General features: G+C 39.4%; 2 pseudogenes; both read left to right on the top strand.

Annotated features, from left to right (window-relative positions):
* Positions 1 to 13,737: 13,737 nt before the first annotated feature.
* Positions 13,738 to 14,728, top strand: LOC138438099 (PDZ and LIM domain protein 1 pseudogene; annotated as a pseudogene).
* Positions 14,729 to 49,956: 35,228 nt separating this feature from the next.
* On the top strand, positions 49,957 to 51,584 carry LOC138438098 (E3 ubiquitin-protein ligase RNFT1 pseudogene; annotated as a pseudogene).
* The last annotated feature ends 20,505 nt before the right edge of the window (positions 51,585 to 72,089 follow it).

Raw genomic sequence — 72,089 nt, 5'->3', positions numbered from 1 at the left:
TTCCATTTCTTTCTCCAGGGCATCTTCTCAACCCAGGAACTGAACACGTGTCTCTTGTATCTCCTGCACTGACAAATGGATTCTTTGCCACTATGCCAAATGAATCTTCTCCTTGATTTTGCTCAAAGGTCTATGTCTCTGCCTTGGCAATCAGAACAGCCAGATTGTGCGTATGGAATGCTGGCTTTACCATTCTGATTGCTGATTTGAAAACAAATCTCAGCATATTTCTGATCATCCATTCCCACAATGTTCCCACAAGTAAAACTGAGCCATTTAAAAAATCATATATATTTTGTCACTCATATATATTTAATCACTCAGTTGTGCCCAACTCTTTGTGATTTTATGCACTATAGTCTGCCAGGCTTGTCTGTCCATGGGATTTTCCAGGCAAGAATACTGAAGTGGGTAGCCACTGCCTTCTTCAGGGGATGTTGGTGACCCAGGGATCAAACCTGGTTTCCTGCATTAGAGGCAGAGTCTACCATCTGAGCCACACAGTTGATTTATTTTAGTTTCTTATGTACAACAAAGGAATTCTTTTTCAAGTTCTTTCCCATTATAGGTTATTAGACATTGAATATAGTTCCTTGTGGTATACAATAGGACCTTGCAGTTTTCTATTTTACTTATTTTATATATTGTATTTTATATCTGCTAATCCTCAAATCCTAATTTATCCACCCCCTTAGTAACCATAAATTTGTTTTCTATGTCTGTGAATCTATATTTGTTTTGTAAATAAGTTCATTTGATAATCATTTTAGATTGCACATATAAGTGATCTATTTATCTTTCTTTGTCTGATTGACTTCACTTGGTATGGTAATCTCTTTAGGCTACAAATGGCATTTTTTCATTTTTATGGCTGAGTAATATTCCATCCTATATATGTACACAGTAATCCAAGACTATGCCCCGATGAGTAATGCTGAAGAAGCTGAAGCCGAATGGTTCTATGAAGATCTACAAGATCTTCTAGAACTAACACACGAAAAAGATGCCCTTTTCATTATAGGGAACAGGAATGCAAAAGTAAGAAGTCAAGAAATACCTGAAATAACAGGCAAATTTGGCCTTGGACTACAGAATGGATCAGGGCAAAGGCTGATTGAGTTTTGCCAACAGAACACTCTAGTCATATGAGACACCCTCTTCCAACAACACAAGATAAGACTCTACATATGGACATCACCAGATGGTCAAGACAGAAATCAGATTGATTATATTCTTCACAGCCAAAGATGGAGAAGCTCGATACAATCAGCAAAAACAAGACTGGGAGCTGACTGCGGCTCAGATCATGAACTCCTTATTGCCAAATTCAAACTTAAATTAGAGAAAGTAGGAAAAACAACTAGACCATTCATGTATGATCTAAATCAAATCCCTTAAATTATACAGTGGAAGTGAGAAATAGATTCAAGGGACTAGATCTAAGAGACAGAGTGCCTGATTAACTATGGTCGGAGGTGCATGACATTGTACAGGAGACAGGGATCAATACCATCCCCAAGAAAAAAAAAGCAAAAAAGCAAAATGGCTGTCTGAGGAGGCCTTACAAGTAGCTGTGAAAACAAGAGAAGCCAAAAGCAAAGGAGAAAAGGAAAGATATACCCATTTGAATGCAGAGTTCCAAAGAATAGCAAGGAGAGATGAGAAAGCCTTCCTCAGTGATCAGTACAAAGAAATAGAGGAAAACAATGGAATAGGAAAGACTAGAGATTTCTTCAAGAAAATTAGAGATATCAAGGGAACATTTCATGCAAAGATGGGCTCAATAAAGGACGTAAATGGTATGGACTTAACAGAAGCAGAAGATATTAAGAAGAGGTGGCAAGAATACACAGAAATGAACAAAAAACATCTTCACAACCCAGATAATCATGATGGTGTGATCACTCACCTAGAGCCAGACATCCTGGAATGCAAAGTCAAATAGGCCTTAGGAAGCATCATTACGAACAAAGCTAGTGGAGGTGATGGAATTGCAGTTGAGTGATTTCAAATTATAAAAGATGATGCTGTGAAAGTGCTGCACTCAATATGCCAGCAAAATTGGAAAACTTAGCAGTGACTGCAGGACTGGAAAAGGTCAATTTTCATTCCAATCCCAAAGAAAGGCAGTACCAAAGAATGCTCAAACTACCGCAAATTGCACTCATTTCACACGCTGGTAAAGTAACGCTCAAAATTCTCCAAGCCAGGCTTCAACAGTACTTGAACCATGAACTTCCAGATGTTCAAGCTGATTTAGAAAAGGCAGAGGGAAACAGAGATCAAATAGCCAACATCTGCTGGATCATGGAAAAAGCAAGAGAGTTCCAGAAAAACATCTATTTCTGCTTTATCGACTATGCCAAAGCCTTTGACTGTGTGGATCACAAAAAACTGTGGAAAATTCTGAAAGAGATGGGACTACCAGAAAACCTGACCTGCCTCCTGAGAAATCTGTATGCAGGTCAGGGAGTAACAGTTAGAACTGGACATGGAACAACAGACTGGTTCCAAATAGGAAAAGGAGTACACCAGGCTGTATATTGTCACCCTGCTTATTTAACTTATATGCAGAGTACATCATGAGAAACTCTGGGCTGACTGAAACACAGGCTGGAATCAAGATTGCTGGGAGAAATATCAGTAACCTCAGATATGCAGATGACACCACCCTTATGGCAGAAAGTGAAGAACTAAAGAGCCTCTTGATGAAAGTGAAAGAGGAGAGTGAAAAAGTTGGCTTAAGGCTCAGCATTCAGAAAACTAAGATCATGGCATCTGGTCCCATCACTTCATGGGAAATAGATGGGGAAACAGTAGAAACATGGCTGACTCTATTTTTTTGGACTCCAAAATCACTGCTGATGGTGTCCACAGCCATTAAGTTAAAAGATGCTTGCTCCTTGAAAGAAAAGTTATGACCAACCTATATAGCATATTACAAAGCAGAGACATTAATTTGTCAACAAAGGTCCATCAGGTCAAGGGTATGGCTTTTCCAGTGGTCATGTATGGATGTGAGAGTTGGAGTATAAAGAAAGCTGAGCACCGAAGAATCGATGCTTTTGAACTATGGTGTTGGAGAAGACTCTTGAGAGTCCCTTGGACTGCAAGGAGATCCAACCAGTCCATCCTAAAAAACTCAGTCCTGAATATACATTGGAAGGACTGATGCTGAAGCGAAATGCCAGTACTTTGGCCACCTGATGCAAAGAGCTGACTCATTTGAAAAGATCCTGATGCTGGGAAAGATTGAATGCAGAAGGAGAATGGGACAACAGAGAATGAGATGGTTGGATGGCATCGCCAACTCAACGGACATGAGTTTGAGTAAACTCCAGGAGTTGGTGATGGACAGGGAGGTCTGATGTGCTGCGGTTCATGGGGTCACAAAGAATCAGACGTGACCGAGTGGCTGAGCTGAACTGATATGTACTACATCTTCATCTATTCATTGGCTGATGTACATTTAGGTTGCTTATATGCCTTGGCTATTGTAAACAGTGCTACAGTGAACTTTGGAGTGCATATATCTTTTCAAATTAGAGTTTTCTCTGGATGGATGCTCCAGAGTGAAATTTTTGGATCATTGGGTAACTCTATTTTTAGTTTTTCAGCCCCTATTCTTCTTGGTGGCTGAACCAATTTACATTCCCTCCAATAGTGTTGGATGGTTTCCTTTTCTCTACATCCTCTCCAGAATGCCTTTTTGTAGATGATGTTACTTTCTTTAAATAAAGAAAAACATTTTCAGTCATGATACTTAAGTAGTCTTCTATTTGCAACTATAGAAGATAATATTTGTCTGTATAATTGCTATGATTTTTAAAGGAAACTAGATTATTTTATATTCCTAGAACTATGAGTCAAAGTTCATCAGTTCAGTTCAGTTCAGCCGCTCAGTCATGTCTAACTCTTTGCGACCCCATGAACCGCAGCATGACAGGCCTCCCTGTCCGTCATCAGCTCCCGGAGCTTACTCAAACTCATGTCCATTGAGTCGGTGATGCCATCCAACCATCTCATCCTATGTCATCCCCTTCTCCTCCTGCCCTCAGTCTTTCCCATCATCAGGGTCTTTTCCAATGAGTCAACTCTTCCCATGAGGTGGCCAAAGTATTGGAATTTCAGCTTCAGTATCAGAACACCCAGGACTGATCTCCTTTAGAATGGACTGGTTGGATCTCTTTGCAGTCCAAGTGCCGGGGTCCAGCCCCGGTGGATCCAGGGAATTTGAAGGGGGGGACAGCGTCGGCGTCCTTGGAAAAATACATATTTAATCACAGATATATAGAGAGATTGGAAATGGATAGTGTAGTAGGGTAATTAGTGGAGAAAAAGAAGCTGAATAACTTGGCTATGTGGAATAGCATCCATGCTCCAGATGGGAATTCAGCCAGAAAAACAGGGAGCAAGAAAGAAACGACATGGGGGAATCAGTCTTTCCAGAAACTGATCCGATTTCTTTATTTTGGGGTTTGCTTATATACATTTTGTTACATATAGGGATGAATACAGAGTCATGCGGGGGTCAGCAGTCCTGACCTTTATCAAAATCAGGTGCTTTACATAAAAAGGTCTTAGGGATTTTATGATCCTTTCTTTCTGATAACCAAAAACTTATTTTTTCCAAGGGTGTTTTTTCTTAAACCAGGCATCACCCTCCAAATAAAGTTACATTCCTATAGGGTGAGGGTGTAGTGAGTTACAATCAAGAAAGGAATTTATTTAACCCAAGGTTAACATGATTAATCTTAAAGGTTAATACTTATTTCTCCTATATGCTAGTTATATTCAGTATAAGGGCAGGGAATATGGAGATTTAGCAGCAAACATCAGCCCAACAAATGAAAATCCTTTCACCAATGTTCCCCTTAAGATCTATTTAGTCTTAAGATAGTGATAAAGTTACATTTTTACATAGCAAGGACACAGTGATTTATAACAAAGTACAGTGATCTATTACAAAAGAGAAAATCCATTAACTCAAAAAGTCTAGTATTGCTAACATCAAAAACTACTATATTTCCTTTTCTATATTCCAAATACATTGATTAATATATTCCCAGGTGCCTAAGGATATGGAGGCCTGGCAGCAATCATTGACTCAACAATGAGAAAAGCCCTATGCTAATTAAGACTTTCAAAATACTCCCAAACTTTCTGTGCTGTTTATGGTTAACAGGTAGTAAACAATCATGTGCATAGTGGCAGGAGTATGGATAATCCTGTCACACAAGCTAGTCTGTCAGCAAAGAGGTTTGACCTGAGACATCCTTGTCCCACCAGAGCAGGGAATTAGCAGCAATTATTGACACAACAAATGAAAAACCCTTCACCAATATAATTCCTAACCAACCCACTATACTAATAATTTCTAACTCCTCAAAAGAGTTTGCCATTAGTAAGTCTAAAACATCTCGTGCCTCTCAGGTTGGGAGGCTGTAACAATCACATGTGGCCAGATGAACCTATACAGGCGGGCTAGATAACCTTCAGAGGAGTCCGTAAGCTGAAACACTCTTGTCATGCCCAGGAATTTTTATTGCCTTGGAGCTGCACGTTTACTCCTTCTCTGAGAGAAACGGTTATGGGGGAGAGCCCCCTGTAAAGTCAGAGGTGTAGGTGAGAGAATAAAACAGACTCTGGTTTTGGGGTAGATGCTTGGGAACAGGGGGTTTCCTGAGGCTTGATTACGCCTTTGCGTATGCCAAGCCTCCTTCCTCATGACCTTTGCCATGGGCGGAGTTCCTCACGCTGGCCCCCGACATCCAAGGGACTCTCAACAGTCTTTGAATCAAATTATTTTTATGTACAATGTATTTGTCTTATGTTGAATGTGATACCTTGAAAATTCTTTGAGATATTTGTACCACAAATTCATTATTCAGTTGCCTTTCTGTGTTGTTTAGAATAAAATCAGTGTGAGAAATTTTCATCTAAATGCACTTCAGATATAATTATAATTTAAATTCTGTCAGGTTTTACTAGTACTGTTAATGCATTTAAGTGTGCATTAAAACGAAATCCTTTCCATCCATTTCCTTTTCACAGGCAAGAATTATAGTGTCAAGACAGTTATTTTCTGAATTAGCTGTAAGCCAAGCAGAAGTTTTCCTGTGGAATGCATTTTTTTTTTTTTTTAGAAATGGCAGGGGAACAAATTTCACAGTGGGCAGCATCACTTTGAAACATGATTATTAATCTTTTTCTGAGCAAAAATGCAATAAAGAAATTTGTTCAGCAGAAGGAGAGCCTAAACTTTTTTTTTCCTGCATATTTGTTGCATGGTGTGAGATGAAAAATAAAATAAACACAGTTACAGACAAAACTCATTTTCCCTGGAAAGTTTTGACTATAATTCAATACAAAATATATAATAAACTTTATATTTTTCTTTTTGAACTTTGAGGGCTCCAGCTCTTCGCTTCATCCAGTACCGTTTGATGGGTTTGTGCCAGGTTAAAACAAAGATACCCACATCATTATTGACAATCCTATAGTGATGGAAAAACTAGTGAGTGGAAAAATTTTATTATATCAATTCAATATCTTTATAATAAAAGCCTCACTAATTTACACAGGTAATTGCTGTCTAGCAAGACTGTTTTCCAGGAAAGGTAATGGCCAGCCACACATGCTCACTCTATCCAATCTAGTTGTTAAGCTATATTAGGGAAATTTTTTCTTCAAAACTTATTCATTTCATTAAGGAGGTGGCATCATGACTATTACAGAAATAAAATTGTATTGTTTTAGTATTTTGTCAAGGGACATATATAGGAACATTAAAAATATATGAAGACATGAGAAATCACCACATCTAAAAGCACTGAGAATCTATGAGGAATTTTCTATAATGAGGGAAAGTAACACTGTATTTTCCACTGAGGCTTTGGTCCTAATCTTCCCCAAAACCAATTGCGCCAAAATGCTAAAACTTCATGGAGAGCTTACCTATGATGGCTAAGAGTAGGTTTCCCGAGCTTACATTTTGCTCTGGATATTTCCAGTACAAAGTCTGCAATTGAATGTTAGATTATCCCTCCTTGGTGTGAGGAAAGGGCATGATGCCCCAGACAGTCTGTTAGCCAGGAGGTAGCCTATGTCTAGTCTTCAGGAGCTTGCAGGTCAGGGTCACAGCTCCTCAGATCAGAAGTTAGTGGATAGTGAAAGGAGGATGGGATGAGAGAAAGGGAGAAATGAGCAAGTGGATCTGTAATCTTTTACTTTCATGTCATCAATTCTCTCTCCACTAAACTAATGGACCAAGTTCTTAAACCTGGTCAATCTTCAACTCTTTCTTTCTTTCCTTCTCTTCTTTTTCCATCCTTTCTTCTTTCCTTCCTTCCACTTTTTCTTTGTTTCTTTCTTTCGTCTTAAGGAAATAGAGAGTTTTAGTGAACAGATTATTTAGGAGAAAGGCTTTGTAGCTTCTCCAGAAGCTAATCTTCAACATACATTTTCCCCAGAAGAACATTGTAATTTTGTCTTTGGTTTCATTGAACATGTGATTCAAAAGTTGATGAAGTTCCACATCTGACATAATGAAATGCAGTAAACTTTTTTTCCATAAAGAATTTGAGTTATTTATATTTATAGTCATTTTTCATGTTTGAAAATCAAGATCATACTGTTTTTTTTTTCAATTAGTAAAAATATAACAAATCATTCTTTACTGTGAACTGTGGGCCTTCTATATATAAGAATTGAAAGAAGTATCTTACATATGCATGTTTGCTATAGGTTTGGGGAAGACAGAATTTCATGGTATCTCTTTCATCCTTCCTTGAAGGCAGTGGACCTAAAATATTTTTTTTAACTTCACACTTTGAAATATTATTATTTAACTGTTTGAAATTTTCCACCTGCTTGTACTCCATCTGTATGCCATATATTTAAACTTGTCTTTGCCATCATTCAACAGGGGGGATAGAAAAAAACCAAACAAACATGAAATTGCTCTATTGCAGATTAAACTCTGATGCTGAGGTCACAGGATTAGCAATTTCAGCATTCTAAGCAAGTATCCTTTTACTCTCTAGATTGCAATTGTTTCAAGAGTGGCAAAAAAATCTTTCCAAAACACATGCCAAAATTTGAGACAATAGTGAGACCCTGTAAGGTACAATAAAACCCACACACTGGTGCCAATTTGCCTTGGAGAGACTAGAGAAAGTTAAAGATTTCTCAGAAGAAACAGTACCTATTTACCCTCTGTTTTAGTATAACACCAAATGAGATGTAATTTTAGAAAACTCTTAAAACACCCCCACATAAAATAGCTCTTATTGGTTTGCAGTTGTATTTAATGTTTATTTATTTAGTTATTGCAAAAACCTAATGGCCTTCAGTTCAGTTCAGTCGCTCAGTCATGTCCGACTTTTTGCAACCCCATGAATCGCAGCATGACAGGCCTCCCTGTCCAACACCAACTCCCAGAGTTTGCTCAAACTCATGTCCATTGAGTCGGTGATGACATCCAGCCATCTCATCCTCTGTCATCACCTTCTCCTCCTGCCCCCAATCCCTCCCAGCATCAGGGTCTTTTCCAATGAGTCAACTCTTCACACGAGGTGGCCAAAGTATGGAGTTTCAGCTTTAGCATCAGTCTTTCCAAAGAATACCCAGGACTGATCTCCTTTAGAATGGACCGGTTGGGTGTCCAAGGGCCTCTCAAGAATCTTCTCCAACACTATAGTTCAAAAGCATCAATTCTTCAGGGCTCAGCTTTCTTCACAGTCCAACTCTCACATCCATACATGACTACCGGAAAAGCCATAGCCTTGACTAGACGGACCTTTGTTGGTAAAGTAATGCTTCTGCTTTTTAATATACTATCTAGGTTGGTCATAACTTTCCTTCCAAAGAGTAAGCAATAATGGCCTGAAGAAACACATTAACTTCTGACTATACAAAATTTAATCACTATCAATAGCAAAAAAATGAAAGAAAAATTTTTAGTGCCAGTTATAGCCAGCGGTCATGTATGGATGTGAGAGTTGGACTGTGAAGAAAGCTGAGTGCTGAAGAATTGATGGTTTTGAACTGTGGTGTTGGAGAAGACTCTTGAGAGTCCCTTGGACTGCAAGGAGATCCAACCAGTCCATCCTAAAGGAGATGAGTCCTTGGTGTTCATTGGAAGGATTGATGCTGAGGCTGAAACTCCAATACTTTGGCTACCTCATGCGAAGAGTTGACTCGTTGGAAAAGACCCTGATACTGGGAGGGATTGGGGGCAGGAGGAGAAGGGGATGACAGAGGATAAAATGGTTGGTTTGCATCACTGACTCGATGGACATGAGTTTGAGTAAGCTCTGGGAGTTGGTGATGGACAGGAAGGCCTGGTGCACTGCAAACCATGGGGTCGCAAAGAGCCGGACACGATTGAGCAACTGAACTGAACTGATAGCCAGCAAATGTGAAAAACTCAGCAGTGGCCACAGGACTGGAAAAGGTCAATTTTCTTTCCAATCCCAAAGAAGGGCAATACCAAAGAATGTTCAAACTACTGTACAAGTGTGCTAAAATACTAGCATATGACCTTATGTGTTAGTAAGGTAATGTTCAAAATGCTTGAAGCTAGGCTTTAGCAGTATATGAATCAAGAATTTCCAGATGTACAAACTGGATGTAGAAAAGGGAGAGGAATCAGAAAACAAATTGCCAACATCTGCTGGATTATAGAAAAAGTCAGGAAATTCCAAAGCAACATCTGCTTCTCTTCACTGACTATGCTAAAGCCTTTGCGTGTATGGATCACAACAAACTATGGAATATTCTTGAAGAATGGGAATAGCAGACCACCTCACCTGCCTCCTGAGAAACCTGCATGCAGGAAAAGAAGCAACAGTTAGAAGTGGACATGGAGCAATGAACTAGTTCCATATTGGGAAAGGAGTATGTCAAGGCTGTATATTGTCACCCTGCTTACTTAACTTATATGCAGAGTACATCATATGACATGCTGGGCTGGATGACTCATAGGCTGGAATCAAGACTGATGGGAGAAATATCAACAACCTCAGATATGCGATCCACTCCAGTACTATTGCCTGGAAAATCCCATGAACAGAGGAGCCTGGTAGGCTACAGTCCATGGAGTCGCAAAGAGTCAGACACGACTGAGTGACTTTATGTTCACATTCAGATATGCAGATGATAACACTTTAATGTCAGAAATAGAAGAGGAACAAAACAGCCTCTTGATGAAGGTGAAAGAGGAGTGAAAGAGTTTGGCTTAAAACTAAACATTCGGAAAACTAAGATCATGGCATCTGGTCCCATTGCTTCATGGCAAATAGATGGGAAATAAACAATGGAAATAGTGACAGAATTTATTTTCTTGGACTCCAAAATCACTGCGGGCAGTGACTGCAGCCATGAAATTAAGACACTTGCTCCTTGGAAGAAAAGTTATGACAAACATAGACAATGTATTAAAAAGCAGTTATCACTTTGTGCTTAATATTTCCCAGCATCAGGATTTTTCCAGTGAGTCAGTTCTTCACATCAGGTGGCCAAAGTATTGGAGCTTCAGGGTCAGCATCAGCCCTTCCAATGAATATTCAAGGTTGATTCCTTTAGGATTGACTGGTTTGATCTCCTTGTTGTCCAAGGGTCTCTCAAGAGTCTTTTCCAGCACCACAGTTTGAAAGCATCAGTTCTTTGGTGCTCAACCTTTTTTATGTCCAACTTTCACATCCGTACATAACTACTGGAAAAACCATCACTTTGACTCTTCAAACCTTTGTCAGCAAAGTGATGTTTCTTCTTTTAAATACACTGTCTTGGTTTTCATAGCTTTTCTTCCAAGGATTTCATGGCTGTAGTCATTGTCTGCAGTGATTTTGGAGCCCCCCAAAATCAAGTCTGTCAATGTTGCCATTTTTTTCCCAACTGTTTGCCCTGAGGTGATGGGACTGGATGCCATGATCTTAGATTTTTAAATGTTGAGTTCTAAGCCAAATTTTTCAATCTCTTCTTTCACCTTCATCAAGAGGCTTTTTAGTTCCCCTTTGATTTCTGCCATTAAGGTGCTATCATCTGCATATCCGTTGTTATCAATATTTATCCTGGTAATTTTGATTTCAGCTTGAGCTTCACCCATCCCAGCATTTAGCTTGATGTACTCTGCATCTAAGTTAAATAAAGCATGGTGACAATATATAGCCTTGATATACTTCTTTCCCAATTTTGAACCAGTTCATTGTTCCATGTCTGGTAATGAGAAAAAGACAGTTTCAGCTTTAGGAGATATTGCAGGCTGACTGATCTAGTGATTTTTGTCACCCAGTTTACCTCAAGGACCTCAATGGCTTAGCGGGTAAAAATCTGTCTGCAATGCAGGAGACATGAGTTTGATCCTTGGGTTCAGAAGATCCCCTGGATAAGGAAATGAGTATCTACTCCTGTTTTCTTTCCATGGAAATTCCCATGGACAGAGGATTTCAATTTATCTTGAAGGAAAAATGTTGCTTTTTAAATTCTAATTCCTTACCAAGATATCCTTGAGGTGAGGTGAAGTCGCTCAGTCGTGTCCGACTCTTTGCGACCCCATAGATTGTAGCCTATCAGGATCCTCCGTCCATGGGATTTTCCAAGCAAGAGTACTGGAGTGGGTTGCCATTTCCTTCTCCAGAGGATCTTCCCAACCCAGGGATCGAACCCAGGTCCCCCACATTGTAGGCAGACACTTTACCGTCTGAGCCACTGAGTGTTGTATTTTAAAGTAATCTCTGGATGTTATCCCTAACAAATCTGTAATTCAACCTCAGTGTGTCCCACTTTTCCAAATTTCAAAGTTCAACAGAAAAAACAATATATAAGTGTATAAAATATTATATATGGCATATCAATCCCCCAAACCTTGAATATCCTATGGATCATACTTAGGAAATGGCCATAGTTGTGATGACCAGTACAAGTAGGTGATCATTTTTGTGTAATTATTTTCTTAACTCTTCAATGTCTCAGGGTCCCAGCAGAAAGCTGATGGCATATAAACTGGGTGCTTTAAAGAATCTATTTGGAAAAATGAGTGCAGATAACAGAGAACCCTAGAGCTGGTGAAGGGAGGTTGACATTACCCCTGAATAGAAACAAGTATATTTACTAGAAGTAGAGAAATACATATAAGAGAGTAGTCTGACAGGATCTGAGACCATTGGCTACGAGAAAAATCCAATCAATGGAGTCTTCCCCAACTGTTCCCTCACCTTATCTCAGGAATAAGTACAATGACCTCATTCTTCTCCTTTCCTTGAATAGTCTGCTATGCCCTCTATTAGCTGAAACCAACTCAAAGTGTTGTATATTGGAGAATAGATACACAGGTACATAAAGAAGAGACTCAGCACATCCTCAGTTTTAAAATGCCACAGTTCCTATGCCCTAGATTTTGACAAGATATGGAGTAAATATGACTGAAGAATTTTATTTTCTGGCCTCAGACTCATATTTTTAGTTATATCCTATATTGCATGGTAAACATAGTGATTTTTAAATCTCTCATCCTTCTACTCTCACCCAATCTGGCATCCCTTTATATATAGCCATTTTAACTTTCAAATCAACTTTTCTACTTTTATCTCATTTAGTGACATGTACTGAGCCCAATCTGTGGTTGAGAAACAGTCTTAGGTCTGTTGGTGAGGAGATTATGTTACCCAACGTCTGTCACTGCACTGTCTGGTAGACAAGACAAATACAGAGGTGAAATTCCCCAATATTATGGAGTAACAAGAAAGATATGAATAAAGCTTCATAGACCTATATCTGTAGGGTGTCAACTTTGCAGCCACATTTCATAGAATACAAAAAGACTTGAGTCTACACTCAATGCAATATATTTATCCTTATTTAAATTAATAAAATGACAAACTGATTGTAAATAGGCCTCCTATTGATTGGCGGGGGTGGGGTGAGGGTGGGGGTGGTGGTTGGAGGCGTGGGATGTGGCAGCTTGAAGCAGGATCCTAGTTCCCTGACCAGGGATCGAACCCAGGCCATGGAGGTAAGAGTGCCAAACCTTAACCATTAGACCGTGAGGTCCCATTGGGTTGATGCAGGACCTTGGTGCTTGTCTTCTTTGAAGAAAGAATTTATCAAAGAGACAAAAGGTGGTGAAGCAGGTAAGTCATTTATTAGAAGCAAAGTACATGTGGAAAGACATACTGGCAGGCTCAGAGAGAGTTGTGCTTTTATGGTGGCTTAAATTGCTTATAAGAGGGCAGTTTTCCTAGTTCCCTCTGGCCAACCATGTTGTTTTGTCTTGTTTTGTGCCCACATTTTGTCTGACTCAGGGCCCTCTCTGATGTGCACTCACATCTTTTAGCCAAAATGAATTCCAGCATGAGGCTCTCTGTGAGGTTGGCAGACATAATATGGGCTAGTGCCTCCTCCCTTTTTTGACCCCTGGGGAACCTTTAGGCAAGGGGGTAGTTAGGGAGGTCTCTTGACCTAAAGAAAAAAAAATGTGGGCTCCTCTGCCCAGCTCCCACACGCCCCAGGTTCCCCGCCACCCTGAGTGCACCAACCTGAAAGAGAAGGGCCATTTCTTCATGGAGAAGCAGATCTACTTGAAAAGCATGCCTGGAAGTGGGTCATTCCACCCAAGGGCTAGCAAAAGAGCCCACGCCATGTGCATGTGCTCTTTCTCCAACAGCTGCCGGGGAGCCCAGTGCACCCTTCCACGTCCTGCCCTGTCTGTCCCCTTGGGGACACTGTCACCATTGCATGATCACCCAGCAAATAGTCCTCCCGTACCTGGTACCCTGGGGCTTCCACCTCCTGGGGAGCAAGGACTTCGAACAGCCTTTTGCCATTTCCTGGGTCACTCATGGAAGCAAGGCTGCTGTAGGTAATTTATGTGCTGGAGATGTTAATTACTGCTATTGATGGGGAAAATACCAGCAATATGACACACTTGGAAGCTCAGAACAAAATCGAGGGCTGCACAGACAACATGACTCTCACAGCAGCCAGAACTGAACGGAAAATCTGGTCTCTTCTGGTGATGGAGGAAGGGAAACGACACCCAAACAAGACGAATTTAGCCTGTGAACCACAAGAGGCCCTCCATGTAGGAAGCACTCTCAGCCGCAGAGCTGGGCCCTTTACTGCCTCACCTGCCTCCAGCTCTGCCCCTAGGGTCATCACAAACCAGTACAACAGCCCAGATGGCCCCTACTCCTCTGAAAACATCTCCAGCTTCAACAATGCCTTGGAGTCAAAGACAGCAGCCAGCGGGCAGGAGACAAATGGCAGAGCCTCAGACCATTCTTAGCTTCCAAGCGGACTCCTCATCGAAAAAGAATCTGAAGTTTACAAGGTGCCCCAGGAGAAACAGGAGTTAAATGAGCCTCTGAAACAGTCCACTTCGTTCCTGGTTTTGCAGGAAATTCTGGACTCTGAGGAGAAAGGAGATCCCAACAAGTCCTTGGGATTCAGAAGTGTTAAGGCTCTGGTCACCAAAATGGCTGCATTGATTGGAAATGCCCAGAAGCTGCCCATGTGTGACAGTTGTGGCACTCATGTTGTTGGCGTGTTCATGAAGCTGCGGGACCATCATCGCCACCCTGAGTGTTACCTGTGCACTGACTGCAGCACCAACCTGAAAGAAAAGGGCCATTTCTTCATGGAGGATCAGATCCACTGTGAAAAGCATGCCTGGAAGTGGGTCACTCCACCCAAGGGCTAGGACATGGTCATGGTGTTACCCAAGTGAGCCGGCAGTTCTTGCCCAGTGCTGCTCTCCAAGCAGCCCCTGCTGCATTTTGCCCTCTAAAAGCTCTGGCCTTTCTCTTCTTCTGAGTTTGCACTTTGGTTGTATTGCTGCTCATTCAACACCACGTTCCCTTTTGCTAATGGCTCATGCTGGCTGTGTGATGCCCGCTTTTATAATTAAGGGAAGATGGTCTTGTTCAGTGTCCCTTTGTTAGCATCACTGTGTCTTTTCTTTCCCCTCCATTCACCTCTGCTGCAAATGGACATCAGCCAAATTTGAACCATCTGAATTTAATATGTCTGACAATGATTCGTTTTCACTCAGTAAATTAATAGACTTCAAAAGAAAAGGAGAAAAATATGGTTGTCTTGTCTTTTCACTCAAACAGAGTTCAGTTCCTCTCTGTTCCTGCCTTAATCTTTTCCTTCAAGTGTGTCAACAGGAAACAAGCTCCAGCTGCTCAGCCTGGGGACCCATTTACCTCCCATCTCATTGTGACTCTGTATGTGAAAAACATACAGGCTCACAATGTAGACTAAATTACTTAAGCTCTAGAGAATTTTTTAATTTGAGTTTAGTTAGTGTGAGTTGACTAAATGTGGTGCTAGAGCAGTGAGCAGTGGCTGTGGCTGGGAGATCGGCCATGAGGAGATACCCCACGTCCAAGGTCAGCAGTGGTGGCTACACTTTGCTGCAGTGGCTGTGAGGAAATACCCCACATCCAAGGGCAAAGGAGAAGCCCGAGCAAGATGGTAGGAGGGGCAAATTTGTGTTTAGAATCAAACCCCATTCCCACTAGAGGCCCTCAGAGGGCTCAAACAAACCTTGTGTGCATCAGAACCCAGGGACCCCACAGAGACTGAGACAGAACTGTGAGTTAGCATCTCCTGTGGAGGTACTGGTCAGTAGTGGACTGCCACAGGGCAGGAGCTCTGGGTGCAGCAAACTTGGGTATGCCATAAGCCTTCTTTGAGGAGATTGCCATTAACCCCACTATAGAGCCACCAGAACTTACACAGGACTGGGAAACATATTCTTGGAGGGCATAACAGAATCTTGTGTGCACCAGGACACAAGGAAAAGGAGCAGTGACCCCACAAGAGACTGACCCAGACTTCCGGGAGTGTCCAGGAGTCTCTAGCAGAGGCGTGGGTTGGTGGTGGCCTGCTGCAGGGTTGGGGACACTGAGTATAGCAGTACATGCATGGGATCCTTTGAAAGAGGTCACCATTATCTTCATTACCTCCACCATAGTTTGGCTCCAGGTAAATAGCAGGGAAAAGGCATAGGAGCCAGAGATCAAATTGCCAACATCTGCTGGATCATCGAAAAAGCAAGAGAGTTCCAGAAAAACATCTATTTCTGCTTTATTGACCATGCCAAAGCCGTTAACTGTGTGGATCACAAGAAACTGTGGAAAATTCTGAAAGAGCACCTGACCTGCCTCGAGAAACTTATAATGCAGGTCAGGAAGCAACAATTAGAACTGGACATGGAACAACAGACTGCTTCCAAACAGGAAAAGGAGTATGTCAAGGCTGTATATTGTCACCCTGCTTATTTAACTTCTAGGCAGAGTATATTATGAGAAACGCTGGGCTGGAAGAAGCACAAGCTGGAATCAAGATTGCCGGGAGAAATATCAATAACCTCAGATATGCAGATGACAACACCCTTACGGCAGAAAGTGAAGAAGAACTAAAGAGCATCTTGATGAAAGTGAAAGAAGAGAGTGAAAAAGTTGGCTTGAAGTTCAACATTCAGAAAACTAAGATCATGGCATCTGGTCCCATCTCTTCATGGCAAATAGATGGGGAAACAGTGGAAACAGCATCAGACTTAATTTTTGGGGCTCCAAAATCACTGCAAATGGTAACTGCAGCCATGAAATTAAAAAACACTTACCCCTTGGAAGGAAAGTTATGACCAACCTAGATAGCATATTAAAAAGCAGAGACATTTCTTTGCCAACAAAGGTCCGTCTAGTCAAGGCTGTGGTTTTTCCTGTGGTCATGTATGGATGTGAGAGTTGGACTGCGAAGAAAGCTGAGCTCCGAAGAATTGATACTTTTGGACTATGGTGTTGGAGAAGACTCTTGAGAGTCCCTTGGACTGCAAGGAGATCCAACCAGTCCTTTCTGAAGGAGATCAGCCCTGGGATTTCTTTGGAAGGAATGATGCTGAAGCTGAAACTCCAGTACTTGGCCACCTCATGCGAAGAGTTGACTCATTGGAAAAGACTTTGATGCTGGGAGGGGTTGGGGGCAGGAGGAGAAGGGGATGACAGAGGATGAGATGGCTGGATGGCATCACTGACTCGATGGCCATGAGTCTGAGTGAACTCCGGGAGTTGGTGATGGACAGGGAGGCCTGGTGTGCTGTGATTCATAGGGTTGCAAAGAGTCAGACACGACTGAGCGAATGAACTGAACTCAACTGAACTATCAACATAACATGAAAGAGGCATGGGAGAGTTATAAAATTATAAAATGCATGTGTTTGTATGTGTGTATAAGAGAGAAATAAGAGGTGTGTGAAAGGGAAATTAGAGGAGTGTGGTTTGGGAGATTGGAAATGTGCTAAGAATTGCCAAATTGTATTAAATTAATTACCTTAATTGTGAATGATAAGTCATAATTCAGTCATAAATCAGAATATGAGGTTGAAATTATTCATAAAACAAAATTTAAAATAAAACAAAGAAAACTGTGAGCAATGGGAGAATTTGGGTATACATTATTACATCCTAGTAACAGGGAGAGAGTAAGTTTTAGAGTAGGTATTTAAATAGTTAATTCCACTAGGGTATTATAAATAGAGAAAAAATATAGGAGACCCCTGTAAGTTAATGATCCCTCAAGAAAAGAGGCTTGCTTAACAACAAAGCCAAACAAGCTTGCCTAGCAACAAAACCAAGCTAACCAGCTAGGCAACAAAACCATGTAAAAGAAGCACAAGACATGGCCCAGAACAACCAAGCTAGGTTGGAATAAGACCTGCATCTTGCCCGTTGAAGTTAGCAAGTTAATGATCCTTGAGTAAGGGCTTTTTCTGCATGTACTAAATATAGGGGAGAATAGGGGAAAGGTGACATTATAAAGAAACCTGAGATGATTTACCATATTTTAGCATTGGCTACCCCTTTTTACTCATTTCCATAGCACCATGATAGCCCAAGTTTGACCAAGTAAGGACAAGAAGACTCCCCCTCCTGACACTGAGGAGCTGTTTTGTAAAAATTTTCACTTTTGTCTCAAGTTCAAAGGATTTGTTAACAAAATAAGCCACTAGTTATATATAAATAAATAATACATTTGAATCAGTTCTAATGAGGTGGATGAAACTGGAGCCGATTATACGAGTGAATTAAGCCAGAAACAAAAACACCAATACAGTATACTAACGCATATATATGGAATTTAGAAAGATGGTAACGATAACCTTGTATGCGAGACAGCAAAAGAGACACAGATGTATAGAACAGTCTTTTGGACTCTGTGGGAGAGGGAGAGGGTGGGATGATCTGGGAGAATGGCATTGAAACATGTATACTATCATGTAAGAAACGAATCACCAGTCTAGGTTCGATGCAGGATACAGGATGCTTGGAGCTGGTGCACTGGGATGACCCAGAGAGATGGTATGGGGAGGGAGGTAGGAGGGGGTTTCAGGATTGGGAACACGTGTACACCTGTGGCTGATTCATGTTGATGTATGGCAAAACCAATACAGTATTGTAAAACTAAATAAAGTAAAACAAAATACCAATATTTATTAGAAAATTATATAGCTTACTTTCAATATACTAACATTAAAAGAAAAGAGAAATAGAAACAGCACAGGATACATCAACAAATTGGGTTTTGACCAACATCTAGACTTAAACAGTGCTGGGAGGTCCCATGTCAAGCACATCTGGAGTCCCAGTTGGGAAAAGGTTCCAGGCAGTGTGTCTGCTCCATGGGTGAAATTTTCAAACATTGCAGCTCAATTTTCCCACTTATAATCCCAGGATGCAAACTGATATTATCATCTACTTGTGAGCAAACTGCAGCTCTGGTTTCATGCTAATGCTGTTTGTTTTGTCATATAAAACTTGGAATGTTGTTAAACCTGGGGCTTGGTTGACCAGGGTCCTTCCAGGGGCTCAACAATTTCAAGATATGTCCCTTATCTTATCTATGGTGTTGCAAGGCTTGCACTCAGGGGAGGCAGTCAGGGCACTAACAGTCAGGGCATGCCAGGTAGATTAGAAGCAAGATCAGAGGCCTGCTCTGCTTTGTCTCTGAAGCCTATAAAAGACTATATATTTAATTTCCCTAACAAGAGCTGATGGTGGAAGCCTGATATTTACTAGAGGATGAGGAAGAAGGTGGTCTTTTCTCCCTCTCCAATTTTCCTTTGGTTATAAAGATATGTCCCACTAAGTTCCTAGATAGCATATTAAAAAGCAGAGATATTACTTTACCAACAAAGGTCCGTCCAGTCAAAGCTATGGTTTTTCCAGTAGTCCTGTATGGATGTGAGAGTTGAACTATAAAGAAAGCTGAGCACCAAAGAATTGATGCTTTTGAACAGTTGTGTTGGAGAAGACTCTTGAGAGTCCCTTGGAAAGCAAGAAGATCCAACAAATCCATCCTAAAGGAAATCAGTCCTGAATATTCATTGTAAGGACTGATGCTGAAGCTGAAACTCCAATATTTTGGCCACCTGATGGGAAGAACTGACTCATTTGAAAAGACCCTGACGCTGGGAAAGATTGAAGGCAAGAAGATAAGGGGACGACAGAGGATGAGATGGTTGGATGGCATCACCAACTCTATGGACATGAGTTTGAGTGAACTCCGGGAGTTGGTGATGGACAAGGAGGCCTGGCTCGCTGCAGTCCATGGGGTCAAAAAGAGTCAGACATGACTGAGCAACTGAACTGAACTGAACTGAACTGAACTGAAGTTCTTAGAGTAGACCTCCAATGCTTGCCTACTTCTATCTCACAAGCATCCCTAATAAACTCTTACTTTTCACTCTGCCTCTTGCTTAATTCTTTCTGCACCAAGACAGAAAAACCTATACTAGTGATTTAAGACATTTTTTTCAGAATAAGATTCTTGAAATAAAGCAGGATGAGTTTGACTAAATGGAAGCTTGCCTTCAGTCTTTATTAGATAGAAACCCACCCTTCTCTTTTGTTAAAAAAAAGTGTGTGTTATCAGTCCTGTAAGTTATTGCCCACACCTGAGGAAAGGAAGTACCTGAACCCCTACCTGTTACAGAAAGTCAAACAGACTTAATTTGTTAGAGTCACATGGGACTTGCTCTGAGCAGATTTGCTTCTGGGTCAGTTGGGTTCTCTTGCAATTCTACAGAGGATGGATGATTTTTCACTTATCTGGCTGTACACATTTTTGACAGCTTGTAAATTTTTACTTCTCCTATTTATACATTTCATTGTCACATTTATACCATGCCAATGACTTGAATTAAAGTACCGGGGTCAGGAGTCATATTGGAACTTTCTATTTCAAACAGACTCTCCACCTCATTATTTCTTTTAGGGAGAGCTAATTGTTTTCTTTTTTCAGTCTCCTGAGTCAGCCTTATTTGAATGCTTTAAAATTCACATCAGTTTTCCACAAAGCAACTCCCTAACTAGAGGAACATTCCCAAAGAGTGTAAAGTATTTATGCATGCTTAGTCACTATGAGATGGTATTGACCATAGCCCTCCAGGCTCCTCTGTCCATGGGATTCTCCAGGCAAGAATACTGGAGTGGGTTGTCATGCCCTCCTCCAAGATCTTCCCAATCCAGGAGCCTGTGTCTCTTATGTCTCCTGCATTGGCAGATGAGTTCCTTACCACTAGCACTACCTGGGAAGCCCAGAGAATTTATATAGGATGTTAATTTTTAAAGTACACATTTCTAGGGTGTGGTACAGAGCTGCAGCTATTACTGGAACATTTCTGGACAGAAGTGAATTCACAACAAATCCTACCTATATACAGACCTTTCTAAAAATTGTTTCAGTTAGTATGTTTTCAGATTTTTTCAATTTTCCAAGTCTCAGTGTTTCAGGAAGCTGACTTTTCAATCAGTTACAAATTAGCATTGATATGGCAGAGGATTGTGGGTATTTTATTCTCCTTTAATGATTTTAGGTGACAGTGGTTATCCTTTGAAAAACTACTTAATTGCTTCATTATCTCATCTCCAGACTCCTTCTGAAAATCGAATCAATATGTTATACTGGGAGTCAATGAGTGACTGGAATGATAATGAAAAATGCATCAGGAATCTTGACAAACAGAATGTGGATGTCTTGTTCAGTCAAGTGGAGCCTCACCAAGCTGCCCTTCAGATGTTTTAAGGCTCTATAACTCTTAGCATGGCCATTACATGAAGCTTACCTTTTAAAATAAGCTGCAGATATGAAGGCAGCTTACCAAGTGGTGAAGTGAATGATTCTGATGATGTGCACTTTTGCAAAATTGGTTCAAATAGTAAAGCAGGGTTCAAAATATTAAATCCAAATGTTGATTTTCATTTTGAAAGAAAGAAAAAAAAACATTCTTCCATTATTTGGGCAATTATTTCTATTACAAAAGTAAATTATGTACCATATTATATTTTACTAGTATAGATGCCTTGGCAATAAATACTAGGAAAAAAAGCTTAGTTTAGTTCAAAGCATTTCTTTTCTCCAAGCGAAGGCTGGAGATACGGTAACTGTGGAGTTTCATTTGAGGATATGTCTAGTGGTTAAGGTTTGGAGGGGTGTTTCCCTGGTGACTGTGTCTGCAATGCAGGAGACCTGAGTTTGATCTCTGGGTTGGGAAGATCCTCTGGAGAAGGAAGTGGCAATCCACTCCAGTATTCTTGACTGGAGAATCCCGTGGACAGAGCAGCATCGTGGGCTGCAGTCCATGGGGTCGCAAGGAGTTGGACATGACTAAGCAACTTTCATTTTCACTAATGATTTACTCACTTAAGCAAAATTCAATGAAGTATATTTATCATAATAAAAATCTTTGAAAAGCATTTCTCAATTCATGATAGCTATTTCACACAATGTAATTTCTCAGTCAGTTACATTGCTATCAGCACCTGCTCATCCGTAAGTTTGTTTTGTTTTGATCTTAAAAAGAGTTCCTCATATTTGAACAAGTTTGGTAATCACTTGAAGATATTATCTTTCAAATCACTTCTGACATAGTACTCCATGATTTGAAGATAATTTCATCATTTCTACCATGGCTTGATTCAAATGAAAAGTAAACCTGGCACAGTGAACTCTATTTTATGGAATAGCTGTGTAATACATACTCTCTGAGACTCAAAATGTGAACTTTGTTTGCCACTGTGGTAATGACCATGTTAGAAAATCTCTTGGTCTATTATATTTACAACGTTTGATATGAAAATATAGTGAAGCTTGTATCTAAAATATGGGAAGATTTGTTCAGTGTCTATAGAGCAACTGCTTGTTTATGTATGACTTTGATGCGAGGGGACCAAGGCATGATTCTTTAATGTTGAATTTTATAATTATTCCTTTCTTTAACATTTTAATATCTAAACAATAATCAGACTTTTTCAAGACTGGTACCTAATTTCTTTTTGACTTATGATAATAAAAAAAGGAAAAAAAAATGATTTTTCTACCTTGCCTGGACCTCAGCTCTGTGGTATGTTTCTGAGGATCATCATTCTAGAAACATATGTATCAGTTAATTAGTGTTAAGTTTCAGGTGGCACTAGTTATAAAGAGCCCGCCTGCCAGTGTAGCAGAGGTAAGATCTGTGGGTTCAATCCCTGGGCCAGGAAGATCCCCTGGAGAAGAGAACGTTAACCCACTTCAGTATTCTTGCCTGGAAAATCCAATGGACAGAGGAGCCTGGTGGGCTACAGTCTATAGGGTCCCATAGAGTCAGACATGACTGAGCGACTTCACTTTCTTTCTTTCTTTCAGACATCAACTATAGCATGCAAAACTTCCAATTCTTTCCATCCCCCATTCTCTCTAAACTGGTAACTAGGAGAAACCACTATAGGAAAAATCTGGATGGTAAATGCTTGTTGTAACATCTGTACTCATGATTAGATTTTCCCCTCATAGGAATTTTTGTTTGTGTCACTGGGATACTGATGGATTAATGGCTCTGGAGCTAGATGTTGTTGTGGAAGTGCATGGTGGTGCTCCTTTTCCACAATACTCTTGGTGAAACAAAAATGGCCATTTTGCAGAGAGAATAAAATATCACATATTGAGAAGAAGAAGGAAAAAAAAAAAAGGTATAAACAAACTGTCTTCTGCTCATTCCAGTAAATGTTGGTGGCCCTACTTCCATTTAACTTTCGGGAGCTACCCCTATAGCTGCCAATGCATTCCCCCTGTTCCATGTGCTTGTCTGAATGGATGTCTAGACTTACAGTGGAAACAGACTTGATTCACCAACCCCCGTCCTCACTTGCTGGAGGATCAGGCTATTCCAGCCCACTGGTGATGGCTCCAGTGCTGCCATTTTGCTTCCAGAGCTGGCATGTGGCTCATCCCCTCCAAGCCCCCTGGAGAATACTGTTACTCATACACAGAAGACCTCCTGCCGTTTTTCTATTCCAAAGAATGACGTTTTTTTCAATTTCTTATTGCTTCCATTCCCTTGCAGTGAAATGGGGAAAAGGATCTCTTTTCACTTGATTAATAAGGCCAGAAGTCCTGCTGCCATGTACTCCCAATTTCCTGTAAGGATTTTTGTGGGTTAGACCTTTAATTCTAAAATTATTATTTTGTTGTTGTTGGTAGTCTTCTCAGAGCACTGAGGAATGAGTCGCAGTAACTGTCTTTGTGGGCCAAAATGAATAGAATGCATCCTTTGGCTTTAAAAGTGGCCCTCTGCTGCAATCAGAATCTACTGACAGTGATACTGTATATAAAGCAGATAATGAGAATCTACTGTATAGTACAGGAAACTCTACTCAATACTGTGAGGTGACTGAAATGTGAAGGAAGGCCAAAAAGAGTGGGGGGGGGTGGTAAAGTGTAAACATATAGCTGATTCACTTTGCTGTACAGCAGAAACTAACATAATGTTGTAGAGCAACTATCCTCCAATAAACAATAACAATTGAAAAAAAAAGGAATCTACTGACAGTGAGTCAAAAGTGTGCTTTTGACCCTTCTCCCTTAGGATAACTTCCCATCAGGCCCCTTGACTAATGATACACGTATACATTTAGTGGGCCCACTTCAACAGTATTTTGAAGCTTAGGCAGACAAGTCTGAATCCATGGAGACTAAGGAATCTGAGCTCTCAATTCATGATCCATTGACTCATTTGAATCAGTTATCAAATTCTCATAACACTTTCAGGTACCAGAACAGTTGTCATGTGAACCAAAGCTGTCAATTACCAATTGCCTATCTCCATTTCTGAATATTGTTTATTTCTGTATTCCTAGACTTACTATACTGTCAACCTATTCTAACCACCACATATTGGCACTAATAGAAACCAAACAGCTGCTATAACTAAGAATTACAAATGTCACTGGTCTCATTTGTGGCTATAATTAAAAAAAAATTTTTTTTGACAGTCATACTGGAGGTCTAGGGTCTTCTGTTCTATGCTGTGCTGTGTGCTGTATTCAGTTGCTCAGTTGTGCCTGACACTTTGTGACCCCATGGACTGAAACCCACCAGCCTCCTCTGCCCATGGAATTCTCCAGGCAAGAATACTGGAGTGGGTTGCCATGCCCTCCTCCTTCTGTTCTATACCGACTTCTAATTCAATGGGCATGACACTTTATATTCATTTGGGTCATCAAAAAAAGAATTAATAATGCTCTGAACACAAAAGAACTTGAAAGCCTTTGATGATTAGAGCAATCATTGTTACTACTCCCTAAGTTACAGAATAAATGTACAAATACTTCAAGACATAGTTTACACACAAAATATTACTTCTAATAAGAAAAGTCTACTAGAATTTGAAGAAACAGTTCACAAATACTATAGGTATTGTATAATAAATGATTTTTAGAAGAAATCAAGGTTTGAAAATATGGAGAAAGTTTTCTTTAATGTAAATCTACAATAGTATGTGATAGGGTTTAGAATCGCTTATTTGAAATTTACCAGGTTCTCATCAGGACTATTTTGAGAATTTAAAAAATTATTTTTATTGCCATAAACCTTAAATTGATGCTCTGTACATCTAGGAACATAATTTGAATTGTTTAAGTGAAATAGCATCTAGCATCTATTAGCCTAGCCTAGCATCTCTGGAAATTTAACTTCAAGACATTGTGTCAAAAATTATTCTCCCTTCTCAGTTATACCACCATTACAGAATTGCCCAATACCTGCTGGGACCAAAAATTCTTTGGCATTATTTACACAAGTGCTGTGGGACAGAGATTCAAGTTCTTCCCTCCTTCTCCAATTAAATCAATGCTTACAGAAACTCTTACAGTACAAGTTCTGGTTTAGAAGTAGTGATGGAAATGGAATTCACTGGATTTAGATTCAAATATGCTGGTGATCTATTGTGAGCTGATTGCTTTTCTATAGTATGTGATTTCCAACCCTCACAGGCATCAGGTAAGTTAGTTCTCATGCTCTCTTTTCAGATGAAGTCACAGGTAGTGAGTGGCAGGCCTGGGATTGGAAATCCAGTGTCTTTGGCATTTCTGGAGTTCCCATTCAGAGGGGAAATCTTGGAAAGCAGTGGGTAAACTGCTTGAGGAACTAACTAGGAAGCAAAGGACTTAATCTTGAAAGCTCACTTTATAGCCCCAGTATATTAGGTAGTTTCTTTGCTGACCTCCTACTTAAAACATGTTTGGTTTTCTTTCTTCAGGTACTTACTGTCTAACTATCTTGTCTTTGGGGAAGATAGCAGGAATACAATTCCTAAAGCTGTGCTACTTCAGAAATGAGCATAAAGATGAAATGCAGGCATTTCTGGAAAATTATTTTTATGACAAATCAAATGTCCCTTCAGTGAGAGTTTATAAGAATGGCTTGGAGAAAGCCAGTACAACGACCCAGACTGAGGAATCCTGACTGCCTGATGAGACTTTTTCTTAACTGTTTGACCCAATATTGCTCTTTGTATAAGTGGATCTCTAAGAGTATGTTGGTTCTCTTATTTAAAATTGAGCATCTATGTCTTTAGGAATTATTTCTCAAAGCCATTACAGAGCCAAAATACAGATTTGATAACAAATAACTTGAAAGTGAAAGAGGAGAGTGAAAAAGTTGGCTTAAATCTCAACATTCAGAAAACTAAGTTCATGGCATCTGGTCCCATCACTTCAAGGGAAATAGATGGGGAAACAGTGGAAACAGTGTCAGACTTTATTTTGAGGGGCACCAAAATCACTGCAGATGGTGATTGCAGCCATGAAATTAAAAGGCACTTACTCCTTGGAAGAAAAGTTAATGACCAACCTAGATAGCATATTTAAAAGCAGAGACATTACTTTGCCCACAAAGGTCCATCTAGTCAGGGCTATGGTTTTTCCAGTAGTCATGTATGGATGTGAAAGTTGGACTGTGAAGAAAGCTGAGCACCAAAGAATTGATGCCTTTGAATTGTGGTATTGGAGAAGACTCTTGAGAGTCCCTTGGACTGCAAGGAGATCCAACCAGTCCATTCTAAAGGAGATCAGCCCTAGGATTTCTTTGGAAGGAATGATGCTAAAGCTGAAACTCCAGTACTCTGGCTACCTCATGCGAAGAGTTGACTCATTGGCAAAGTCTCTGATGCTGGGAGGGATTGGGGGCAGGAAGAAAAGGGGACGGCAGAGGATGAGATGGCTGAATGGCATCACCGACTTGATGGACGTGAGTTTGAGTGAACTCTGGGAGTTGGTGATGGACAGGGAAGCCTGGTGTGCTGTGATTCATGGGGTCACAAAGAGTCGGACACGATTGAGCGACTGAACTGAACTGAACTGGAAGTTTATTTTCTTTAATTCTACTTGGAGGGAAAAACCAAACAGTAGCTTTAAAAAGTAGACTTAAGATCATGGAATCCAATCCCATCACTTCATGGCAAGTAGATGGGGAAACAGTGGAAACAGTGGCTGACTTTATTTTTCTGGACTCCAAAATCACTGCAGATGTTGATTGCAGCCATGAAATTAAAAGACACTTACTCCTTGGAAGGAAAGTTATGACCAACCTAGACAGCATATTACAAAGCAGAGACATTACTTTGCTAACAAAGGTCCGTCTAGTCAAGCCTATGGTTTTTCCAGTGGTCATGTATCGATGTGAGAGTTGGACTATAAAGAAAGCTGAGCACCACAGAATTGATGCTTTTGAACTGTGGTGTTGGAGAAGACTCTTGAGAGTCCCTTGGACTGTCAGGAGATCCAACCAGTCCATCCTAAAGGAGATCAGTCCTGGGTGTTCATCGGAGGGACTGATGTTGAAGCTGAAACTCCAATACTTTGGCCACCTGATGCAGAGCTGACTCATTGGAAAATACCCGGATCTGGAAATGATTGAGGGCAGGAGGAGAAGGGGATGACAAAGAATGAGATGGTTGGATCATATCACCGACTCAATGGACATAGATTTGAGTGGACTCCGGAAGTTGGTGATGGACAGGGAGGCCTGGCTTGCTGTGGTTTATGTGGTCGCAAAGAGTTGCACATGACTGAGAGACTGAACTGAACTGAATGAAAGTAAACCAAACAGCTTTCTCTGATTGTTGGTAGTTTAGTTGCTAAGTCATGTCCGACTCTTGTGACCCCACAGACTGTAGCCTGCCAGGCTCCTCTGTCCCTGGGATTCTCCAGGCAAGAACACTGGAGTGGGTTGCCATTTCCTTCTCCATCTCTGATTATTGGCATAGGACTTAGTTGGTATTAGAAGTTTCGGCATAGCTTCAGCTTTAATTAGTATTCAGCCACAGCATAATAGCTTTGGGTTTGTTTTGCAGGGCCTTTCCCACCTAGCTTGTTCCCAGAACTGAAAGCTAGGGTCACTTTGAACAGTAGATGTCAATTGCACATTTCATTACATCAGCCTTGTGGGTACATTGAACCCATTCTCCATCGCAGAAGGGAATAGGCCAGCAGAGGGCTTTGGGCAGCCTTGGCTTATACTTAAGTTTTATGTGAGACTGAGGATAATGATATTCTGTTTCTGTGTGAGAGATTTGTACTTCCCTCAGCAAACTGGCTTGCAAGAAACCAGTGTGGTGTTCTCTACTAGGGCACATGATTTCCTCAGCAGCAATTCTGCATCTGTTACAAATGTGCTTCTGAATAGAAGCTTCTTCTAAATCCAGGTGAAGCAAATAGTTAGAAAACTGTCTGTGAGATTTGGGGAAAGCCCTGGAGAGCCATCTTTACCTTTGCCAATCTTGAATGCTGGGTCTCTCTAGGCAGTCAAATTAATCCACTCTTTTCTAAGAATATTGTGAAGCAGCACAGTCCTAATTCAGTAATCTAATGTGTTCTGCAAATGCTTATCAAGGCCCAAGTTTGTGTTATGTCTCAGATATAGCAGCAATTAGACATATTTGTGGACCTCATACATTCTCTACCAAAAAAGAATAAAATAAAAATATCAGCGTTTCCTTTGTCTAAGTACACACTATCTGTAACTGATTTGAGCTCAAAGTCTGATCCTAGAATCCAAAGTCTTAACTACTCTGCTATTCTGCTTTTAAGTGAAGTATCAGAACTTCACCTTCTCTAAAAGTCTTTCTAGCTCCTTTTGAATTTGCCTGTGGGTTGCATTCTAACATTTAAAGAATTTCCTTGGCTTGATGGATAGGAATTACTCAACAATGTAAATAAAAACAATTATTTAAAGAAAAATGCTAATAGAATACATAATTTATCTTGTTTTATTTTATGCTGTTAGTGGAAATTTCAAAATACACACTCTATTTTTGCCGAGGAATGATTAGATCACCAAGAGGACATTATTTTAAATTTCAGGCAAATTCCATGTACCATTTGCTTGGGAGGGCAGAAGTTGTGAGAGGGACTGTGGGGGAGGGTGCCATCAAAGTCATAGTTTTATCCTAGGCTACTCTGGAAATTAGCTTGCAGTATGGTCACACATATTTGCTCTTTCAAACATCCCACAGTTAAATTTTTAGAACCTCTGGTCAAAAAGTGATTAGGTTGAAACTGAAGTTTGATATGTTTGAAGTTAATTTTCACCTAAATGGAAAATTGTATAACATCTGATAGAAGCTTAAAGGGAATACTTATCACTGCACTCTTTCAAAGGCCTTTAAGATATTATTTAATTCCCACTGAGTCACTTTGAAGCTCAGAATTTTCATATCCATTTCACAGATAAGTAGGAGAAGAACCCTGGGAGGTTCAACATCTGGCCCCAGGCCATGTAAAAAGTCAGTATCAGAGTAGAGATCAGAATTCTGCAGGCTTGGATCCTTTTGAATTCTCTACTCTGAGGACAATGCATCTTGTAAATTGACCCAGCCTTTGAAAAGCTAAGCTCCTTGGTAAAGTCCCCATGGCCTTTGCAAATCAAAACTTTCTGACTTGTATTTCAGGTTATTTGGAGACTCCCGGAGACTCCCTACTTTCCAAAAGACATGGGGGATGGGAGATAGGGTATCAAAGAATCACAGTGGAAACTAAACTGATACAGAGTACTATACCCCTGAATTATCTGTTAACTATACCTATCTAGGATCTTCACAACCAATGAAAGTGAAAGTTGCTTAGTAGCATCCGACTCTTTGTGACCTCACGGACTATACAGTCCATGGCATTTTCCAGGCCAGAATACTGGAGTGGGTAGCTGTTCCCTTCTCCAGGGGATCTTCCCAACCCAAGGATTGAACTCAGGCTTCCCGCATTGCTGGCAGATTCTTTACCAGCTGAGCCACAAGGGAAGCCCAAGAATACTGGAGTGGTAGCCTATCCCTTCTCCAGTGGATCTTCCTGACCCAGGAATTGAACTGGAGTCTCCTGAATTGCAGGTGGATTCTTCACCAGCTGTTACACTGCTCTATTTGGCAAAGTATAACATTTTAAATTACCCCAACAGTATTCTAGTGTACTGTATTGACTCAAGAAAAAAGCACAACCTAAGAGCTGAAAATTATGTTTTAGTGGACTTTCTGAGGAATCAAGCCTGGGAAGCAGTCTCTCGGTTAGCTCTGAGGGCCTATTCTGAAGAGGTAAGGGAGGAGCCTGGATATATAGGAGTTTTACAACAAAAACCTGGCAGTTGAAACATCAGAAGATTACTACTAATTAAAGAAAACCAGATATCTCAAGTTAATTTAGTACTTTTCTATGTATGGGAAGATGTAAGAGTCTGAGCTCATTGAAATCATTCCTTTGATATGCACCTCAACTATCTAGGGACAGTATTCCTCCTTTTCTTCATTCTAAATTCCCTCATGGTGCACATCTTGGGGTGGCTACAATGGCTGCTGGCCTGGTGGCCACAACATCCTTTGTGTACTGATGTAGCTGGCAACATTTTTTTTTTTTTTACCATAATTCCTAGTTGAATACTGAGAAGAACCGAGCCAGGATTAACATTTTTTAGTCCCTTCTTGCAAGGAAGAGAGGTCAACAAATTAACTTTTCAGAGAAGAAGCAATTTCTTACATTTTGCTAATGTTACTCCAGGGCAAAGGTAAACAGGTGACAATAAAACTTTAATCTTGAGCATCTAAGTGATGGTCTCATTCAAGTCAATTCAGTTGCTCAGTCATGTCTGACTCTTTGTGACCCCATGGACTGTAGCAAGCCAGGCCTTCCTGTCCATCACCAACTCCCAGAGTTAACTCAAATTCTTGTCCATCGAGTCAGCAATGCCATCCAACCATCTCATCCTCTGTCATCCCCTTCTCCTCCCGCCTTCGATCTTTCCCAGCATCAGGGTCTTTTCTAATGAGTTAGTTCTTTATATCAGGTGGCCAACATATTGGAGTTTCAGCTTCAGCATCAGTCCTTCTGATTAATATTCAGGACTGATTTCCTTTAGGATGGGCTGGTTGGATCTCCTTGCAGTCCAAGCGACTCTCAAGAGTCTTCTCCAATACCACATTTCAAAAGCATCAGTTCTTTGGTGCTCAGCTTTCTTTATAAAGAGCCTTTTGATGAAAGTGAAAGAGGAGAGTGAAAAAGTTGGCTTAAAGCTCAACATTCAAAAAACTAAGATCATGGCATTTGGTCCCATAACTTCATGGGAAATAGATGGGGAAACAGTGGAAACAGTACAGACTTTATTTTGGGGGGTTCCAAAATCACTGCAGATGGTGACTGCAGCCATGAAATTAAAATATGCTTGTTTCTTGGAAGAAAAGTTATGATCAACCTAGACAGCCTATTAAAAAGCAGAGACATTAATTTGCCAACAAATGTCCATCTAGTCAAAGCTATGGTTTTTCCAGTAGTCATGTATGGATGTGAGAGTGGGGCTGTAAAGAAAACTGAGCCCTGAAGTGATGGTCTAATCCCCCCTTTCCTCTATGGAGAGATGTTTATATTCTTCTCAATCTCCTTTGGACCAGATTGCAGATGATTCGTGTACAACCTTGTTATTTGACCCATATTCACATTTAGAGTGCTTGGGAGACAAAAGATCATGAGGGCTAACTAGAGAAGGAAAAAATTCTTGGAAATCACCAGAGAGTTCATAAGATAAGGAATGGGATGGAGAGGCAGACCAGGCAGAGAGGAAGGCAACAAGTAAAAGTAACATTTGCAAGGGTGTCTATCAGTACCTTGTGAATTGCCGCAAGAAAGGAAATCTTTGTGGTTACTTCTGTTTCTGTACACTCTGCCCCTTATATTCCACTCTTCCTTTTGATACAGTTATATCTGTTTCCTTGAATTGCACATATTGTTATAAAATATTTCCTAAGTTCCTCTTTATGACTATATAGCTATGCTTGAAATTTTCCAATAGAATATTATTATATCTTTACTCCCTTAAAAAAAGCTAAGCATCATTTTATATATATATATATATATACATTGGTTATTAATAATATATATTAGTTATTTATTGCTGTGTATCAACTTATCACTAAATGTGTTAACTTAAAGTAGCTGATTCATTGTAAATATTTAATCATATTGTGGGTCAAAAATCTGAGCACAGTTTAGCAAGATCTTGTGCTTTAGGGTCTCTCATAGACTGCAAGAAGGATGTCAGCTGGAGCTTTGGTCTCATCTGAAGGCTCAATTGGACAAAGGCCGTCTTCCAGATTCACTCACTTAGTTTCTTGAGAGCTGATAGACTGATGGGCTTGGTTCCTCACTACTTATTGCTGCCTTAAGTTTCTTGCCAGGTAAGTCTCCCTAGGTTATTTTATCAGAGTAAGCTTGTGAGAAGAACAAAAGAGATTTCGTTTGTTTATTTTTGTTTTTATTTTCATTGCTCTAGTAGGTGGGTTAAAAAAGGTCTTGCTGAAATTTATTTCAGGGTATTCTGCCTGTTTTCCTTTAAAAGTTTTATAGCAGGTTTTCCCAGGTGCCACTAGTGGTGAAGAACTCATCTGTCAATGCAGGAGACATAAGAGACACGGGTTCAATTTCTGGGTTGAGAAGATCCCCTGGAGGAGGGCATGGCAATCCACTCCAATATTCTTGCCTGGAAAATCTCATGGACAGAGGAGCCTGGCAGGCTATGGTCCTTTGGGTAGCAGAGAGTTGGACACAACTGAAGTAACTTAGCATGCTTAACATGACCTTATATTCAGGTCTTTAATCCATTTTGAGTTTATTTCTGTGTACAAGTTTAGGGAGTCTTCTAATTTAGTTCTTTTACATGTAGCTGTCTAGTGTTCCCACCACCATTTATTGAAGAGATTGTCTTTTCTCCATTGTCTATTCTGCTTCCTTTGTCATAGATTAGGTGACCATACATATATGGGTTTATCTCTGAGATTTCTATATTGTTCCATTGATATATATTTCTGTTTCAGTGCCCAGGACCAGTTTGTCTTGATTACTGTAGCTTTGTAGTATAATCTGAAGTTATAGTCTTCCAACTCTACTTTTCTTTCTCAAGTTTGCTCTGGTTAAAAACAAAAATAAACAAAGGGAACTTAAAGTTAAAAGCTTTCACACAGCAAAGGAAAAAATAAGGTGAAAAGACAGCCCTCAGAATGGGAGAAAAGAATTGAAAACAAAGCAACTGACAGAGGATTAATATCCAAAATATATACACAGATCATACAGCTCAATATCAGAAAAACAGAAAACCCAATTTAAAAATAGGTAGAAGACCTAAACAGACATATTTCCAAAGGCAGAGAGATGACAAACAAACACATGAAAAGATACTCAACATGACTCATTATTAGAGAAATACAAATCAAAGCTACAATCACCTAATATCAGTCAGAATGGCTATCATCAAAAAATCTACAAACAATAAATGCTGGAGAGGATGTGCAGAAAAGGGAACCCTTATGCACTGTTGCTGGGAGTGTAAATTGATTCAGTCACTATGGAAAATAATATGGAGGTAACTTAAGAAACTAAAAATAGAGCTACCATATGACCCAGCAATTCCAGTACTGAGCGTATACCCAGAGAAAACCATAATTCAGAAAGATACTTGCACCCCAATGTTCATTACAGCACTATTTACAATAACTAGTGCATGGAAGCAACCTAAATGTCCATCAATAGAAGAATGGATAAAGAAGATGTGGTACATATATATAATGGAATATCACTAAGCCAAGAAAGAACAAAATTGGGTCATTTGTAGACATGTGGATGGACATGTGGAAAGTCATATATAGTGAAGTAAGTCAGAAAGAGAAAACAAATATATATTAATGCATATATGTGAAGTCTAGAAAAATGGCATAGATTATTTTATATGCAGAGTAGAAATAGAGACACAGATGTGAACAAATGTGCAGGTACCAGGGGGGCAAAAGGGGTGGGAGGAACTGAGATTGGGACTGACAGGTATATACCTGGTACTATGTATAAAATAGGTAACTAATAAGAATACACAATATAGCACAGGGAACTCTATCTACTTCATGCTCTGTGATGACCTGAATGAGAAGGAAGTCCAAAAGCAAGGGAATATTTGTACATATATGGTCATTTCTTTTTCTGCACAATAGAAACTAACACATCATTGTACAGGAACTATGCTCCAATAAAAATTAATCTAAAAAAAAGATTCAGAGAGCGAGAACAAATAAGACCAAGTTCACCATCTTTTGTAAGCTGTTCATGAAAGTGACATTCAGTCATCTATTCAGTACTCTATTCATTAAAAAAAAGAAAAGTCACCAGGTCCAGTTCACACGCCAGGAAAAAGATTACACAAAGGTTTGAAAGTCAGAAGGTGGGAAATCTTTGGACTAGATCAGAAGCTGTCTACCACAGTATGCTTGGGTTTTAGCTAGCAAGTATGTTTTACTTAAAATATACATCTGAGAGAAATGTATATTTGACAACTCAGTTTTGTCAGGGAAGGTTTTGAACCCTACAATTAGTCAAATTCTCTCTCACTAAAGAAGTTAAGACTGATAAGCTAGTAGGCAATATAGCCTATCCTCAACTCCTCTGATAGGATGAAATATGTCAAAGAGGGACAAGTCCTCATTTCTCATGTATTAGCCCTGATGAGGATGGGTCCATAAAGAGTTGTCCCAGTTTTTTATGGTAAGGATTATAAGTGTGTGTGAGATGCAAGTGGCAGTTCTCTGGGAGATGACGGAACAGTCCTTCAGAAAGGCCAAGTTCAGTGCATAGCAGGCCTGCTCTGCTTTGAAATCAAATTCAACCTTTTGTAACATGTCTCATATAAACATACAAAACAATCAAATAGGGTCCAAATATGCATGCTGTCACTGAACATAAAATGGATTATGTTCTGAGAAACAATGTTACTTTTGAGTCTCTTTTTATAATCAAGGGTGAAAAAATTCAGTTATTTGATTTGATTTTGACTATTACATCTAATAGTAATAGGTTCCTGATCCCTTTTTAAAGGCATAATAATAATACTTATTTTAAAGGGATTAATAATACTTATTTTAATTTAACCATATAGAAAGATTAAGAAAGATGTAGATAAACTAGTTCTTAATTTCTCACACTACATTGTAAACCATTTTGTAACATATATATTTATAAAGATTTTAAAAAAAGAGGAAAAGCAGAGCAAAAATCAGAGTCACTTTTGAGAATTAGACTTTGTATTATTGCCTTGACAGCTTCTATGAGAGTTCCTTATGTCAGTTCACTAATTAGCATATGCTTTATACCAGTGGTATTATATGTACCCTTGGAGTGCTGAACTATAAATAGACCACTGCTTTTTCTTCAGGAGCTTATGGGGAACAAAAATATATGTTGATTCATTTGTTAAATATATATTTATTGAGAGCTTCTTTTATGATAGGTATTTGAACTAATCATCAAGGATAAAAAATAAAAAATATTGACAAGTTCTTCTCTTGTGAAGCATATGCTAACGTCAGGGAAATACATATGAACAAGTAAGCAAATATATATTGAAAACAGATCATACTAAAGTGCAATGAAGAAAAATAAACTGTGTGGTGCATGCCTGTCCTAGGGATTGAACCCGGGTCTCCCGTAGTGCAGGCAGTTTCTTTACCATGGGAAAGAACCCACCTCCAATGAAGGAGATCCAGGTTCGATCCCAGGATTGCAAAGATCCCCTGGAGGAGGAAATGGCAACCCACTCCAGTATTCTTGCCTGGGAAATCCCAGGACAGAGGACCCAGGTGGGCTGTAGTCCATGGAACTGCAAAGAGTTGACAACAACAGAGCGACCAAGACTTCTCTTCTCTTTACCATCTGATGCACCAAGGAAGCCAGTAATAGAAAAAAGTAAGAAATAATTGATCATGGAAGATTGCTCTGAAGAGATGACTTCTAGACTGAACACTGAAAGATGAGAAGTCGTATGAGAACTACTATTTTATGGAGATGGGACAGTAAAGGTAGAAGCTCTGTACAGGCAACAGCTGACTTGCTCCAGGAATGGAAAAGAAGGTCAGTGTGATCTTTGGACCCATAATTAAAAGGCAATCAATGGTATCTTTCAGATCATACTAAAGATTTTTAATTTTACTCCAAGTACAATGGGAAGCTATGTTTTTTTTTTTTTTTTAAATCAGGGAGAGCTATGTGATGTATATATTTTAAAGATGTAGATAATACATTAAATAGAAAATACATTAAAAGGGTACAAAGCAGGAGGATTATGTAGCAGACCATGGAAGGTATCTAGGCAAAAGATGGTAGTAGTTTAGACTAAGTGGTGGTGGTGGCCATTGGCAAAAGGGTTAGATCTAAAATATATTAGTAAGTGTAACTGCTAGGACTTGCTGGTGCTTTGAATGGGATAAAGAATAAAAAGTCAAAAAATTGTTTCCAAGTTTTCTGATTTAGTACCTAGGTGTATCATAGCATCATTCACTGAACTGAAGATATGTACATGGTGGAGGATTATTAGGAGTTCAAATATATTATGTTAATATTTATAATACAAATCTTACACACTGCATACAATCATAAAGATATAATAATCATGGAAATGTTTTGAGTTACAGAGGTCATATATATCAGACCTTTGCAAATTTGAATTTGGTATAGTCTGGAGGAGGTGATACTTAGCCATAGTCTAAAAGAGGGGATGGATACCTCACAGACAACAGGAGGAGTGACATTCCTTGAATGGGATAGTCTAATACTCATATTTAAATTAGCTCAGCTCACTGAACTAGAAAAGACTTGCTCAGGAAGTGAATTGGTCCAGGCTGGAGTGTGTGAATGCCTTTACAACAGTCAGTTCCTGCTTGGAGTCTTCTCTCGGAGTCTTCTCTCAGGAGAACATTGCTTGGCAGTAAACCACTTGTTACCGTAACTTGTACAAAGAGTTTGAATGAATTTATTAAAAGATGAAGTTTGTGTTTCAATGAAATGGAAAATATGAATTTCATTAACTGGTCACATGTGGCTGTGTGTTGTGGCGTTCTATCCAATTTGTGGGGCTGTCAGTCAATGATGAGCAGACACACCCAAGTCTTCTCAAGGCTAAAGTTCTTCTCTGGCAACACATTAGAAATGCAGGGGAGCACACTCACTCTCCAGAGCAGGAGAAGCCTCTTTAGTGAATAAAGAGCTCAGGATGCCTTAATGAAGTGGATGTCTCACTTAGGCTGTGAGGACACTTAGAAGCATGGATGACTGCTATTGAGATTCCAGATGTATTCATCGCTATGGAACTGAATCCCTAAGTACTACATCTCTGTATTACAGCCCCAATCTTACCCAGAAAACAAACACATAACAAACAAAACACATTTTTTCTTTTTATAATGAAAATAATAGTAGATCTAATATTAAAAGTAGAAATTCTCTTTTCCTTCACATGGAAAGAATAGTCAAGTATGAGCCTTCACATACAAAAAAGATGTTATGGCTAAGAGATAGGACTCTCCAGTCCCCTGGTTCCAGAGCTGAGAATTTATTCCAGAGAGAGACAGTATCTCAGTCTCTCATTTCTCTCCAAAATATTCTCATTTTCCCCTTCCTTTCTAAGTGTTCTTCTCTATACATTTCTTGTTTTCTGCTAATGCCAAGCAGCATATCATAAGTGAATATTATATATGTGATGTTAGAACACATACCAATATGCAAAGAGGAAGTCAAGTGTGCTTTCCCTTTTAGCAAATTTGAAACAAGGAAGTTGTAGTTTTCAATAGATTCTTATACTAAACAGTAGAACAAAAAAGTATGGGGCCAATCTGGGATCCCCAAATTGCAAGGATAAAATATCTTTATATTAAGGTTTCTTCAGTTATGAGGGTTATTTCTTTAAAGTAATATGATTTATTAAACTTTACTAAACTTAATGATTTGCCTAAGGAATTTGCTTTTTCTTAGTAAAAAGCCAAATATTTATCCCAAACTGTGTTTGCATACCAGGTGAAGAGAATCCAGGTGGGGATGGTATGGGCAGTGGTTCTCAAATATTAGCACACATCAAAATGACCTAGATAGCACATGTAGGTCACTGCAGGACTCCACCTCTGCAGTATCTGATTTAGTAGGTTTGGGTGAAGTCTGAGAATCTGTGTTTCTGGTAAGTATATGGGTGATTCTTACGCTGCCAGTCAGGGAACATACTCAGAGACCACTCATCTAGGGACTGGTTCCTTTTTTTTTTTTTAAATTTATTTTAGTTGTAGGCTAATTACTTTACAATATTGTAGTGGTTTCTGTCATACATTGATATGAATCAGCTATGGGTTTACATGTGTTCCCCATCCTGTACCCTCCTCCCACCTCCCTCCCCATCGACTGGTTTCTAAAAGTGTGTTCTCTAGAAAGTCAGGTTCCACCATAGGCTTAGTGAATCAGAATACACATTTTAACAAGTTAACAAAGCAATTCTTTTTTCAAAATAAACTTTATTGGTAATTCACCTGTCACACAATTCACCCATTTAAAATGTACCATTCAGTAGGTTTTCATATGTCCACAGAAATGGGCAACTCTCACCTCTATCTAATTTTAGAACACTTTCATAATTCTCAAAGGAAACCTCATACCCATTACCAGCAACATGCTGCACCTCCTCTCTCCCTCCTTGACCTTGGAAACCACAGATTTACTCTATTTCTAGGAATTTGTCTATTTTAGGCCTCGCATATAAATAAAATCATATAATATGGGGTCTTTTGTGTCTGGTTTCTGTCTCATATTAATATTTTAAAGATGCATCATGTTGTATCATGCATCAGTACTTCATTCTTTTTTATGGTTGCATAATATTCAAAGCTATGGTCTTCCCAGTGGTCACATATGGTTGTGAGACCTGGACCATACAGAAGGCAGAGTGGTGTAGAACTGATCTCTTCAAACTGTGGTGCTGGAGAAGACCCCTGAAAGTCCCTTGGAGAGCAAGGAGATCAAACCAGTCAATCTTAATTGAAATCAACCCTGAATACTCATTAGAAAGGCTGATACTGAAGTTAAAAGCTTCAGTATTTTGGTCATCTGATGTGAGCAGCTGAATCACTGGAAATGTCTCTAATGCTGGGAAAGATTGAGGGTAGAAGGAGAAGAGGGCATCAGAGGATGAGATGCTTGGATGGCATCACCGATGCAATGAACATGAACTTGGGCAAATTTCAGGAGATGGTGAGGGACAAGAGGCCACCTGTGCTGCGGTCCATAGGGGTCGCAAAGAGTCCGACATGACTGACTGAACAACAACAATATTCCATACTAGTTGTTTATCTGTTCATTTGTTGATGGACTTAAGGATTGTTTCCATTTTCTGACTTATAAATAATCCTGTTATGAGTATTTGTGTACAGGTGCTGCCTGGACTTGGGTTTTACAATCTCTTGGGTATATACCTAGACGTGGGATTGCTGAGCCATATAATATCTCTATGTTTAACATTTTTAGGGCCTTTTAAACTATTTTTCCAAAGTAGTTCCTTTAGTTAACAATCATGCTAGCAATGTGTAAGAGTTTCAATTTCTCTATGCCCTTGACAATGCTTATAATTGTCTTTTTAAATTTTAGTTGCCCTAGGATTTGAGAAGTAGTATCTCATTTTGATTTTCATTTACATTTTCCTAAATATTGATGAGCTTGAACATCTTTTAATGTGTTTTCTGGCCATTTTCTGTATTCATTGGAGAAGTGTCTATCCAAACCCCAAATGATTTTTGTGTACATTTAAATGTGAGAATATCTCTCCTAGGAGAGGTTTCAGATTACACAGTCACTTATACCTAGGACAGTGACTCTCAAATAGGGATGATTTCGCCCTCCAAGAGGACATCTGACAACTTCAAGAGACATTTTTGTTTGTCACAAATGGGAGGAGTCCCACTGGCAACAAATGGATAGAGACCAGAGATGCTATTAACCATTCTATAACACACAGGCTAGACTCTCACAAGAGAGCATTATTCAGACCAAATTGTAAATAACAACAGCATTGAAAAACAACAACAACAACAACAACATCCTGATCTAGGTAGCCAACCATCCTCTTTGCCAGAATCTAAGGTGCTTCCCAGAATATGAGACGTTCAGTGCCAAACATGGGAATATTGCTGGCAAACCAGGATGGTTGACCACTCTACTTCACAGGGCTGGGGTCATCCTAGGCTTTCAGATATTTACAACATTGGATAAAAGAAAGTCCACACTGTGAAATAAAGACTGGGGATCTGGAAAGGCAGTTTATTATGGACTCACTCACACTCATCCTTCTGGGTTTTAGGGTGCTTCCTGCCAACCAGGCCTCTGCAGGGAATTAGAGCTTCACAGAGACTTCTCTCTGTGTCTCCACACACTGTGAGCTGGGCTCAGCTGTCAGAAGTTACTAACTTCAAGGAAACTGCATGACCGCTGCCAACATTTTAGGCCTGCTGAAGCCTTTGCTTCTCTTGTTCTTTTTTAGAAAGAGGTATAATAATAGACACAATACAGCCCGGGGTGGGCTGAGTGGAGTCCAGGGACACAAGCAAAGAAACCATTACAGCCTCTCTGGTTGGAGAAGGGTGGGATAACGGACTGTCAGAAGCAGAAAAGGCCCTGGAGAGTGGGTTCAATCTCTCATTTCATGGAGCCCATACAGCTCAGTGCTTGAACAAAGAGCAGTGGGTTGAATTCATTACCCTGTGGGGGTAGTATGAGAATAATGCCTTCCAATCATCAGGATGGAGAAAGAGAAGCAAAACCTTTCATTTATAAATAAATCCTAGATGCCCCACTGGGGAAAGTTCAGTCACATTTAGAGACTGAAGTGTTCATGACCCAGCTCAGCCAGGCCAAACAGCAACAGATGGTTCTGTTATGGATAAGAGCAGAGTTTCCCAAACTTGAGTGTGGAGCAGAACCACCTGCTAGGCTTGCTCAAACCCAGTGTCCCACTCAAGGCTTCTGATTCAGTAGATCTGGGGTTAAAGCTGAGAATTAAATTTCTAACAGTTTCCTAGCCCTGGAGAAGGCTGAAGGATTCTGGCCTTTCCAATCCTTGCTACTCAGTGTGTTGAGCCTGGGCCAGGAACATCCACATCGTCTGGGAGTTGTGAGAAACGAAGACTCTCAGGCCTCCTGAAACAATCCGCATTTTGACAATACCCCTGGTTGAACTGTGTGAACATTAAAGTGTGAGAAGTGATGTCAAGATTATTTAATCCAGGAGCCCATGCTTTGGCTAATCCTCTAAACCAGAGGTTGGCTATACTGTAGAATCATTTGAAGAGATCTAGAAAGGCCCCTACTCAGATATGGGCTTCCTGGGTGACTCAGTGGTAAATGATCTTCCTGCCAATGCAAGAGGGGCAGGATCAATCCCGGGGTCAGGAAGATCCCCTGGAGAAGGAAATGGCAACCCATTCCAGTATGGACAGAGGAGTCTGGTGGGCTATAGACCACATGGGGTCACAAAAGAGTCGGACACGACTTAGTGACTAAGTATACTGTCACCCTGCTTATTTAACTTATATGCAGAGCATATCATGAGAAATGCTGGGCTAGAAGAAGCACAATCTTGAATCAAGATTGCCAGGAGGAATAATAACCTCAGATATGCAGATGACACCACCCTTATGGCAGAAAGTGAAGAGGAACTAAAAAGCCTCTTGATGAAAGTGAAAGAAGAGAGTGAAAAAGTTGGCTTAAAGCTCAACATTCAGAAAACTAAGATCATGGCATCTGGTCCCATCACTTCATGGGAAAGAGATGGGGAAACAGTGGAAACAGTGTCAGACTTTATTTTTGGGGGCTCCAAAATCACTGCAGATGGTGACTGAATGAAATTAAATTAATTCACTTAATTTCATTTCAGCCATGAAATTAAAAGATGGTTACTCCTTGGAAGAAAAGTTATGAGCAACCTAGACAGTATATCAAAAAGTGGAGATATTACTTTGCCAACAAATGTCCGTCTAGCCAAGGCTATGGTTTTTCCAGTGGTCATGTATGGATGTGAGATTGGACTGTGAAGAAAGCTGAGCACCGAAGAATTGATGCTTTTGAACTGTGGTGTTGGATAAGACTCTTGAGAGTCCCTTGGACTGCAAGGAGGTCCAACCAGTCCATCCTAAAGGAGATCAGCCCTGGGTGTTCATTGGAAGGACTGATGCTAAAGCTGAAAATCCAATACTTTGGCCACCTCATGTGAAGAGTTGACTCATTGGAAAAAACTCTGATGCTGGGAGGGATTGAGGGTAGGAGGAGAAGGGGATGACAGGGGATGTGATGGCATCACCAACTTGATGCACATGAGTTTGGGTGAACTCCGGGAGCAAAGAGTTGGATACGATTGAGTGACTGAACTGAACTGAACAATAACAACCCAGGATATACCCCAGGCCAATTAAAAATTATATCAGAACCTCTGGTACTGTGTTCTTAGAATCTCTAGGTGACTTCAATGTGGCCATGTTTTGAACCTCTGTTTTAAATACAGTTGACCTCACCAGACAAATCCAGGGGTCTACCAGGAAACTCTGCATACCTGCTCCATCAGTTGTCTCATGATCGCCTCCAAATTTTCAACCAACCACTTGCTTTGAACTTGGAGTCACACCATTTGTTGTCCTCCTATTCAATAATCTACTCTGTTTTCTCAAACGTTTGTCCAAGTTTACTCTCTTGGTTCCAGTGCAGGTGGAAAGTAGCATCACCTCTAATATCTATGATGAATGTTATTCAAGTTTGAGGCTAGACCACTTCAAAATCACTTGTAGTGCTTCTTAAAAATGCTGACTGCAGGTGCCACCTGAAACAGAAGATTTGGGGTGTGTTTGGGGACCTGCTTTGTTTCAAACAAAATCCAAGTGATTCTGATGCATATAACACAGCACTACTGACCTAGACCTTCAGGTATACCTTCATCCCTTACTCAGGTTTATTGAACTTGTGGTAAACTCAGTAACTAGGAAATGTTCAGCTCAAGGGCATGAATTGAGAACTTCACATTGGGGAGTGTGTTCTCAGCTTCCTCACAAGAGACTAGACAGGAATATCTATGGTGCCTAGGCAAAAGCCATGGCCTGAGTCAGTCTGCCACATCCTTTCCTGGTGTCCAGCCTCTCTAGATTTTCTGGGTGCTATCCCAGACTCCAGTTTCTGGCTGTATTTGTTGTTACCAGTGAAAGTCAGGTTCATGGAGTTTAAGTATCTACATTCTGTGGCCTCTTGTAGTTTTATTTTCATTTTAATAGTTTTCTTGTTTCCACAATAATATTGCAAGTTTCTGGTTACAAGTTTTATCTCATCAGTTTATGTTCTTTTCTTGGGACAAGAGATTATTTGTCTTCTGAGGCATAGAGTAAGCTCTTGGAGGTGATTTTTCAGTACAGAGGAATGAAACAAGTCACAAAAATATAATTTGTCTCATTGGCCTCAAACTGTATCATAGGAGACTTTTTTTTTTTTTTTAACCATAGGCCTGAATGTCTATCAGTTCAGTTTATTTCAGTTGCTCAGTCATGTCCGACTCTTTGCGACCCCATGAATCGCAGCACGCCAGGCCTCCCTGTCCATCACCAACTCCTGGAGTTCACTCAGACTCACGTGCATCCAGTTGGTGATGCCATGCAGCCATCTCATCCTCTGTCGTCCCTTTCTCCTCCTGCCCCCAATCCCTCCCAGCATCAGGGTCTTTTCCAATGAGTCAACTCTTTGCATGAGGTGGCCAAAGTATTGGAGTTTCAGCTTTAGCATCAGTCCTTCCAATGAACACCCAGGACTGATCTCCTTTAGGATGGACTGGTTGGACCTCCTTGCAGTCCAAGGGACTCTCAGGAGTCTTCTCCAACACCACAGTTCAAAAGCATAAATTCTTTGGTGCTCAGCTTTCTTCAGAGTCCAACTCTCCAGTAGTTTCAAAACAAGCAAAGCAGCAAACAACCACATCTGATTAAGTTTCTCTGTTAAGTACAGGTTGACTCACAGGAGCAGCCTTCCAGGGATCCCTGCATGGTATCTGCTGCAGCTAAAATCTTGCTCTGATGCTTGTGAGCATACCTTCCATGTGAGACTGAGGAGTGGTTCTTTCCTGACTTATTCCTTTTCCCATGTAGATAAACAGCAATTACAGGGACCTGTATTTAATATCTTATAATAAGCTATAATAGAAAAGAATCTGAAAAAGAATCACTTTGCTGTACTCTGGAAACTGTTAATAATACAACATTATACATCAAGTGTACTTTTATAAAACAAAGGAAAACAAAAAGCCAAACAGTAATGGTGTTCTGGGGAGGTAAATTGATTTCTGAAGCAATTAAATTTTAAAAGTCTTTAATTATCTTGGATTACTTAGAAAAGAATAACATTATAAAATTGAGTTGGGCTGAAAATAACTTTCTAGTGTTCTTTTTTTAAATCAAATGTTAGACACCTACTGTACTGCAGATGAAACATAAAATTTGATTCATATAACAAATAAACTGGTATGTAAAAAAGTATGTAGATGCTAGAAAGAAATACACCGAAAGGCTAATGAAGGGTATATTTGGGAGACTAGGAATTATGAGTGGTTATTAATTACTTTATATTTTTGTGTATTTCTAGTTGTCTGCAATGAACATTTTGCATTGTGTTGCTTGCAAAGCAACTGGAAAAAATGTCATTAAAATAAAAAAAATAATTTAGGTATACTAAGGACATGTTATTTTTCAAAGTGAAACAATGATTTGGAAGAGTTTCTAGATTTGAAAACACAATCAAAATGAGAAGCAAGTGTAAATTTCTATAAAAACATCAGGGTTGGTGCTAAGGAGAGTGAGCTGTGAACTGGAGGATGGCATCCAGCCATTGGAACAATCTCGGGAAAGCTGGCTCTGTTTTCCACATGCCACATGCTGGCATCATCCTCTGTTTAAGCTGCAGCTGAAGCTTCTACTCCAGTTACTATTTGAAAACAGCCTTGCTGACAAACAGGAAGAATCCAGGTTGTCTTTATCCAACTTTGCCATTTGTTTCCCATAGACCAATTAGGTTTGGCTAGAGGCTCTCTTAAATAGCCATATAATTTTCTGTTGAAGATTAAATTGGTCAAAGAGAACTTCTCTTATTAAGGAGTAGATGAAAATACAAAAACACTTTGAGTTTTATCAGAGCTGGCCCCTGATAAAACTATGACAGAGGATAAGTTTCTCTCGGATGACTTCCTGGCAGCACCACAGCCTTCCTAAGTGAACATAAACCTGCAGATCTCCAAAGCTGGCACTAAAGCAGAAACACATTGGTGGGAAGGGGCAGTTGATCTTTGACTCTGAAACTTTCCTAGCCTTACCTTTGTGAACTCTCCCTGACTATTGTTTCCAGTCTCCTCCACAATGGGGAAGTACTTTTTTAATGCTCTGGCAAAAAATAGGAAGTGATAAAAATGGAAAATTCCATGAAAGTACAACTAAGGTATGGCCAAAGCCTTCAAGCAATGCTTCACCCAAAACTAGAAGATAAAGAGTAACAACATAAATCTAGATAATTCCAACTAACACTGTAAAAGTTACCATAACCATCTTGTAGTTTACTCTAGAGGACTCCAGAGAACTTTTCCTTTGTAACTATTGATATTTTACCGTGTAGCTGAAACATTGTATAGTGGAATAGACATAGATTTTAGAGTCAGGCAGATTTGGGTCAGAATATTGGTTCTGGCTATCCAACCGTGAATGAGGTAGTTAACTTCATTGATGGCTTTCCTGATGGCCCAATGGGTAAAGAATGTATCTGCAAAGTAGGAAACACGGGAGACTCAGGTTTTATCCCTGGGTCAGGAAGATCACCTGGAGTAGAAAACAACAACCCACTACACTATTTTTGCCTGAAAAATCCCATGGACAAAGGAGCCTGGTGGGCTACAGTCCAATGGACCACAAAGAGTCAGACTCTACTGAGCGACTAAGTACACACAACTTCATTGAGCTACCATCTTCTCAAACTTAAGTGATCATGATAACAAATTGTACTTTATTTTAGTTGTGGTCGATCATAATCCTATTTGCCAAGCATTCCACTTGTCATTCTCTTCCATACCCAGTATTATTAAGCCATCTTTGGAGATTTTCCAGCTATTACCAGAGCAAAAAATAGCCTATGGTAGATGTGTGCATGTTCAGTTACTCAGTTGTGTCTGACTTTGGGACTCCATAAACTGCTTGACAGGCTCCTCTATCCATGGAATTTTCTAGGCAAGAATACTGGAGCCATTTTCTCCTTCAGAGGAATCTTCCCAACCCAGTGATTGAATCCATGTCTCTTGCATCTCCTGCATTAGCAGGTGGATTCTTTACCCCGGTACCACCTGGGAAGCAAGAGAAGCTGGGTTGCTAACTAAAATAAAAGCACTAAACTAATGAATCAGGACCAACTCAAGAACATTCCACATCTCCAGTTTAAAGTTTCCCATATGTTTCCAATGTTGTTTTGGGATTACTATCGACTTCTATGTGCCTTCAGTTCAGTTCAGTTCAGTCGCTCAGTTGTGTCCGACTCTTTGAGACCCCATGAATCGCAGCATGCCAGGCCTCCCTGTCCATCACCATCTCCCGGAGTTCACTCAGACTCACGTCCATCGAGTCCGTGATGCCATCCAGCCATCTCATCCTCTGTTGTCCCCTTCTCCTCCTGCCCCCAATCTCTCCCAGCATCAGAGTCTTTTCCAATTAGTCAACTCTTCGCATGAGGTGGCCAAAGTACTGGAGCTTCAGCTTTAGCATCATTTCTTCCAAAGAAATCCCACGGTTGATCTCCTTCAGAATGGACTGGTTGGATCTCCTTGCAGTTCAAGGGACTCTCAAGAGTCTTCTCCAACACCACAGTTCAAACACATCAATTCTTTGGCACTCAGCCTTCTTCACAGTCCAACTCTCACATCCATACATGACCATAGGAAAAACCATAGCCTTGACTGGATGGACATTAGTCGGCAAAGTAATGTCTCTGCTTTTGAATATACTATCTAGGTTGGTCATAACTTTTCTCCCAAGGAGTAATCGTCTTTTAATTTCATGGTTGCAATCACCATCTGCAGTTAATTTGGAGCCCCCCAAAATAAAGTCTGACACTGTTTCTACTGTTTCCCCATCTATTTCCCATGAAGTGATGGGACCAGATGCCATGATCTTCGTTTTCTGAATGTTGCACTTTAAGCCAACTTTTTCACTCTCCTCTCTCACTTTCAACAAGAGGCTTTTTAGCTCCTCTTCACTTTCTGCCATAAGGGTGGTGTTATCTGCATATCTGAGGTTATTGATATTTCTCCCGGCAATCTTGATTCCAGCTTGTGTTTCTTCCAGTCCAGCGTTTCTCATGATGTACTCTGCATATAAGTTAAATAAGCAGGGTGACAATATACAGCCTTGATGCACTCCTTTTCCTATTTGGAACCAGTCTGTTGTTCCATGTCCAGTTCTAACTGTTGCTTTCTGACCTGCATACAGATTTCTCAAGAGGCAGGTGCCTTACAGTATCACATTTTCACATGCCAGGCTCTATTGAAATTATTCTCTTTGTTCCACAATTGATATTATATTGTGTATCAGGAAAGGAAGATAATATCTTTTTGTTCATAAGAGGACTAACCTAGGCTTATGGTAAGAAAATTGAACATCACTAGACATCCTGGATTTTAAGCTAACAGTGGGGACTAAATGGACTTTCAGGTTGTCTCCTTAGGGAAATGGGTGTATACTGCATGTAACAAGGGAATCAAGTATTTACTAGCTGAATAAGGCACTGCCAATTGTATTTCTGTTAGCCATGTACTCCACTTTTCCCTGTACTCCATTTTCCTTCTCCCTTTTTACCTGCAAGAGGGTTACGCTTCTCCTCCTTGTAGAACTTAGGAGTGACTATCTGACTCACTTGTCCAACAAAATAAATGCAGAAGTATTGTGTCATGTATGAGCAGAAGTTTAAGAACCAACACATATTTACTGTGTCTCTCGCTCCTCTGCAGTTTTCTGGTCAGAAGGTGTTCTTTCTGCTTACACTCTGGAACACTAATCTGGATTCCAGAAAAGCAACAATAACAAAACAATGTGGAGCAGAGATAACATTGATCTGAATTAGAGCTAGAGCAGAATAAAAAATAAACCTTTGTATTGTATGTTGTATATAACTAAGTTTGGTGTCTTTTCCTTCTTCATGTTGCTGAACTCAGGTTCAATGGTTCACCACTTAGAAGCCAATAATCAAGGGACAAATGTCTGTAGAAAGATGCTTTATTCAGAAGAGTTGGCAATCTAGGGAGAAGGTGGACTCATGTCCAGAGATCAACTCTGAAGATTCTGCACAGCCATGACAATTTTTAAAGGGAAAAAGAGGAAACAATCTCAGTTAATCATTAAGTTAAGAGGTCAGATTCCTTATTGTTTTTCCATTGTGTGCAGTCCTGCTGACTTCTCCTGATCTTTTGGATGTTCTCTTTCCTGCTTAGTCTGCCTGCAAATTTGCTAAGGGGGTAGAGAGGTCCTGCAAGGTTCAACTCAGTTCCTTTCAATATCACCTAGATTAAGCTGATTGATACAATAGTTGAGGCTATTGTGAATATCAAATAAGATAGCAGCATTTACCTGTTTCTAGAAAAGTATGTGGCACACAATATGGGTTCAATCATTTGTGTTAGGATAAAGTGGTGGGTATAACCTTTAGCTTACTTAATAGGCAGTATATATTTAATTATTTGAACCCCTTAAAACCCATCCTCAGAGAGGCCCACTTTTCTCTCATGTGTTATAGGACCCTCTTCATAATTCTTGTTTTCTGTCTGAGTACTTTCTTAATGGGCTTCCCTGGTGGCTCAGAGGTTAAAGAGTCTGCCTGCAAGGCGGGAGACCCGTGTTCAATCCCTGGGTCAGGAAGATCCCCTGGAGAAGGAAATGGCAACCCACTACAGAATTCTTGCCTGGAGAATCCCATAGACGGAGGAGCCTGGTAGGTTACAGTCCATGGGGTCGCAAAGAGTCGGACAGGACTGAGCGACTTCACTTTCACTTTCACTTTCTTGATCCTTGGTCATTACTACTAGGGACAATCTCAGTCTTTCAGCAATGCTTGCCTTCCATTTAACAGGGGTACAGGCAAGGAAATCTTCTCACAAATGATAAAAATATGATAATGAAGCATGGAGCTTTTAATTTATCATTTTATATATCAAAGACATGTATAAATATCACATACAGTATGATGGATTCTACATGTAATGACTTCTTTATGGCATTTCTTGCCTGGAATATTGCTGTCTTTCACTGAATCTTGAGAAGTACTGTGGTCATAACTAAAGAATTAGTGGAGAAGGAATAAAACATTTCATGGACATTCAAAAAATTTTTTCTCTTTAAATATATATATTTTTTGAAGTATAGTTGACTTACAATGTATCATGTGCACAGCAAGGTGATGCAGATATACAAATACACATATATTACTTTTGAAATTAATTTCCATCATGTTATTACAGGATGTTGACTATAGTTCCCTATAATAAAGTAAACCTTTGTTGCTTGTTTTTTTTTCTTCTTCTTTATTTTATTTTTTAATACAAATTTATTTATTTTAATTGGAGGTTAATTACTTTACAATATTGTATTGGTTTTGCTACACATCAACATGAATCTGCCACATGTATACACATGTCCCCATCCTGAACCCCCCTCCCTCCTCCCACCCTGTACCATCCCTCTGGGTCTCTATTTCATAATTAGAAACCTAGCATTCTACTCATACTAAGTCAAATAAATAGAATAAAAATGTCATAATTTTTTAATTAGGCAAAAATTCACGTTTTCTAAAATATATATTATTATACATATTTATATATATGTATACAAAAGCTTTTCTGCTACACTTGATAAAGGCTTGAGAAAGAACATGAAAAAAAGAGATGGAGAAATTGGAGAACATGAATTAAATGAAAAGGGAGCACTGAAAATGAAATAGAAAAAGTGAAAAAACTAGATAAAGATCATCATATAGTCCAATTGTTTTTGAACATGAATGCTCATTAGAAACATATATGGAGCTCTGAAGAAAAAGAGCAATACCTGAGCATTTGTATTTTTCAAAAAATTTCAAGATAATTCTGATGTGCTTCTGGATTTTAAAAAGTGGTTATAGGAGCTGGGCCAGAGTTGCTGGGACGGGGTCTGAAGGTGATGGCTCTGACTGAAGGCCTCGAGACGGCGTTTCTCGCTGTTCCTGCCGTCGCTGCCTGGGCCTCGGTCCCTCATCTTCATGAGAGGAGACAGAACCCTGAAGCAAAGAAATCACAGAACAAGTATTCAAGGGCCATGCAAGCCAACTGTAGTCAACTGCACAGCCCTTCAGGAGCTGCAGGCAGTGAGGATGCCTCAGCCTCCCAGTGTGTCCAAACAAGACTGACAGGAGAAGCTTCCTGTCTTTATTCTGGAGATGTTCATATCCAGATAAACTCCCTACCTAAAGAATGTGCTGAAAATCCAAGCTCCAGAAATACAAGGTCAGGTGTCCACAGCTGTACCCATGGGTGTGTACATAGTTGCTTGCGGAGTCACTCCCACAGTGAAGCCAGGCAACCTGATGATAGCGACACGGAGTATGGAGATCATGGTAGCAGCTTCTTCTCAGAATTCCGGTATCTCTTCAAGTGGTTGCAGAAGAGTCTTCCATATATTTTGATGCTGGGTGTCAAACTTGTTATGCAGCATATAACAGGAATTTCTCTTGGAATTGGGCTGCTTACAACTTTTATATATGCAAACAAAAGCATTGTAAATCAGGTTTTTCTAAGAGAAAGGTGCTCAAAGATTCAGTGTGCTTGGTTACTGGTATTCTTAGCAGGATCTTCTGTTCTTTTATATTACACTTTTCATTCTCAGTCACTTTACTACTGCTTAATTTTTTAAAATCCTGCTTTGGACTATTCAAGCTTCTGGGAAGTACTTTGGGGTGTTGGAATTACAGACTTCATTCTGAAATTCCTCTTCATGGGTTTAAAATGCCTTATTTTATTGGTGCCTTCTTTCATCATGCCTTTTAAATCCAAGGGTTATTGGTATATGCTTTTAGAAGAATTATGTCAGTATTACCGAACTTTTGTTCCCATACCAGTTTGGTTTCGTTACCTTATAAGCTATGGGGAGTTTGGTAATGTAACTAGATGGAGTCTTGGGATATTGCTGGCTTTACTCTACCTCATACTAAAACTTCTGGACTTTTTTGGACACCTGAGAACTTTTAGACAGGTTTTGCGAATATTTGTTACATGGCCAAGTTATGGAGTCCCTGCCAGCAAGAGACAGTGTTCAGACATGGCTGATATTTGTTCAATATGTCAAGCTGAATTTCAAAAGCCAATTCTTCTCATCTGTCAGCATATATTTTGTGAAGAGTGCATTACCTTATGGTTTAACAGAGAAAAAACATGTCCGCTGTGCAGAACTGTGATTTCAGACCATATAAACAAATGGAAAGATGGAGCCACTTCATCACACCTTCAAATATATTAAGTTTTCAACTTAATATTAAGGCCACAAAACACTAATTTTATTCAGTTACAGTGACTACTGGTAAAGACATTAGAATGGATTTTTAGGGCTGAAAGTTAAGGAAAATGTTCCCAAATTGTTTTAGAGTATTATAGTTAATACTTAAGTGTATAGTCCAGTTTATCAAAATAGTAAATGAAAGATCCTATATTATATAAGTGATGTTCAGTCAAATGCATATGAAACATTTATTCTATCCTTATTTGACTTATGATGGCAGTGTTAAATTGTAAATGTGTTTTCTTGTTAATGTTACCAAAATGACAATTGGGTAATACAACTAGTGGTTTTAGAGGAATTCAGGTATTCTTTCCAGACATTGTTTTCAGAATAAAGAGTATTTTTCATAATATTTTAAAGTACACATTATCTGAAAGTAGAATTTTCTTTAGCATTGAATTTTATAATTCCCATTCTAAAAATCTTAAATTTTTTCCTAAAATTTGTATTTTTAAATGAAAGCTATAAATGTTACATTTTACCTGTACAATCAAAATTTTCTAAGGAAGGCTAATTTACTGAGGATGAAATATTTTAGTATTGTTATTCTCTGCAATATGATTAGCAGTCATTGAGAATAAAAGACAAATTCCTTTTCTTTGTGGACATAATACATACAATCCTGCCCTCAGCTTTAATGTTCATGATTTTGCTTCTTGTATAGTGCCATGGAGTTTCTTGAATTAACTATTAAAATAATTCACATGGATTAAAAAAAGATAAACAAAAATAAAAAATAAAAAGTGGTTATAGATTTTTCCATTAGATCTTAGTTTTGGTGATATAGAGTTCTATTATTTTTCTGTTGACCAATCATGATATAATGGTATTAAATGAGTAATGTTTACATAATCACAATTGTAAAAGATGTTTACCAGTTTTTACAATCAATAGCCAGACACAAAATAAAAGATAATTACACTTGCAAGCCATAATTGGAACATGATTAACTTAACAATATAAAATAATTACATACAGTTTGGGGGAGGGCAAGCAGTGTAATGCGGTAAGTGTGTGTACATGGATGTTTTCCTCTACTGAGTCAGTCTGTCTTTTGGTTGTTGTATTTAATTCATTTACATAAAGTAATTATCCGTATGTATGACATTATTACCATTTTCTTAATTGTTTTGGGTTTATTTTCTGTAGGTCTTTACTTTCTCTTATGTTTCCTGTCTAGAGAAGTTCCTTTAGCATATGTTGTAGAGCTGGTTTGGTGGTGCTGAATTCTCTTAACTTTTGCTTGTCTGAAAAGCTTTTGATTTCCCCATCAAATCTGAAAGAGAGTCTTACAGGGTAGAATATACTTGGTTGTATCCTTCTCTTTCATCACTTTAAATATATCATGCCATTCCCTTCTGTCTTGTAGAGTTTCTGTTGAGACATCAGCTGATAGCCTGATGGGACTTCCTTTATATATTATTGATCCTTTTTCCCTTCTTGCTTTGAATATTTTATCTTTGTCTATAATTTTTCTTCAGTTTGATTACTGTATGTCTTGGTGTGTTCCTCCTTGGGTTTATCCTGCCTGGGACTCCCTGTACTTCCTGCACTTGGTTGACTATTTCCTTTCCCATGTTCAGGAAGTTTTCAGCTATTATCTCTTCAAATATTTTCTCAGATTCTTTCTCTCTCTTGTCTCCTTCTGGGACCCTTATAATACAAATGTTCAGTTCAGTTCAGTTGCTCAGTTGTGTCCGACTCTTTGCAACCCCATGAATTGCAGCACGCCAGGCTACCCTGTCCATCACCATCTCCCGGAGTTCACTCAGACTCACGTCCATCGAGTCCATGATGCCATCCAGTCATCTCATCCTGGGTCGTCCCCTTCTCCTCCTGCCCCCAATCCCTCCCAGCATCAGAGTCTTTTCCAATGAGTCAACTCTTCGCATGAGGTGTCCAAAGTACTGGAGCTTCAGCTTTAGCATCATTCCTTCCAAAGAAATCCCAGGGTTGATCTCTTTAATACAAATGTTGGAGCATTTAATGTTGTCCCAGAGGTCTCTTAGGATGTCTTCATTTCTTTTCATTCCTTTTTCTATATTATGGTTTGTGGCAGTGATTTCTACCATTCTGTCCTCCAGTTCATTTATCCATTTTTCTGCCTCAGCTATTCTGCTATTGATTCCTTCTAGTGTATTGTTCTCAGTTTGTTTGTTCTTTATTTCTTCTAGGTTTTTGGCAAACATTTCTTGCATCTTCTCAATCTTCACTGTCATTCTTTTCCCGAGATCTTGACTCATCTTCACTATTATTATTCTGAATTCTTTTCCTGGAAAGTTACCCATCTCCACTTCATTTAGTTCTTTTCCTGGAATTTTATCTTGCCCTTCATCTGGGACATAATTGCCTGCTTTTTCATCATGATTAACTTTCTGTAATATGGTTTTTGTTTTAGCTGCTGTTAGACTGTCCTTCTGGTTTCTTCTGTCTGCCCTCTGATGGGTGAGGCTATCTAGTGGGCAGGGCCTTACTCAGTAAATCTTTAATCCAATTATCTCCTGATAGGTGGGGCTGCACTCCCTCCCTGGTAGTTGCTTGGCCTGAGGGGACCCAGGCCCAGGGCTGGGTCTATGGTAGGGTTAATGGTGAACACCAAGAGGGTTTATGCCAAGGGGGACCTTCCAATGTCCATATCCCTGTGGTGAGCCACTGTCAACCCATGCCTCTACTAGCATGTAGTTTTGTTTCTGTCTGCTGTGGGGTTACCGCTCCTCTCCTCTGGGTCTTGGTGCATGCAAAATTTTGTTTGTGCCCTCCAAGCCTGGAGTCTCTGTTTCCCTCAGTACTTTGGAAAGCCTGTAATCAAATCCTGCTAGCCCTCAAGGCCAGATTCTCTGGAGATTCTCAGGCCCTTTGTTGGGTCCCCAGGCTTAGAAGCCTGACATGGGGTTCAAAACATTCACGATAGTGTGAGAACTTCTTTGGTATTATTGTTCTCAGGCCTTCCTGTCTGTAAGTCACCTGCCTGGCAGGTATGGGATTTGATTGTATCATAATAGCGCCTCTCTTCTGTTTTGCTGCAGTTTCTTTTTTGTCTTTGGACATGAGGTATCATTTTTTTGGTGTGTTGCAGTGTCCTCCTGTTGATGGTTGTTCAACAACTATTTGCAATTTTGGTGCTTTTGCAGGAGATGAGCACACATCCTCCTACCCCACCATCTTGATCTGGAAAATGTTCACGGACATTTTTATAGACATGGGATTTTTGTGGCTTTAGGCACAACAAATAACCTCTGTATGCCTTATTTTCAACATACATAACATGGAAATGAAAATATTTTCTTTAGAGAAATATGAGTGTAGTATATTCATAAGGTCTAGGAGAACATTTAGTGTATAGTTGACACTCAAACTACTGCACAATTGCACTCATCTCACACACTAATAAAGTAATGCTCAAAATTCTCCAAGCCAGGCTTCAGCAATGCATGAACCGTGGACTTCTAGATGTTCAAGCGGGTTTTAGAAAAGGCAGAGGAATGAGAGATCAAATTGCCAACATCCGCTGGATCATGGAAAAAGCTAGAGAGTTCCAGAAATACATCTATTTTTGCTTTATTGACTATGCCAAAGCCTTTGACTATGTGGATCACAAGAAACTGTAGAAAATTCTGAAAGAGATGGGAATACCAGACCACCTGACCTGCCTCTTGAGAAACCTATATGCAGGCCAGGAAGCAACAGTTAGAACTGGACATGGAACAACAGACTGGTTCCAAATAGGAAAAGGAATATGTCAAGGCTGTATATTGTCACCCTGCTTATTTAACTTCTATGCAGAGTACATCATGAGAAACACTGGGCTGGAAGAAGCACAAGCTGGAATTAAGATTGCCAGGAGAAATATCAATAACCTTAGATATGCAGATGACACCACCCTTATGGCAGAAACTGAAGAGGAACTAAAAAGCCTCTTGATGAAAGTGAAAGAGGAGAGTGAAAAAGCTGGCTTAAAGTTCAACATTCAGAAAACAAAGATCATGGCATCTGGTCCCATCACTTCATGGCAAATAAATGGGAAACAGTGGAAACAGTGGCTGACTTTATTTTTTGGGGCTCCAAAATCACTGCAGATGGTGATTGCAGCCATGAAATTAAAAGACGCTTACTCATTGGAAGGAAAGTTATGACCAACCTAGATAGCATATTCAAAAGCAGAGACATTAGTTTGTCAACAAAGGTCCATCTAGTCAAGGCTATGGTTTTACCAGTGGTCATGTATGGATGTGAGAGTTGAACTGTGAAGAAAGCTGAGCACAGAAGAATTGAAGCTTTTGAACTGTGGTGCTGGAGAAGACTCTTGAGAGTCCCTTGGACTGCAAAGAAATCCAACCAGTCCATTCTGAAGGAGATCAGTCCTGGGATTTCTTTGGAAGGAATGATGCTAAAGCTGAAACTCCAGTACTTTGGCCACCTCATGCAAAGAGTTGACTCATTGGAAAAGACTCTGATGCTGGGAGGGATAGAGGGCAGGAGGAGAAGGGGATGACAGAGGATGAGATGGCTGGATGGCATCACCAACTTGATGGCTGTGCATCTGAGTGAACTCCGGGAGGTGGTGATGGACAGGGAGGCCTGGCATGCTGCAATTCATGTTGTCGCAAAGAGTTGGACATGACTGAGCGGCTGAACTGAACTGAACTGAATTGACACTCAATACAACCACAAATATTTAAAACTCAAATAATGTGTCTCTAATGGTGAAATTGTAGGTAGTGGTGTTGCTTTGGTTGTTGTATAATTTTTGTTTGGCTTTTGAAAGTACTATCTTAAACTCAAACAATTACCCATTTTTGCTTAAGCCAGCCCTTCTCAGTAAAAATAACAAATTTTCTCTTATGACAGAATGTCCTGGATTTCTTCAACAAAAATTACGAACTCTTGGAAGATAAGAGCTTATAAATGGTTGGACAATGATAAGAAAACTTGATGTGTGATATGTTTCAATTTCAGAAAAAATATTTTCCCTTTATCCCCCAAGCCTTTAAAGCAAGGACATTTGAACAACCTTCTTGAATTATAGCCCTTTTGGTGCAGTTTAAATCATCATCACTCACAGAGGCAGAAACCATGACTTATAGGATTAAGACATGGGCTAATAATATCCCAATCTTAGGGCTTCAGAGTCTTGATTTTCTCAAGTCCGATAACCCTGCATATGTCACTTGACCTCCCTCTACTTACATTTTCTCTGCTGAAAAATCATATTTACTGCCCTTTATATTTGTTGTTTGAGAAAATGTAGACAAATGATGTCAAACCTTTTGTAAGTAATAACGTTCGTAAATATGTTAAATGATACTTCTTAGAAATAAAGATGACTGGCTTTCTAAATAGATGCTAGGCATAATCTTAAGGCACACATACATGGTTGTAAGATGTCAACTTTGATGACAGTTTTTTTGAACTTCATATGTTGAATATTTATCACTAGTTCAGTTTTATTATTAGATGTTCTTAAGGTCTTCCTCTGGGATAAAGTCATATTTGCCCTTGAGGTTTTATTGAAATCTCTTCTTAATTTAAATTTGCCTATTTCCTACTGCAAAAAACCTACTGCCATAGTTTCCTAATATTCTTGAGTTTTATGAAGATAGTTTCATCCACAGTGAAACTGTTATTATTATGTTTAATTTGGAATTATGATGTCATTGCAGAATAAATTACGATTTCCAGTTTTTCATGGGGAAAGACCAAGGATGTTTAGTCAAATTAATTGAACACAGTAAAAGTGATACAGTTTAATGATGCTGATGATGATAGCTAGTATTTATTGACTACAAACTACATATCAGCACTAAGATGGTTATTAATTTAAACATTTTATCTCATTTATTTTCAACAAAAGCTTTCTAAGTTAGATACTGTTACTATCCAAATTTTAGGAATGAGGAAACTGAGGTTTAGAGCATTAGTTGCAATAGTCAAACAGATCTAAAAATTGGAGAAATCAGGCTCTTCAGAAAATTAATAGATTAAAAATGTCCACAAGCCTATTTTGTTTTTTGTTTAAAATGTTTTAAGCCAAATAGCCACTAAAAAAAATAATTTGGCTTGATTGTATAGACAATGAAGCATTTTTTGAAGTCTTAAAGGGTCGGTTAGAAGAATGAATGATTTACTCTATCTTGATAATCTATTGTGGTAAGGAATAATAAATAGGGAAAAGTGGAGGCAATTGATTGATAGTAGCTTGAAATAGGTAAGCCCTTCAGACTGGAAGGAAGGTCATTGTGTGAGTTCTTGCCCCAGTCCTAACCCATCCTTCACTGTTTAATGGTAGCATCATGCCTTGTGCAACTAGCCCCTTTTCTCCCTGGGGTTCATGAAAGCCTCGCTCTCTCATTTACTCACACTCCACTAATTAGCAGTCTTGGACATGGCCTTTGCCCCTAACATATTCAAGGGTGGTCCTGTGTTTATTGGGCATTGTTGGTATGTGCTGACACTCCCTACAGAGACATGAAAGTGAAAGTGAAGTTGCTCAGTCGTGTCAGACTCTTTGTGACCCCATGGACTATATATAGCTCACCAGGCTCCTCCCTCCATGGGATTTTCCAGGCAAGAATACTGGAGTGGGTTGCCATTTCCTTCTCCAGGGGACCTTCCTGACCCAGGGATCGATCCCGGGTCTCCTGCATTACGGGTAGACGCTTTACCCTCTGAGCCACCAGGGAAGCCCATACATGTCTACGGAGTCTACAGAGACATCAGTTCAGTTCAGTCGCTCAGTCGTGTCCGACTCTTTGCGACCCCATGAATCGCGCCAGGCCTCCCTGTCCATCACCAACTCCCGGAGTTAACTCAGACTCGTGTCCATCGAGTCAGTGATGCCATCCAGCCATCTCATCCTCTGTCGTCCCCTTCTTCTCCTGCCCCCAATCCCTCCCAGCATCAAAGTCTTTTCCAATGAGCCAACTCTTCGCATGAGGTGGCCAAAGTACTGGAGTTTCAGCTTTAGCATCATTCCTTCCAAAGAACACCCAGGACTGATCTCCTTCAGAATGGACTGGTTGGATCTCCTTACAGTCCAGGGGACTCTCAAGAGTCTTCTCCAACACCACGGTTCAAAAGCTTCAGTTCTTCGGTGCTCAGTCTTCTTCACAGTTCAACTCTCACATCCATACATGACTACTGGATAAACCATAGGCTTGACTAGACGGACCTTAGTTGGCAGTGTAATGTCTCTGCTTTTGAATATGCTATCTAGGTTGGTCATAACTTTCCTTCCAAGGAGTAAGCATCTTTTAATTTCATGGCTGCAATCACCATCTGCAGTGATTTTGGAGCCCCCCAAAATAAAGTCTGACACTGTTTCCACTGTTTCCCCATCTATTTCCCATGAAGTGATGGGACCAGATGCCATGATCTTCGTTTTCTGAATGTTGAGCTTTAAGCCAACTTTTTCACTCTCCTCTTTTACTTTCATCAAGAGGCTTTTTAGTTCCTCTTCAGTTTCTGCCATAAGGGTGGTGTCATCTGCATATCTAAGGTTATTGATATTTCTCCCAGCAATCTTGATTCCAGCTTGTGTTTTCCACTAACCCAGTTTTGAACAGACCTCCTGGTTGATGTTTTTCCCAGTATCTCTCATGGCTGTGATATCTTGATGGGCTACCAACTATGTGTCATGATGAAGTTTTCTTTCCATAGTTTCTGCGAACCACATTTGCCCAAGTCTTGGGCCTTTTCCTGCATACATCTTAGATTCTTTTTCAGATGTTTCTACTTTCTCTACCAGTATTTTCCAATCTGTGGCCCCAAGGAAAAATTTCCTTTATTAGTGCTCCCTGTGTGGTAGCCCTGCTGAGCAGGGTGTCTTCAGTGTGACCACAGTGATTGCCAAATATTTTCCAGTTGATTCTGCTCCTTTCATGTTTTCTCACCTTCTAGTGTGAAGCACTAGAAGAAAGGACTACAGAGTTATCTAGTAGCATTACTGGGCCTGTAGAAAAGAAAATCACAATTTAAAACAATGAAAACAGTTAACTACTGATGTTCTAATATTCAAAGATGCTCTAGAATTTATATCAGGAAGAAATTTAGTCTTTCAATGAGGAAAATATTTATTAAGATTTTTGGTCAAGGAAAAACAGAGATGACTTGCCCTGCATAATAAAATAAAGGAGAAGTTGACCTAGTATAAAATGATCCTTGGTGTTTTGAGGACAGACCAGGAAAATCTGCCTTAAAAGGAACTTAATCTTAATAAAAAGCAAAACTATGAATGAGTTCTTATATTGTTCAGGAAGGGAGTGCCAGAAAGGCACTATATTAGAAGAGTGACAGGGTGAGGCTGACAAAATTTGACTATTGATGTCAGATATCCACCTACCCTACCCTGTACTTTCCCTTCATTTTCTTTCCAAGTATCATATACTGAGCAGGACCCTGTGGGGCTCCTGGGCACAAAAGCCTTTTTTGTGTCTTCCATTTCTTTGATTACAGGAAGCAGGCTTCATTCAGCATCCATGAATTTCCCTGAGTTCCAATAAGCAGGTTCAAACAGTTGTTAATTAGGGAAGGGAGGGGATGTGAAACAAGGAAGGAAACATCAAGAGTAACAATAGTGCAGCCTTGGAGCAAGGTCCTGGTTCCCCATTAAGGCGTACACATAATACCGGAGTTATCTTGCTTAGACTGAAACTCCCATCAGGCAAGAGAAGTTAACAGTTAACAAAAAGTATGCTACCACAAAACTTCTCACAAACATGTAGACTGGTTGGATCCAGAAGGTTGACAGATGCTGACTCCCACTTACCTGACCACCATACTTCCCTCACCAACATAGGCTTATGCTGCATGAGTGGATTATGTCCATATGACCTATGGAATATGTCCTCACCATATGCTCTAGGAATGGATTACATCCTTTTTGAGCCATTACTAGAAAACTTTTTAGTACTTCTTTCAGGTTGGGACACATAGTTTTAAGGACATTAGCACACTATAGACCCCTTTGCCTGGCAAAACAATGGAGTTATTATTTTCTACTTCATGAATAACTCTGTTTCCAAGATTTAATTCAGTGTTGGGATACAGAGGCCAGATTCATCTTCCTGTCCAGCAAAGATTTATTAATTAATATCATACCAGCTTTGGGCTAGCACTTCCTTTAGGCAAAACAAAAGGACTTTGAGCAAAGTGGAGCAATGAGACCTAAACCATCCTGGAGACATGATAAGAAGATGTAAAGAAGTGAAAGAAAAAAATGTAGAAATGTAGAAATGGAGAAAACAGTAGTCATTGGAGTTCAGAGTATGAGTGAACAAATGACAACTAGGATACATAAGATAACTTGGGAATAATGAGAAAATCTGGGAGCAGATTCAGTTTCCTGGTTGGGCCAGTTATTAGGGTATTCACTTCATTTATTTTCTTTAAATATTAAAGGAAATCATATTCTTAGAAGGCTGAAGGACTTGCAATCACTTGGCTTTAGAGATCACAGAATCTGATAGAGAATACATAAAGTAGATTCATTCAAAGAATATCAGTCAGACATTATTAAAAGTTCTTAAAATATATTAATGGAAATTAATGAGGTTTGAGTAATACATCCCAAGTCTTGAAGACAGATTACAAAAAAATCTCACAACTTCCCATTATACTAGAGAATAAATTTCCAGTAGGATGACACATCTAGAACATTCATGTAAAATTATACACAGAGCAGTGAATGGTGAGCATCTATCATTATTCTCTTTAGTGGCATAATATTTCTTTCTTATGTACTTTTCATAGTATGAGCTTGCCTTGTCCATTTGTCTATTGCTTGAATCAGATCACAAATAATTAATCTCCTTGAGAAGGGCAAGACCTAATCTATATAACTCACAGCTATGTGTCTATCAGAACAATGACAACACATGCTCTATACAAATGTATTGACCTGGGCAAATGAAGTTAAAAAGCTACAGCGGATATAGACCTTAAGACATGTGTTATTTAATGGAACAAGAGAGACAAGGTAAAGTTACAGGTAACAGAAAGTGAAAATAATTTCACTACATAAGAGCATGCATGATACAGATAACCTGGCATCAAGGCTGATAATGAAATGGTTTATTCATTGAGCATAGAGATTATTTTCTTTAATATCTGGTTAATGTACTGCCTGTTCCTTACTGTCTGTGTCATCTAGCACTACAGTTTTTTTTTTTTTTAATAGAAATATATGATTTGGCTTTGGCAGTTATGAGTCTGAAGTGTATTTAGAAACTGCTTGAAAATAATTACAATTTTTGAAGACTTCATAATGTAGCCATATAAATTGTTAGTCCATGAAAGCAGGCCACATTTAAACGCTGTTATCATAGTTCAAGTATTTTGAACATCAATCTTTGAACTGCCTTTTGAATCATCTGAAGAGTCACACAAAGTCTCTTCAGTGTCTGCATGTATCCTAGGTTTTTTCCCCCAAACATCAAAACTCAATTTGATGACTATTACATTTTCTCAAATAAGCTCCAAAGACTTTTGGTTGCTTCAAAAGGATTGCTGTATGTTGAGGTTGTTCAGGAGACTCTATATTTATTTTTCTAATTTTTGGCCATGCCATATGGCATATGGGATTCTAGCTCCCCAATTAGGGATCGAACTCATGCCTTCTGCAGTGGAATTTCAGAGTCTTAACCACTGCACTGCCAGGTAAGTTTCAACTTTGTTATTTTGTGAATACATTTCAGGAGACAATGGCCTCACCAGCTACACTTGGTTACATTGGCTTAACATCCATTTAAGTGTTTAGTTTTAAAATGTTCATTAAATGACCAATATTAAAACTTTTCCAAATATAAATTATAACCATTCCATATTATTGGTTTTCCCTCTGCCAATATGTCTGTTGTCAATTCAACACGTAATGTGTTGCTTTCTACTGAGGACCTAGAAAATTGTAATGAAGACTATTGAGAAAGGTAAACACATTTATTCTTCATTTCTATAGTGATGTTACAATGTTGGTTTTAAAATACTACAATACACTGTAGATGAGGGAAGATTTCATAAAGAAGACAATTATGCAAGTACATCCCTTATAGTGTTAGAGGGTATTTATTCATAATGGTGAAATTCACAATTTTTTTCAATTGCTAGTAGACACAAAGAGTTAAGGTATATGCATACACCAAGAAATTGACCTTCATTGCCTTCCAGTTGGTTAAAGAGTCTTTGGGATCTTTTAAATTATTGTTAATCATCCATTCCTAGCCAGGTTAGTCTACAGTTTCATTTAAAACTTTGTCTTTCATCTTTGGCCAAGGAGTGGAAAGTAGCGGCAAAATTTCTTACTGCCTATGTATTCTATTACATATTTATATTTACTTATATATTGTTCTTTATCTTTTTATCTATAGTTACCCATCTTTCTATCTATCTATAACAGTAAGTGTGTTTTTCTTTTCACCCTCTGCTTAGCAAATATAAATCTAACAGGAGAAGTAAAATTTCATTTTACTATCAGCTGCTGACCTAGACAGCGTATTAAAAAGCAGAGGCATTACTATGACAACAAAGCTCCGTCTAGTCAAAGCTATGGTTTTTCCAGTAATCATGTATGGATGTGAGAGTTGGACTATAAAGAAAGCTGAATGCTGAAGAATTGATGCTTTTGAACTGTGGTGTTGGACAAGACTCTTGAGAGTCCCTTGGACTGCAAGGAGATCCAACCAGTCCATCCTAAAGGAAATCAGTCCTGATTATTCATTGGAAGGACTGATGCTGAAGCTGAAACTCCAATACTTTGGCTACCTGATGCAAAGAACTGAATCATTAGAAAAGACCCTGATGCTGGGAAAGATTGAAGGTGGGAGGAGAAATGGACAACAGAGGATGAGATGGTTGGATGACATCACTGACACAATGGATGTGTGTTTGAGTAAACTGTGGGAGTTGGTAATGGACGGGGAAGCCTGGTGTGCTGCAGTCCATGGGGCTGTAGAGTCGGATACGACTGAGTGACTGAACTGAACTGAATCAGCTGCCCACTTGAAGGTAAGAAGTTCTCATTCTATGTGGGTGCTGACTAGCTTGAGTCTATAAAGCACACGTATCACTAGATCTGACTTATTCATTCCTCCATTTCTTTTTTTACAAAATTAATTCTACATTAATTCAAAAAAAATTTGCTTGCCATTATATGTGGCTACTTAAGACAGCCATGGATACTAATCACATTTTTATTTGTTTTCTATCTTCTGACTCACATGAAAGTCATGGTGCAGAAACTGAAAGAACTAGCCTGCTGCTTGAAGTAGTCAGCCCTTTCCTGTAGAACTGAGTATCAATAATTGAGTTTGTCTTATTGCCTTTTCCCCTACACACTGGCTTTCAAAAACACTTCTCAGAACAAAGTCCTCACTTCTTTAGATATCTTTTCAGATTCCTGCATACGTAGTGAAGGAAAATACAAAACTGTATAAGTATATGGTAACTTTCACTTATTATTGGTTAGCAGGGTGCTCATTAAATACAAAGCACAATCTTACATTGTTTTAAGCTATGTATTGTGGCCAAAAAATGGAAGATGGTAATATTGCTCTACTGTATACTGGCCAACTAAATAATGAACCCCATGCTTCTAAAAAATGTGATAATTGAAATATTAAGGTGCATAAACAATAACTCAAGGAAAAACTATTGTTTCACCTAGGCAGAAAACATTCAAGGAGAATATGATTCTGAATTTCTTACAGGCAGAAGAGAGAATAAATTTATTTGGACATCTCTAGTGGGTAAAATTTGAATATATTACAGATGTGGGGTTATTGCAACGTACAGGCCAAAGCAAGAAGAGCTATTATCGCCAGTGGCTTCACAGCTATACCTCTTTGGCTGCCCCAATCACCTCATCTTATCCAGTGCTCTTTGGGTTCTCTTTCCTGGTATCCTAGAGTACAATCAATTTCCCTATCAGTGCAAACAAACCAGGAAAGGACCACATCTTTGAATAAATCACAAGCAAAGGGAAGTATAAAAAGAAGTTTTTGTTTTATTTGTTTTGGGGCTAAGATCAAAGATAAATCAAGATCTGGCAAAGTTTATACGTGAAAAGGATAGTATTACAAAGAATAACACCAAAGACTATCTACTACTATCTATTAACATTTCCCAAATGGTCTGCAAAAAGACTGAGAGAGAGGAGGGATCAACATCACAGAGTATGAAGACCCTGAACTCATCTGCCACAGGCACACCAAAATTAGACTTACTTACAGAGGAACTATCTATGAGATGCCCTGGAAACTAGCTGAGATTTTCCATGACTATCGGAGTGACAACCGGATAGGTAGAAGGGGTAGAGGCATAGTCTAATCAGGACCCACACTCCCAGGTTGGTGACCTGAAAACATGAAGAAGGTTATGTGGGGATATCTTCTGAGGCATGAGGTAGCCAAGATGCATACTGGGTTCCCTATTCCAGGGGTTCTGCCTCAGAAAGACCAGAAAGTTGGGATTTGAAAGTCAACAACTTATATTATGAAGAACCCTAGGATAACAGGAAACAGAGACTCTGCCCATGGAGGGCACACACAAAATTTCGTGTACCCCTTAAAAGCAACCAATCAACCAAACAACCAAATAAACAAAAAAACCAAAATCCCCTCACTTCTGAGAAAAATCTGGGAAACAAACTAAAATTGAAATCTTACCCCAAATAAGATTGTTTTTTAAATCACAAATCCTGTTTCATCTCACACTTTAAAAACAGAAGAAAAAAAAAAGTCTCCTTAAGGATATTCACAAACCATCAAAAGCTATTTTCTTTAAAAAATAAAAAAATGAACTGTGACAGTTTTCAGACTCAAAATCATTAATCATTAATGTTCCCAGGAGGAAGAGCTTGGGTAAAGAACTAAAATTCTGTAAGTTATTAAAATTTCTATTTTATAGAAGAAGCCCTTCTCAAAGAAAAGCTGGTGGGGACCAAAGTTGTTTCCACTGCTAGGTGATAACCCGAGAATCTTTATATTCCTCTGTAATGATCCATATTTGACTTCTAGGTGATGACTATCCTCTGTATTCACAAATCTTGGCCAAATGTCATACAACCTGAAAAACTGTTTGATTAACTTAAAATGGACTAAATACTTAAATGTAAGAGTATGAACTGAAACCATAAAATTCTTAGAAGAAAGCATAGGCAGTATGAGCTTTGACGTCAATTTTAGCAAGAATTTTTTGCTCTGTCTTCTCAGGCAAGGGTAACAAAGCAAAATAAACAAATGAGATCTAATAAAACTAAAAACCTTTTGAATGGTGAAGGAAACCATCAACAAAATGAATAGCCATCCAACTGAATGGGAGAAGATATTTACAAGCAATATATCTGATAAGGGGTTAGTATACAAAATATACAAGGAACTCATGAAACTCAACATAAATAAACCTAATTTGAATTTTAAGAAATGGACAGAGGATGTGAAGAGACATTTTTCCAAGAAGGCATTCAGATGTACAGAAGACATGAAAAGATAACTCAAAATCAATAAGCACGATTCAATAGAAGGCCTGGGCCCAGAAACTGTAACTCATAGGTTAAACAATCACAAACCTCTCTGAATATCAAGTGGAATTGACATGAGCCCACCTCTAGATGGTGGACAAGGAAATGGCAACCCACTCCAGTACTCTTGCCTGGAAAATCCCATGGATGGCGGAGCCTGGTAGGCTGCAGTACATGGGGTCACAAAGAGTTGGACATGACTGAGCTGACTTCACTTTCACTTTCTTTCACCTCTAAATGGAGAGTCAAAGAATTTGCAACCATCTTTACCCTCCATCGTACTAACTGTAGAAGTCTATGGGAAGGTACACAAAAATATATACGATAAACTTTAGCATACACTCTCAATTTCCTCCTCTTAAAGAATGAATCTGTCCATGGAATTCTCCAGGCAAGGACACTGGAATATATAGCCATTTGCTTCTCTAGTGGATCTTCCTGGCTCTGAATTGCAGGCAAATTCTTTACTGTTTGAGTCACCAGGGAAGCCCCAAATAATGAATGATGATTTGGCTGGCCTTGTGTCCTCTTCTTGCACAGGGATATTCTGCGGATTTTCCTGCCCTATGTGGTATTTGACTTGTTCCATAACTATTTGTTATAGGATGTCACTTCTGTATACAATGTATTTATTTTCTGTAGAAAACTATAATTATCATTCACATGTGTCCAACATTCACTTTATTTACCACCTTTATAACTGTCATTCAACAGGAATTTTGGTTCTTTCCAATACAATATGTGTAATGTGGACTTCCAGCTTCAAATTCCTGGGAATGGTGCCGTTATTCCTTTTTTTCTGAGCTCTTTCCTAAGTTATGTGCTGCCTACTTGTTTTTTTTGTGTTTCAAGATTTTATTTTTAAAGAAGTTTTAGGTTTACAACAACTTTGAGAGGGAGGTACAGGAATTTCCTATATACCTCTTGCCCTCATACATACATAACACCTCACATTATCACCATCACCCACTGAAACAATACATTTTTTTACTGAGTGACCCTATCAATATACTGACACATAATGATCACCTAAAGTCCATGGTTTATGTTAGGATTTTCTCTTGGTATTGTACATTTTATGGGTTTGCATTAGTATATATCCATCATTATAATATCATACAGAATATTTTGACTGGCTGAAAATTCTGTGCGCTTTATTTATCCCTTGCTACAACTCCTAGAAGCCACTGACCTTTTTATTGTCTCCATAGTTTTGTCTTTTCTAGAATGTCATTATTTATTCTAGTTTGTTGGCTATCTGAAAACTATGTCTCTGGAGATTAGAAACTTTGAATGCTCTTTATTCTAGAAAAGTTTTCTCAGTCTTGGTATTATTAGCGTTTTGGGAGAGATAAGATTTTTGTAGAGCACTGTCCTGTGCAATGTAACATGTTTAACTGCATCCTTGGCCTCTACATACTGGATGTGAGAAGCAGTACCCTCTCCCATTGTGCCAGTTGTGCTTAGACATTGTCAGACATGCCCCAGGGCACAGTTGGCCCTTGTTTAGAGCCATTACTTTAGCAGCTACAGTAATTTCTTCATTAGAATTCAAGATGAAAACAACAGTTCTGCTGCTGGGTGAAAATACAGATCACATGTAAAATCCTGACATAGGAAATAGAAGATTTACTCTTTAACTTATCAATACCAGAGTCCTATGGACTCTGTTACTACTCTACCCAACCTGATTCCCCAAGTCCTTTCCCTGGCCTATGGCCCCAGAGTAGGATTATATATAATCTCTCATTACTAGTTAATCTATTTAGTTGTCTCTTCCTGTCCTAGAGGACATGGGACTTCATAGGTGGCTCAGTGGAACAGAATTTGCCTGCCAAGGAGGAGACACAGTTTTGATTTGTGAGTCAGGAGGATCCCCTGGAAAAGGAAATGGCAACCCACTGTAGTATCCTTGCCTGGGAAATCCTATGGACAGAGAATCTGGGTAGGCTACAATACTTGGGGTTGCAAAAGAGTCAGACACTACTTAGTGCCTAAACAACATTTTTCCTCTTCCTGGCTGACTTCCATTGATCAATCAGAAAGGTTTTTAGGTAAATATTTCCATTTAATTTGCAAGAAATTACATGCAAAGTGATCATTGATTTGCTAGATCTTTATAAAATTTAAAAAATACTACTCAGTTATGACCAAGATGGAGTTAGCCCAGAAAGTGTATTTTCCTTATTGTATGTTAGTTGTGCTCATTTGTGTCTGACTCTTTTTGATCCTATGAACCATAGCCTGCCACACTCCTTTGTCTATGGGATTTTCCAGGCAAGAATATTGGAGTGGGCAGCCATTGCCTTCTCTAGGGGATCTTTCTGACCCGGATGGAACCCAGGTCTCCTGCATTGTGGGCAGATTTTTTACCATCTGAGCCACCAGGGAAGCCCATTTTCTCTCTTAATTAAAACTAAAAATTATCTTTAAAATGGAAAAACAATGACCTGATAACACTAAAAGAAACAAAAGCAGATGAATAGTACACAAGTGTCAAAAGTTAAATATCAGAACATGACCTGTTTTAAGGTGAATTTCCCACTTTATTATTTCTTCTGACTTGACTATAATGGAAGGCCCCAGTAATTGATAGGTATGGAAGCAAAAATTATTATGGAAATTCTATGTTCAAAGGGCCTGGAAAAAAGGACTGTTGTGGTCAAAATCATGTTAAATTTTCTTCTTCTTCTTCTTCTTTTTTTACTCCTGGCATTCCACAGAAGACAAGACACAGTAGCAAAGTGCCGGGGTCCAGCCCCGGTGGATCCAGGGTAATTCGAAGGGGAGACAGAGTAGATGTCCTAGGAAAAAACTTGTTTAATTACAGATATATAGAGAGATTAGAAACAGATAGTGTAGTAGGAAAATTGGTGGAGAAAAGGAGGCTGAATAACTTGGTTCATGTGGAATACCAATCACCACCTACGTAGGCCACAGGTGTCTTTCTGTTCTCCCGAAGGAGAGGAGGTACTGAGGCCTCCCTTGTCCAATCTTAGAAGCCCAGGCAAAATTAGCAGGCTTAGTGAGTACCCATGCACCAGATGGGAATTCAGCCAGAAAAACGGGGAGCAAAAAAGAAGCGACATGGGGAAATCAGTCTTTCCAGAAACTGATCCGATTTCTTTATTTTTTAGGTTTTTTAATATACATTTTGTTATACATAAGGATGAATACAGAGTCATGTGGGGGTCAGCAGACCTGACCCTTGTCACAATCAGGTGCTTCATATAAAATTATACAAAGGTCTTATGGGTTTTGCATCATCTTCTGGCCATGAGGCCTGCTGACATTTTATGATCTTTTTTTTCTGATACCCCCAAATCTTATTTTTTCCAAGGGTGTTTTTTCTTAAACCAGGTGCCACCCTCCAAATAAAGTTGCATTCCTATAGGGTGAGGGTGTAGTGGGTTACAATCAAGAAAGGAACTTACTTAGCCTAAGGTTTAACATGATTAATCTTAAAGGTTAATACTTATTTTTCCTATATGCTAGTTATACTCATTATAAGGGCAGGTAATATGGAGATTTAGCAGCAAAACATCAGCCCAACAGATGAAAATCCTTTCACCAATGTTCCCCTTAAGATCTATTTAGTCTTAAGATAGTGATAAAGTTACATTTCTGCATAGCAAGGACACAGTGATTTATAACAAAGTACAGTGATCTATAACAAAAAAGAGAAAATTCATTAACTCAAAAAGTTTAGTATTGCTAACATCAAAAACTACGATATTTCTTTTTCTATATTCCAAATACATTAATATATTCCCAGGTGCCTAAGGATATGGAGGCCTGGCGGCAATCATTGACTCAACAATGAGAAAAGCCCTATGCTAATTAAGACTTTCAAAATACTCCAAACTCTCTGTGCTGTTTATGGTTGAGAGGTTGTCACACAAGCCAGTCTGTCAGCAGAGAGGTTTGACCTGAGACACCCTTGTAACACCCAGGGCAGGGAATTAGCAGTAATTATTGGCACAATAAATGAAAAACCCTTCACCAATATAATTCCTAATAAACCCGCTATACTATACTAATAATTTTCTAACTTTCCAAAAGAGTCTGTATTTAGAAAGTTTTAAAGCATCTCATGCCTCTCATGGTTGGGAGGCTGTAAACAATCACATGTGGCCGGACGAACCCGCTCAGGCAGGCTAGAGAAACTTTAGAGGAATTTGTAAGTTGAAACACTCTTGTCACGCCCAGGAATTTTTATTAACTGGAGCTGCAAGATAACTCCTTCTCCGGAGAAATGGTGATGGGGTAGAGTCCCTGTAAAGTCAGAGGTATAGGTGAGAGCATAAAACACACTCTGGTTTTGAGGGTAAATGCTCGGGAACAGGGGGTTTCCTGAGGCTCGATCCTGTCTTTGCGTATGCCAAGCCTCCTTCCTCACGACCTTTGCCAAGGTCGGAGTTCCTCACGCTGGCTCCTGGCAGCACAGTTTCAGGGAAGTGGCAATCTAGGAAGTTAAACTCTGAACCTTCATCTGTCTAATCAAAAGAACTGTGAAAATGGGTTTCTGCAGGTCAGGAAATATTGGGAGAATTCTAGTAAGGTGAAATTTGAAGAAGATCAACCAATTCTTTACATGAATCTGTACAGGAAACAGGCTCACTCAATTCTACATTCACAAGACAGACCAAATCAGCAAAGATAAGGCTGCAAGAACTAAACTAAGTTTTATGTCACCATCCAAGTTTCAGATTGAGCCCTAAGTGGCATATATTTGAGGAGATCAAGACAACAGAGCAAAAGCTTTACAAACTGAACTGAGAGTAGAGCCATGGTCCACAATAGGTAAGGCATAGGTTGTACTCTGAACTAAAATAAAACAATAACTACACACAATGAAAACAATAGAATGATACTTTTGGTAAGATTTTAGTAGGACTAACAATCTATACATCATTCTGCCTTACTGTGTTTGTGATCTCCTTTTTGCTATTTGAAATGAAGGAATTAATCTTCAAAATATACAATAGCTCATGTAACTCAAAATAAAAAACAAACAACCCAATGAAAAAATGAGCAGAGGATCTAAATAAACATTTCTCCAAAGAAGACATATGAAAGCACATGAAAGATGCTCAACATAACTCGTTATCAGAGAAATGCAAATCAAAATTATAATGAAACATCACCTCATACCACTCAGAATGGCCATCACTGAAAAGCCTAGAAACAATAAATGCTGGAGAGGGTGTGGAGAGAAGGAAACACTCCTACACTGTTGGTGGGAATGTAAATTGATACAGCCACTGTGGAGAACAGTATGGCGCTTCCTTACAAAACTGAAAATAGAGCTACCATATGATCCAGCAATCTCACTCCTTGGCATCTTTCCAAAGAAAAGCACAATTTGAAAAGATGCATGCATCCCAATGTTCATTGTACAATAGCATAGAAGCAACCTAAATGTCCATGAACAGAGGAGTGGGTAAAAGAGATGTGACACCAATATACATATGTACAATGGAATGTTACTCAACCATAAAAAGAACGAAATAATGCCATTTGCAGCAACATGAATGGACCTAGAGATTCTCATACTGAGTGAAGTAAATAAGGCATGGAAAGACAAATATCATATGATATTGCTTATATGTGGAATTTAAAAGAAGGCTACACATGAACTTATCTATAAAACCAAAATATAAGTACAAATGTAGAAAACAAATTTATAGGTACTGGGGCAGAGTAAGTGGGAAGTGAAGGGATAAATTGGAAGATTGGGATTGACACATACACACTGCTGCTGCTGCTGCTGCTAAGTTGCTTCAGTCGTGTCTGACTCTGTGTGACCCTATAGACAGCAGCCTACCAGGCTTCCCCGTCTCTGGGATTCTCCAGGCAAGAACACTGGAGTGGGTTTCCATTTCCTTCTCCAGTGCATGAAAGTGAAAAGTGAAAGTGAAGTCGCTCAGTCGTGTCTGACTCTTAGGGACCCCATGGACTGCAGCCTACCAGGCTCCTCCGTCCATGGGATTTTCTATCTATAAAATAGTAAACTAAAATGACCTATTGTATAGTGCAGGGAACTCTACTCAATACTATGTAGTAGTGTGTATGGGAGAGGCTTCCCTCGTGGCTCAGAGGTTAAAGCGTCTACCTGCAATGCGGGAGACCTGGGTTCGATCCCTGGGTTGGGAAGATCCCCGGGTTGTGACGATCCCCTGGAGAACGAAATGGCAACGCACTCCAGTATTTTTGCCTGGAGAATCCCATGGACTGAGGAGCCTTGTGGGCTACAGTCCACAGGGTCACAAAGAGTCGAACACGACTGAGCGACTTCACTTTCAC

This window comes from Ovis canadensis, chromosome 3, assembly GCF_042477335.2.
Source record: "Ovis canadensis isolate MfBH-ARS-UI-01 breed Bighorn chromosome 3, ARS-UI_OviCan_v2, whole genome shotgun sequence".
In the NCBI taxonomy this organism is placed as follows: Eukaryota; Metazoa; Chordata; class Mammalia; order Artiodactyla; family Bovidae; genus Ovis; species Ovis canadensis.
Note: the sequence above shows the minus strand (reverse complement) of the source record. Positions and strands in the feature narration are given on the sequence as shown.